This window comes from Morchella importuna (assembly GCF_003444635.1).
Source record: "Morchella importuna strain M04M26 chromosome Unknown Morimp01GS025, whole genome shotgun sequence".
Taxonomy (NCBI): domain Eukaryota; kingdom Fungi; phylum Ascomycota; class Pezizomycetes; order Pezizales; family Morchellaceae; genus Morchella; species Morchella importuna.
The window spans coordinates 616,378-687,161 of record NW_025763422.1 but is presented as its reverse complement, the minus strand read 5'-3'; the positions used below and the strand labels follow the sequence as shown (position 1 = coordinate 687,161).

At 45.7% G+C, this 70,784-nt stretch overlaps 12 protein-coding genes across 12 annotated transcripts; 6 read left to right on the top strand and 6 right to left on the bottom strand.

Annotated features, from left to right (window-relative positions):
- Positions 1–13,686: 13,686 nt before the first annotated feature.
- LAJ45_07760 (uncharacterized protein) lies at positions 13,687–16,140 on the bottom strand (the record flags this gene model as incomplete). The annotated part of the gene is made up of 1 exon (XM_046117315.1): positions 13,687–16,140. One exon carries the CDS (start codon positions 16,138–16,140, stop codon positions 13,687–13,689), a length of 2,454 nt encoding a protein of 817 aa, XP_045969611.1.
- Positions 16,141–26,967: 10,827 nt separating this feature from the next.
- LAJ45_07759 (uncharacterized protein) lies at positions 26,968–27,370 on the top strand (the record flags this gene model as incomplete). Its single annotated transcript, XM_046117314.1, has 2 exons — positions 26,968–27,236; positions 27,292–27,370. 2 exons carry the CDS (start codon positions 26,968–26,970, stop codon positions 27,368–27,370), a joined length of 348 nt encoding a protein of 115 aa, XP_045969610.1.
- Positions 27,371–28,463: 1,093 nt separating this feature from the next.
- LAJ45_07758 (uncharacterized protein) lies at positions 28,464–30,217 on the top strand (the record flags this gene model as incomplete). Its single annotated transcript, XM_046117313.1, has 6 exons — positions 28,464–28,476; positions 28,550–28,742; positions 28,802–28,898; positions 29,870–29,964; positions 30,060–30,099; positions 30,170–30,217. 6 exons carry the CDS (start codon positions 28,464–28,466, stop codon positions 30,215–30,217), a joined length of 486 nt encoding a protein of 161 aa, XP_045969609.1.
- Positions 30,218–32,269: 2,052 nt separating this feature from the next.
- Positions 32,270–34,235, bottom strand: LAJ45_07757 (uncharacterized protein; the record flags this gene model as incomplete). Its single annotated transcript, XM_046117312.1, has 3 exons — positions 32,270–33,142; positions 33,203–33,444; positions 33,506–34,235. The coding sequence occupies 3 exons, from the start codon at positions 34,233–34,235 to the stop codon at positions 32,270–32,272; spliced, it is 1,845 nt and encodes a 614-aa protein (XP_045969608.1).
- Positions 34,236–35,016: 781 nt separating this feature from the next.
- On the bottom strand, positions 35,017–37,740 carry LAJ45_07756 (uncharacterized protein; the record flags this gene model as incomplete). Its single annotated transcript, XM_046117311.1, has 9 exons — positions 35,017–35,546; positions 35,616–35,700; positions 36,295–36,339; positions 36,407–36,456; positions 36,512–36,538; positions 36,667–36,682; positions 36,733–36,786; positions 36,967–37,051; positions 37,271–37,740. The coding sequence occupies 9 exons, from the start codon at positions 37,738–37,740 to the stop codon at positions 35,017–35,019; spliced, it is 1,362 nt and encodes a 453-aa protein (XP_045969607.1).
- A 2,685-nt stretch (positions 37,741–40,425) lies between these two features.
- LAJ45_07755 (uncharacterized protein) lies at positions 40,426–41,468 on the top strand (the record flags this gene model as incomplete). Its single annotated transcript, XM_046117310.1, has 2 exons — positions 40,426–41,156; positions 41,324–41,468. 2 exons carry the CDS (start codon positions 40,426–40,428, stop codon positions 41,466–41,468), a joined length of 876 nt encoding a protein of 291 aa, XP_045969606.1.
- Positions 41,469–47,065: 5,597 nt separating this feature from the next.
- Positions 47,066–47,992, bottom strand: LAJ45_07754 (uncharacterized protein; the record flags this gene model as incomplete). Its single annotated transcript, XM_046117309.1, has 4 exons — positions 47,066–47,626; positions 47,683–47,745; positions 47,848–47,901; positions 47,957–47,992. 4 exons carry the CDS (start codon positions 47,990–47,992, stop codon positions 47,066–47,068), a joined length of 714 nt encoding a protein of 237 aa, XP_045969605.1.
- An 86-nt stretch (positions 47,993–48,078) lies between these two features.
- On the bottom strand, positions 48,079–48,715 carry LAJ45_07753 (uncharacterized protein; the record flags this gene model as incomplete). The annotated part of the gene is made up of 2 exons (XM_046117308.1): positions 48,079–48,502; positions 48,654–48,715. 2 exons carry the CDS (start codon positions 48,713–48,715, stop codon positions 48,079–48,081), a joined length of 486 nt encoding a protein of 161 aa, XP_045969604.1.
- A 1,924-nt stretch (positions 48,716–50,639) lies between these two features.
- LAJ45_07752 (uncharacterized protein) lies at positions 50,640–52,919 on the bottom strand (the record flags this gene model as incomplete). Its single annotated transcript, XM_046117307.1, has 8 exons — positions 50,640–51,272; positions 51,326–51,419; positions 51,491–52,062; positions 52,120–52,454; positions 52,514–52,532; positions 52,590–52,651; positions 52,707–52,727; positions 52,796–52,919. 8 exons carry the CDS (start codon positions 52,917–52,919, stop codon positions 50,640–50,642), a joined length of 1,860 nt encoding a protein of 619 aa, XP_045969603.1.
- Positions 52,920–54,575: 1,656 nt separating this feature from the next.
- LAJ45_07751 (uncharacterized protein) lies at positions 54,576–55,520 on the top strand (the record flags this gene model as incomplete). Its single annotated transcript, XM_046117306.1, has 3 exons — positions 54,576–54,853; positions 54,908–54,941; positions 55,020–55,520. The coding sequence occupies 3 exons, from the start codon at positions 54,576–54,578 to the stop codon at positions 55,518–55,520; spliced, it is 813 nt and encodes a 270-aa protein (XP_045969602.1).
- Positions 55,521–57,114: 1,594 nt separating this feature from the next.
- On the top strand, positions 57,115–57,774 carry LAJ45_07750 (uncharacterized protein; the record flags this gene model as incomplete). Its single annotated transcript, XM_046117305.1, has 6 exons — positions 57,115–57,121; positions 57,212–57,251; positions 57,345–57,440; positions 57,498–57,510; positions 57,595–57,623; positions 57,717–57,774. 6 exons carry the CDS (start codon positions 57,115–57,117, stop codon positions 57,772–57,774), a joined length of 243 nt encoding a protein of 80 aa, XP_045969601.1.
- A 469-nt stretch (positions 57,775–58,243) lies between these two features.
- Positions 58,244–60,537, top strand: LAJ45_07749 (uncharacterized protein; the record flags this gene model as incomplete). Its single annotated transcript, XM_046117304.1, has 2 exons — positions 58,244–58,421; positions 58,472–60,537. 2 exons carry the CDS (start codon positions 58,244–58,246, stop codon positions 60,535–60,537), a joined length of 2,244 nt encoding a protein of 747 aa, XP_045969600.1.
- Positions 60,538–70,784: the final 10,247 nt, after the last annotated feature.

The following is a 70,784-nucleotide window of genomic DNA, read 5'->3' as shown; positions in this document are numbered from 1 at the left end:
GATTTCTTTGCCATATAGATTGGAACAGAATAGTTGTTACAGGTCATGGATTTCGAAGACCAAGATTCTGGCAAAAGGGAGTAGTGTAACGGAGCCATTTCAACTGTCTGGTGTGTAAGTAGACGCATTGCCCGGTTACATGCTGAGAGTTATTGTTTGAAGACAGTTGTATAGTAACATACAATTCTGGCATATGATTAGCTACCAGCTGTCAAAGTCACTATATTTTGAGGGCTAGTAAGAGGATCCATTCATGGCAGTAATGACTAATGAGTCTATGCTTTGCCAATGATTAGACTGCGGGCCAGAACGAATGTCTGAATACTGAGCAATCCTCTCTGTCCTCCAACCATAGCAGGTCTACGGTAGAGTAAGAGACTATTGCTGGAAAGTCTACAATAAGTGAAAGCTCTACCGTAATAATTAAATGAAAGCTCTACAGGAATGATTAAGTTTACACCTGGACGGCAGCTCATTCATTCAGGCACAGTTGTGTCACAACTAAAACTGCAGGTATTTCAAAGGCCTTAGCTAAGAGCTGTTGCTTTCAGAGCTGGAAGCACTCGTTGATGCTTAAAGCGAACCAGCGTAGTGTTGGTATAGTACTTACCTTCCGGCAGGAGGCATCGCCAGAAATTAGTAAGGAAATAAGAGCAGAGAACAGAGTCCTATGGAGTATAAGTACTCAGGACCCTTTCCATCAATCTATTCGGCCTCTCAAGTCTTCATGGGAGTTATCACGTATTCTACTCTGAGTGGACAGCAGAGCCTTCAAAGATTATTGAGTACTAGTGATAGTATCTTTGCGTACTAATCTACACCTGATTTCTATCTTGCACAGCCAAACATATTCTATTAGATTCTAGTGATATAATGAATGGCTGTCCCTGTTACAATTTCTTACACTACCACATCACTATTTTAGTCATTCTTCTCCCTCTTATTCTTGCTTGTTTTGCGATCCTTCGTTTCTCTGGCAAAGAGCATCAGCAAGATTGTACATCGTCATGAGTCTCCTAACAGTTTCCGGCACCTCCTGAAGTTCTCCTGAGACATCAAAACGGATTTTGATTCTCTTGAGACACAGGAGACACTTTACAGAAATGGTTAAGCTTGCTATTGAGCTGTAGCTTATTGTGGAAATTTGGTTTTCGATCTCACCCAGTAGTCTTATTGACCATCATTCAAAGGCTTCATTTAACTCGGACAAATTGAACCTATATTTATTAATCGTCTGCCCGGTCCGCACCCAAAATTTTGCCGGAATATGTATTCTTGGGGCTTTTAACATTGTGAGCATTGCCGATTGTATGTTTAAAGACCAGTTAATGGTATTATACTGAGGGTAGTTTGCACTAGCATCTTCTGTTATGAACCCCGTAACAGTTTGTATGTTATCCTCAGCAAAAAATGAAGTCTCGTCTTGTGACACCTGGGCTCTCCAGACACTCCACACGCTCCAGACTACACAAAGCGATTTCTTACCTACACAGCGCCACCTGTGTGTTACACAATGAGACCTTTGCATCCCTTTGTCAAGTGATATCGTCACCACAAGTCTAGACATAGAGTTACCTCCTGGCGTGTCCATACTAGTATCTTCAGCATGGTTAATGGATTTTTCTCGCAGTTTTTGCTGGCAGTGTGAGATAACTCGGCAAAAAGTACATCAACTGAGACATGTTTTCCGCGCGACTATCAAATATATTCTTCTATCTGTCTATCTAATTCTATGTATATCATGATATTTGCCAGTGCCCTTAGGCTACCTACCTCTGCGTGCACTGCCTGCCTGCCTACCTGCCTACCTTCGCGCCAGACTGCCTACCCCGAGCCTCACTACCTGCCTGTCTGCCAGTGCTTATATGCCTACTTTCGCACTTGCTTCCTTACTTATTTATTAGAAGCTTAATTGACGTTAATATCGTGCACCGTCAGTAATAAATTAGAGCTTAGATTTGAGCGTAGATTTGATGCTAATTCAGGTGTCGACTTGGTGCAATTAGTCGACGTTTTGGTGTCATTTTGGGCGTCAATTTGCTGCTAATTTGATGCAATTACTTGACGATTTGGTGTCGTTTAGCAGTCTGTAGCTGTATCAAGACAGGCTTCAAAATGCAGAAGTAGGCAAATTCGTATCCAAGCATTGCTGATGGTATGAGGTAGGCATCGCTGCAGGTAGGAGGTAGGTATCGTTGCAGGTAGAGGTACGAATCTCTGCTGGTATGAGAAAAGTGTTGATGTAGGTTTTGAGAGGAAGGTAGGCAGATGGGCAGGAAGGCAGCAGGTAGGCAGCTAGGCTTGTAGGGAGACAGGTGGGAATCATCGAGATGTCAAATCTGACATCATTGGCTAGCGAAGTCAGGGTTAATGCCAGGACTTAGGCAGATTTGCCATAGTGGGTTGCGTTTTGGGAGGCAGTGGGATGTCAAGAGACGAGGTGTCATATTTGGGATGCCTACTAGACGTTAAAATGCGAGGTTATATTTTAGTCGCCTACTAGGCTTTAAAAGATAAGATATCACATTTTGTATGCTTAATATGAGCCAAAACAAGATGTGTCACATGTTAGTGGTGCCGGGATAAGGTTTTGTGAGCATTGGATGAGGTTCCGGGCGCGGAAGACGAATTTGGACATCTGGGCGCACGGATTCGTCCTGGCGAAACCCGTTTTTCGCTGATGATTTTGGCCAATCAGAGTGAATTTGCTTTGGTTAGATAGGGTCGGTTAGTTTGGGTAAGCCCAAACCTGAGAGTGAGCTGGGTTGGGTGTATTGGCAGCTAACGAACATATGTACTAGTAATCTACAACACAAAATTGTTTCTCTAATGCCTACTTTAATGTCGATATGTATATAATTTTGAGCCTGATTATGTACGGAGAGTTTTAATTAAGCATATTATATATATCATGATTATTTACCAAAAGAGACTAAATTAAGAGTTAATCTGGGCTAGTAATATTAGTTGCTATTGCTTTTCCCAAAATAGATTCAATTTGATGCTTTGTAATTCGGTAACACTGTGCTTTGGGTAAGGATTACTCAAAAAAGAAACCCTAAGTCATCAATAAGGTTTCCTGTCTTATTTACATTTTATTCTTAATACACTGACATCATGATATTTTTCAGGAATAAGCAATATACTTAGATTGATACTTATTTGATGTTTATTAGATACTGATATCGACGATTAGGATTTGATACCGATGGTAATAAGAATCAAATAAGGAATATCAGTGGTTAATGATCAAATAATGGTACGCATAAGCACTGTATACACTATATAAGGGTAAATGCTCAAATACCGATACATCTAAACAACGGATAAGCATTATCAGGTATAAATATTCAAATAGCGATACGATTGAGCATTGTATGTACAATACCTCTTTAAATGTTCAAATAGTAATGTTCTTGAACACAGAAGAAGCAATATCAGGGGTTAATGCCCAAATACTGGTATGTTTGAGTACAAAAGAATCAATATCATGTTTAAATACCTATTTAATGCTTATTTAATGCTGATATCAACAATTAGGTGTAGATACCGATACAACTCAGCATCGTATACATTATATCAAGGGTAATATACATATTTGATACTGTTATAGTCGATTAGATTTAGATATTTAGGGGCTAAATAAGCAAATTCTTAAACCAACTGATTTAATAGTCAATAGGAAAGCAAAAAAAATGTTTAGCAAATATTCATACCTAAAGTTAGTACTATATTATTAGACTAAGATGCCTAAAAGGATGTCGGTGCCTGATTGAATAACGTCTGATTCGTCATCCTTCTCTCTGTCACCACCGTTATAACCACTGCTTTCCTCTACTTTGCTGTCGTTGTCGCCACCACTGTGATTGTTGCCTTTACTAATATGATCGGCAATGTTCAAAGAGGCATTAGTGACATCCTTCCTGAAACAGGTAATGGTTAGGCAGCCCCCTCATCCCCAGATACGTCAGATATGTTGTGTATTTTGTTCTTGAGGTCGCCAAATCGGACATCGTTAGATAGGGAAGTAATCCCCTGATTAACCTCCATACCCTTCTTCCTTCTAATTTTGGGGGATGCACATGATAGTGGATTAGGTTGATTGTATTCCAGTACTTAGAGGTACCAAGCTTATTCCAAAACTCTCCTCATTGCGTCTTATTGTATCTTGTAAAGTAAGGTTTATCAAAATGTATTTTGATTTTTGTTTACAGATTTAAGTTGATGTAAATCGTTTGTAATACGTCAGACGAGGTAGTATTTTCAGTAGAAACAGTGGTAAGTGCAATTTTCGTCCATTTGGAGGTGAGTACTATGTACACTGGCATCGGATCATGCTTTTAACCCGATTGCGTGATTTGTCTAAATCGATAATAGGCTCAACCCAGTAAACCATAACGAGAATGTTCTTGATACTAAATTTGTCTTCAAAGAAGGAATGTAGTACAGAGATCTTTTGATTAGTAATGTTAAACCTGCCCGTCTCTTCAATTAAGTCGCTGACGTGCTTGATATCCAATTCGATAGAATTATTTTTAATATAGTTGATGGGGTCTATGAACTTACTCCTTGCAATATCGTACATTTTGAATTTATTGATTCGCAGTTAAAGCCAAATATTTCGGTAATTACAGTATATGGTTCATTGATTCAGAAATGGCATAGGTGGGTACGCTTTGCAAGTATATGGATCCTAGCAATACACTCAACCATCCTGTCAGATATGTCGTTCGAATTCTCCTCTCGCTTTCACTTGAAGCTAGGGTTGTTCATAAGCATTAACTCTACGGGCTCTAATATCTCCTTACCCGATGACTCCAAAATGCATACACCGGAGAAAACTTTGGAGAAGGAATTGAGTCCCGTTTGCCTGTTCAAGTTTGTGTGGTAATAGTACTATTACATCTATTAAAATGTCAATAACCCCCCTCCCTTCTTGGGATTGCGTCAAACCAGACATATATATCCAAATTCAGCAAATCTACCTGTTCAATATCTTCAAAGCGATTGTCCACTGTACCTCCAGCTACCACGGCTACCCCAGTAATCATATCTGGGATATCTGCCGTACCTGCTTTTGCAGAGGCTGCTTGTACACACGGTGGCGTAGGATTGCTCATTTCGACATATTAAAATGATTTGAGAGTGCCAGTTTGGTGGTTGATGAAACGGTGTAGTGGTTGATAGATGTTTAATACTCCAAACAAGGGCTTGGAGGTTTGAGAGATCAGGTTGAGATTTCAGAGCGATAGATTGTATTAGGCAGCAGTTTTGGCAAATGGCTTGGGACATACCAAATTACACCACCAACACCACCTTCATCTCTGAGTCCACTTCCACCTCCACTTCCACTTGGATCATATATGATGTATAGAGATCGAAGACTTTAAAATTTCATGAACATTCAGATTATCGACCAATCAAACATCTAATACGTACTCAAAAGCCTCCTGCAGGCCCAACCTTAAACATTCAGATGACGACTTAATTTTGATATTTGGCTTGATGCAACAATTCCTCCATTTGCCAACATTTTCCAGAACGAGATTACTGAATGGAAACAAGCATAGAATCAACCACCTATTGCACTAGTTGAAAGACCAAACGAGACACAAATGGATACAGATGACAAGGTAATACACAATGTAGCAGAAGACGTAGCATACAAATTAGCAGATGCCAGTGAGGTAGCTGGTGAGGCAACAATTGAAGCAGTTGATGACATACCACCTATTCTTGAAGGAAATGATATTTGAATACCTAAGCTACAGTAGCAAACCGAACAAATCGATGCTTTGGCTGATGTACAGGCACCAGATAAATCATAAAAAAATGAAGTCTCATCTTGTTATGCTTTGGCGACTCAGATGCCCCAGACTCTCCAGAGAATACAAAGCGATTTTTTACCTGTATACCGATGCTTGTGTGCAATACAACGAGAGATTTGCATCCCTTCGTCAAGTGAGGTCGTCGCAACAGGTCTAGACGTAAAGTCGCCTCCTGACGTCTCCACACTAGTATTTGTAACGTCAATATTATGTTCTGGCTCGGTTGATAAATGGGATCGTGACGAGAAGGTATTGCGCAGTCGAACTAGGATTTGTAATGGGATTTCTGTTATGTTCTTTCGGTTTCTGTTACGCGGAGGATTAGTCATCAACGGACTAGGAGCTGGATATATAAGGGGGCGTTGCCTCGTACCTTTTCATGTTTTCCTTTCTTCCCTTTACTCTCTCACGCAACCTCCTGTACTTACTCCACAAATACTACTTTTGTTCCACGTCTCGTTATAGAGTTCAATTGGTGGTCATACCAAGTAGCGCCACCCTATAGTCCATAGTTAAGGATACCTATTGCTACGTCTTTGCCTCGGTTGTATTCCTTGACACCATAGTCTCTACGCCCATCGACCCCCGTTACAGTATTTTTGGCACAACTAACAGCTTTCACTAGCTGTTTTTGTTAGTAGACTGAGATTACTCGGCAAAAGATACATCGACTAGGACATGTTTTCCACGAGGCTGTCACATATATTCATCTATCTGTCTATCTAATTCTATGTACATCATGATATTTGGTAGCACTGGCACCCTATCTACTTCCACGTGCACTCTCTGCCGGCTTACCTGCCTACCTCTACGCACAGCTGCTTGCCCGACTGCCTGCCTGACTTCCCACCTAACTGCCTCCCTGCATGTCTGCCTGCATGCCGATTAGGAGCCCAATCAACATTGATTGGGTGTACCATCAGTCGTCAACTGGGCGTAGATTTGGGCGTAGATTTGGGCGTAGATTAATTCGTAAATTAATGCGTTGATTAAAACGTAGATTACGTATGATTGATCGACGATTGAGCGTCAATTTGGGTGTTGATACGCTGCTCATTTGATGTATTTAAGTAACGATTTGCGTGTCGATTTGCTGCTAATTTGATGCATTTTGGTATCGTCAGTACAGGCGTCAAAATACAGGTAGGTAATACGTATCTGATTAGAGCGTATTATCGACTTAGTAAGCTCAATTGGGTCACAATAATAAACTTTACCAGTACCTGATTGACCGGTAGGGGGTTTATCTAATGCCATATAAATCTTGTTTTTGTAAATTAAAGGGATCAGCATATGGGTTTAGTAGTGCTTCTACACCTCCGAGTTATCATGTGTTAAATGTATTACTTTGAGTAAAGCAGCGCAATCTGACCGACTGAGGCTTAGCCTATGGCACTAAACGGCAAAAGCAAAGAGACAGGAGTCATCTATTCTGCTGGTGATATAGGCATCACTCAAGCCACTTTGGAGTTAGAAACATGCTTGATACTAGTAGGAGATACCCAGCTACTAAATATGTCAGCTAATCAGATTGAGAAGTGGCTTAATTGTCCAAACGTGCCTATTACGATGCATTATGATGCCTACTGCAAGCAATATGCCAGATCCCAGAATAATAACGCGCAGCTAATCGGGGAGAAATATCGTTGTGTATTCAAGAGTCAAGCGACAAATACTAAGCATACAGAAGTAGAATTACAGCTGCTGCGCCATGAATCGTACAAGAAAATAGTACGATTGCGAATTGATGGTGTTTTTCACGCCACAAACCCGATGATATTGTGCCTATTTAAAGCTGTAGTATTGTCTTGCCCTGCCCTCATCAAATATATGCTTACAGCATCCAATCAGTGCTTTTTAGAACCTGATTAGACAGGTGATTTAGCCTCATCAGCCAATCACATCAATCAAAGAGTTTTGGAACAATTACCGGCATTTTACCTAAACAAAGCATGGCTTCCTACTAAGAGGTTATATCAGATTGTACTCGATATCGATCTCCATCTAGCGAATGACAGAGACTACGAGAGGCATAACTTAATATACACATGCTAGGTGTCAAAAGTTTTATTTACTACCAGTGATTTACCTCTGTCGATCGAAATGAGCAGAAATGTATAGGCTCTACTTCAGGCATATATATCAACATAAAACCTTCAAAAATCGGGCTCTTTAGCCTTAAAACCTCCTAATTCCGACGTTTTGGCACCAATAATAAATCGAATTGGGTATATATTTATGCACCAATTTGACTGAATTAACAATCTATTAGTATAAGTCAAGGTTTTGGAAGAAACAAGGCAAAATGACTATATTACTAGTATGATACCATGAATACCCATACTTAAGTCTACAGGGGGGAATGTACTCTACAGACTGCCTGATATCGATGTCAATGTTTGTGTATTCTCCCAATATGATGTCACAGTTCTGGTAAACCTGTATTTACCCAAGAAAGTAGTGTGGAGGTGGAGGATAATAAACCCTTTTAGTGGTATCGGTAGGATGTTAGATTCTGCTAAAAGCAAAAAAACAGTGTATTATTACCTCAACGGTGTATTTATACTCCAAATCAAAAATAAACAGTGACATTGGTTATTCCTCAGGGTAGATTCTGCTAATTTGCAGATATTCATTAAACAGCCATATGGCTTATTCCTCGATACTGCTAATTCCGGAATGTTGTTTAATTTTAGATGCTGTCAATTGGTAGGTAAAGCTATTTGGTCTATCAGTATTTTCAAAAATGCAATATTTAATTAGTAGAAATTCGGAGTAAGCTTTACTCTCGGAATAGGCCTTATTTTATGCTAATTTACGCCTATTTCAAGGTCCAGGATCAGGATTTCTAAAATTAATAATTAAAAAATCATCACTTTGGGATTTAACTCATGCATATTAATAATCAATATCCAGCACTATCCAATGTACCGGTACTCACTTATGAGACAGATCTGTAACCAAATTTCGATGTAGACAACGAATGACAATAAAAAATTGTAAAAATTGTAAAAAAAGCTGGGATACATGAAATTTAAGCAAACAATTTTGTTGTTTAGTAAAACACAAGGCTTCATTCCACGATGCACATTTTACTCCAGTTTTACCCCCTTCAGCCTTACTATCAATATTTTTGAGGTTCCAACTAAACAGGAAGCAATGAACCCTACTATCTAGATGTACACGGAAATGAGAGCCCGGTGCTAATCTACTTACTAGATGTTTCATTTCCTTTATAATTCTGTTGTGGGTTGGTGGAGAGAGTTCTGTAGCAGCGCTTTTCTTGTTCCAGGAAACGCTGAGGCCAGTTTCCGAAGACCTGATATCATTCACCCCACGCTCTATCACCAGACATGCAATGTACAAGTGGGACTCTAAATGCTCAACAACAGTGCCCTTTTGATCTCTGTAAATGAATAAAGAGTTTATAAGGGCAGTCTCAAGAGTGCAGTAGAGAATGAGATATCAGTTTCTTCATGACGTCAGTTGTATATTATAGTAGGTGCGGTATTGATCTGCCATATCCAAACCTACTTTGTGCTTGTTGTAATCCCGAAAGATAATAGGTATCAGCATTTCCTGTTGGCGGACACCTTGAAACTCCTGATTGGTGGCAGCGGCGTTTGTACTTTTGTCACCTGAGTGCCATCGAGTTTTAAACTCCTCAGATCTCTCGCCGCCTATGAAATGAATTGTCGTCATAATGGTTACTGGAGCACTGTCCATCCATATCATCAATCTTACCTCATAGTTCACAGTTAATATTTTAGAGTTATATGACATTTTGCCCTTCTTCCCTAAAGCCAGTTCTTTAGGGAAGCTCTTCTGATCCGATCTTACAGTACTATAGCCTCTAATACCTATACGTCTTAATTCCGACAGTAAAGGTACTGTTGTAAAGTAGTTGTCTATGTAGAGATTAAAATGTTTCTTACGGTGTCGAAGAAGGAGCCGTTATGCCAGAGTATGTGCCATACGGGATGTCTTACTGTAATTTGAGCTCAACATGGTAGACTCTATATCAATAGGATCAAAACTCATGATATTTGAGCTAGGATGGAAGTCCCAAACATAACCTTTGCCTGACAGAGCAAAACCCTTGTACCCCATATTGATTGGCTTATTTGGCATTTTGGTTATATGCACTGATCCCCCAGTAAATAATATCATAGGCTCGTACAGAGCGATATTGAATGATGGAACCCTATATGTTTGAGATGACAGCCTGAGCTGATACAAGACAGGATCTACTTTGTGATTCCAAGTAGAGCCCAATGATGGCGTGTATAATGGGGGAGAGATGTGAAAGTAGCGGCAAATTTGTTCAAATTTTTCCTGGCTCATAAAGAGCGTAGTGGAAAAAACATCCCTACTCAAGTATTTACCATCTCTTCTCCAATAATGGGCAGGTAGGATTCCTACACAGTCCATATATATTGTCAAACCCAGCTATATCCAAATATTTGGGGTAGTGGCCCCCTTCTACTTTACATTGCGTCCTTCCTGCATATTATTACTCTCCTCCATTTTCTTTTTAGCATAAAGGTTTGTATTCTCCACCATCAACTCAATAATTTTATCAGTAAAAAATAGATTGAATATCTGGTCTGTAGTGATTGCGGAATCAAGACGGTGTAGATTTATAGGTAGAGGATTATGTGCTTTATGTAGTGGCACCGGATGTACCAAAGTATCAAATGGCCGCGTTTCTTGTAAGGTTGACCTTTGGGGGGTGGGTGGATGTGATTGACTGCTTCTGGGTATTTTTGGCCTAGGTTTCTTTGAGCTCTTATTGTTGAATTTCATTATTGAGCTTTTTCTAGATAGTACTTTAGGATGCTGGGAATTGATTCTCAATATCTGATTCTTGTTACCTGTTGTAGTTGTGGAAATACTTGACTTGGGGGGTGGTCAAGTGAATGTGAGTGATGGCTCCCGGTGGAGGTACAGGTATTAATCATTAAGGTGCTAGAATTGCCCTGAGGGACTCTAGAAAATTCCAAATCAAGGTCTAGGTAGTTCAGATCATTCTTACGTAGTGTCAAAGCTCTGAACTGTATGGTTGTGTTGCTAGTAATTTTTGAAGAAGGCATGGCTCGTTACTATGCAGGATTTGAGGAGAGAGATATTACAGGAACAAACATCATCTCTTAAAACATTTTTATATTCTACTCAGATCATATTAAAGTTTTTTTAATGCTTGCATTATACAATTTGGATCCAAGAGAATTCGCAAACTTTTTCTTCACGGGGTATTTGTAAAGTGGCTGTGCCATGGTTGCCTGCTATCGTGAAAATTCGGATTTTAAATGCCAAATATGTTACGGCAACGGTTCATGGGATAGATTTTCCAAAACGTAGTCTCACAATACAATTACGCGAAAATAAGACCAAAACCTGGGAAAACGCTCAAATCACTGGCACTCTTATATAAGTATTATGAATAAGCAATATAAACGACTTAAAATTGTATGCGTTGCAAAGTTAAAGTATACCAGCAACGAAAAGATCTTATACCTTGATCCGAGGTTATTCCATGGCAACTCGTGAGCAGAAAAACAGGTCAAGGTGTTTATCTCCCCTGGTGTATTGAGTACTTCGTCTAGCTAGAACAACTATAATTTCATATTTCGATATATCTGTTCGTCTATTACCCAGCTATTCAGCGAGTATTTTAGTGTTTTTCGCACATTGCTTGTATTTGTGGAACGCTTATAACAGGTGTAAGTAAATACTTGCCTGGCTAACCGCCTGTATGTTATTAATGAATTAAATATAAAAAGACCTAGGTACCCATGGGTCGAGTGATAAACTATGATCGCATAAAAAGGGAAAGATTCCCAAGATTTTCGCTTTAGGGGGTGTCGTAACCCTAAGGCGCTGCCGAGGATGCCCGCCCCATTGACAACTTGGACGAATCTTGTTTTAATTTATAAGTGTGGCAGGTCTTGGGATGGTTGTGGGTTAGCTCACCCATTCATAACAATTTAGTTATTACGGGGTTGACCGGGCCAGGTCAGCTAAATATTTGCCAACCATGTAAGCTACTTGTCCTCTCCGTCATAGATCTTGGCTAACAGTGAGGCTTCAACTCACCAATTGTGGAGTCTAACGCACTTGGTGAGAATGTGTTGCGCATGTGCGACCTCCGATCCTCCTCCGCATGGGACTCCGCTGTGTCCGTCTTGCTGATTCTATGCTTACTTACAACATCGATAACCCCATCGACCGTGACCCAGGCTCTTTAGACTTTCCCTCACGGAGAATTACCCAACAGGCGACACCATACTGTTCACCCCGACAATTGCACTTGGCTAACTCCGGAAGACATCTCAATTGAGTATTAGACGCCAGACAGCGAACGACCAACTGGACGCAACCAGCCTTGAGCAGAAGGAATGCCTTTCCAGCATCGCATTTTTCATCGAATCGGGAAAGAGTACCTGTAGGCGGCCCTGTATCCCATAAAACCGTCGGTGCATGCTGACGCCCCCTTGTGTGGTATCGGGAGTCACAGCACAATTGGGTAAGAGACCACAAAGACCGCAAAGCTCCTCTTGGCCTAGCCGCATTTCTAGGTCGTTGGGATGCTAAGAAGAATATCACCCATACTCAATGTCTCGTAATGAATAAGTCATTGGGCACGTGGAAAAGAGCGGGCTTTTAAACCAAATCGCAAAATATCTTCTAGTAACCAAGTTAAAAACAGGGGCATACTAGAATCAAAGCCAGGCCCATCCTAGTAGATCTTTACCCCACATTATCTAACTTGCCCTCCGCTGATAGGCTATAGCCCAATCCCACGCTCGGTTGCCTCGGCGGCAATTCACTGGCTCTTGGCAGTGTTATCACTCGATCGTGACAGTTAGTACTGACGGTGTATCCCTCTCTCGGCAGCGTGTTGATTCTCACCTATATATATTTTAGCATTCTAGTTAAATTGGGCAGCGGTCAGGCAGGCGTCAAGGACCACGAATAGGAAACTGGCAGAATAAACTAAAGGGAAACAATTGAGAGTAGGAGTGGGTTGGTTGGTGCAGCACCAGGCTCCGAAGGGCTTGTGCCGATTTGTGACCCACCATAAAAGGTTTAGAGGCTAACATGAAGCATCAGTTGACAGTGCAAGGTTGGCGGCTGACTTAAAAGGCTGGAGTGGTACACCAATTGCAAAATGTGCGGGAACGAACGAAGGATTATCATTAGTAGCCACCAACACCAGCCACCGCCACAACCCTCACATGCTTGTAGACGCCAAACCAAGCCTCCCCACGCACCAACCACTACAACCTTCCCGCTACCAATTTTTTTCTATTCAAAAAAAACTCTAAGAGACCGCCGTAAGTCTATCTCTTCCACTGTTTTCAAGGTACAAATGCTTAGCCATGGTGGACAGCAGTGTTGCTGCATCAACGCCACCTTCCAAATCGCTGTACGTTGACAATCTCGCTAGATCTCGCCGTGAGGCGCTGTGATCTGTATCAACCCCCTGTCCAGGAGTTGCTGCTTGAGACTATTGCTAGGCCTAGGAATTCATGAGTCTAGGATAGTTTAATGGATGGTCTTTACCTCACCTAAAAAGTCTAGGACTGGATCGGAATACGTGATACAGCCCTGGGGGTGCCGCCTCAGTCGGATCTAATTAGAAGCAGCTTTTGATCTTTCAAACATATGGAACTTTTTTAGGTACATATTATGATTGGGGTTTATATTGAATTAGTGGAGTCTAGACACAAGATGTCGATGCAAAATATCGAGATAGTATCACCGGGCCATTTCTAATTGAGGTAAGAAACATCATCACATTTAAATTTATAGTATCAAGGGGGTAACGAAAGACAAGGCAATCAACACACCCCGCTCACAGATGCGGCCAAAACTCGTCCCATCGTACTGTCTTATACGCTCCCACCGGCAGACTTCTCAAGCAAATAAATGTCTCCACGAGAATAAACGCTCTTGCCCCGCAATAAACGATCACAAAAAGCGCTGCCACAAGCAGCGCTACTGCCAATGGGACCTTGGTCACCTCACGGAACTGCTTATTGAACCTCTCAAAAATCTTCTCCCACATCTGAACGCAGCCTCCGACCGCTAAGACGAAGCCAGCTCCCGAGATAAAGACCCCAAGAGCGATCGCACCGAGGAACTCAACATAACACAAAATTCGCAACCTAAGGGCGAGTTTCATTATTTTTCGGTGACCCAGAATGCCGCCGTAGATAACACCGCCCATTGCCCCGAGAGGCGCGGCCGCAATGGGGATAGATAAAGCAGGCAGGAAGACCACAACCGCGATCACCGTTATCATGCTATATAGGATATCAAGCGGGTTCCCAATCTGGGCACCCTTGTATTTGCCGAGATCGCGGGTTATGATGATTTTTACTCCCCATATCGCGGCGCTTCCCAGGCCTGGGACCGCAACGATACAGGCAGAGGCACGCCATAGCCATCGTTCGATGGTAGTAGGAAAGTATGCGTTCCATAGACTGGCATGAATACCTCCATATATAAGGCAAAGCGGTATCAAAACCACCACCAAGGATCTAAACTTGAACCTTCCTGGTAATGTCGTGATATCTTTAATTTCCCAGATTTTCGCGCAGCATTTTAGACCCAATGCTCTCCTAGCATCTGCGCGGATATGACCGTACTCGTCACTGGTGCGCTCAATTTCCTTTTTTCCTTTTTTCACCCGCCTATGTTTTCCCCGCTCAACCTCTGGGGCTATTGATGACTCGACCTTAGGTGCGTCATCACCGGATACACCCTCGGCAGAGGTCGTATGAGCACTAGAAGTGGATGTTTCTGGTTTTCCAAGAACCTCTTTAGGATCCTTGCTCTGCTGTATGAATAAAAGAGAACAAACAGCCTGGTCCTCGAGAAAGATATTAAGTGGTATTGGCATCCCAGCATCGTGAGGCTTCTTCCACCAGCATGCATAGATGGCAATCATACTCATAACGTGTACAATCACATTCAGCTCGATGACCGTTATCGGAAGTCCAGCAGCCTTTCTCAACAGACAATTGGTCATCATCCACGAGGCCTGCGCGCATACCAGCACCTTAGCAAGAATGTCCGACTTCCCCTTGTCTTGAATGTCGACCTTAAGTTCTAGCAGACGTATAGGATCCACCACCCCATTTCTTACAAGGGCCATAAGCCCATAAGCGGATAACGTACGCTCGTAGGCACGGTATTTGAGATGGTCGATGGGCGAAAACGTCAAGCCTCCCATCACAATAAAAAAAGCTATCTCCATAGTGAATGTTGGCGTTTCTTCCTCAGACGGGCTCGTGAACGGCAAGAACTCTATAAACCAACGCCCCAGCCCATGAAGCCATGACGCCTCCCTCGCCTCCGAGATTCTCTGAGCCGAAAGATAGTTCTTGGTCGCTTTATCAAGGGCGGTGAGCTGCTTAAGTATGCGTTTTACACGATCGTTCCCTTCTTGTTTTGTTTCCCGAGTAAAAGGCGCGGGGCTCCTACCACTGTTCGCTTGTTCATCCTTAGACCTAGACATGTTGGCAGACTCCTCAGGGTAGTCGGCGTCCTTGAGCTCCTCAATGTCCCCCATCGCATCTTCTACCTTGTTCCGAATTTCAATTGCCACACGACGTGTTCTGGTTGCCAAAAGGCGTGGCCAGTGAGGCCAGTGTAGCCAGCGTAACCAGTGTGGCCGGTGTAACCAACTTGGCCAGCGTAACCAGCCTGGCCGGTGTAACCAACTTGGCCAGCGTAACCAGCCTAGCCGGGGTAACCAGCGTAGCCAGCGTAGCCAGCGTTTGTCGGGAGTTATACTCTCGCCAGCCTCTACCTTCGTAATCGCGTCCCGCAGAGCCGAGAGAGCCTTTACTCTGGCGTCACTGTCGCTGGGAGAGGGGCGCCGGCCATGAACAAGCACGGAATCCCGCTCCAACAGTTGGTTGGCCTTTTCCACGGCGTTATCCAAGATCTTTTGCGCTGCCTCTCGGTGCAGCCAGGCCCGGAGATTTCGTGCCGTCCTCCATTCGTTGAACGCCTCCGACAAGACAATTTCTGGCGAAAATAGTCCTAGGACTACATAGAGGGCTTTGTACCGCAGACGGTCCATGTACGTGGACCTCGCTATTATGTTTGGGTGAACTGCGGTCCAAACACATAAAGAGAGTGTGATGACGCAGGTGAACATCAAATCCATGGTTCCTCGGCCTCTAGGAGAACTAACATAACTAGGCTCATGCTCGACTAGTTTTATCCTGCCATCATTGACCGGAGCTGCGAGGGCAAGCTGCGCAGCAGCGAGGATGGCGATGGCGGCAGTCCACATCGGACCTGGCGCAGGTTGCGGGTAAGTGGTGTTGCTGCCAAAGGAATCCCAATATATATTGCCAGGCAGAAGAAAGACTTGAGTTAAATCGGACGGACGCTTATTAGACAAATGATGGAGGGAGGAGGAACGTGTGTGAGTTTATCGCTGACGAGCGCTATTTGGGAGGATGGAAAAACGCGTGGTTTTATCTCTGATGGGTGGTATTGGAAAAAGGATACAGGAAGGAGAACGGAAGAATGATTAAGGTAGGACTCGTTAGAATCACCTTCAAAAAAAACCCTCGCTGCACTTCTGGTCTGAAACCTAATGCGCAGACAACACGCGCTCACAACTTGAGCACACTTCGATCCCGGTGAACCCGCATCGAATGTGCGGGGCAGGCCGGTACTCTACTCGTAGCTTCATAGCGTTTCCGAACATGACGAATATTGCATGACATACAAAAAAATGGATTTGGCGCTTTTTTGCATGGTATGCAATAGCAGTCGTGTTCGGAAACGCTATGAAGCTACGAGTAGGTATCGACTTGTCTGGCAGACCTGATGTGGTGAGTAAATGCACTTACAGTCGCAACTCGATATGCCAAAACTCAACATGTCGGATCCCTTGCTATCCCGGATGGATTTGGCTGATACTCTCATTCCTCACCAAAATTAATCTGCTATCCCGGATTTTGGCCTTCTCGTACCGTATGGGAAACTGGCCAACTCTCTGACCCACTTGAGGGCTGACGATTCTGCAGTGTATTTCTGATAAAGTGACATGTCAGCTGCAATGATAGGGCATGCTTGGCTTCATGGGTTTCCCTTCTGCTTTGAAAATGAAGATGGCACTGAAAGACTCTATTAACGAATGTAGAGTAATCCTTATCTTCTTCTGGCGTTGTCTTACATGAAGCCAAGTTTTCCTCGCCTATATGAGCCATACATACCTCTCTAAGCTCGCCGATTACTCTACTCCGGAGTCTTTTAGCTTCAAGGGACAGGAGGTCGAGCGGGTTGAACAGAAAGTTCTGCACCTCTCTGTTCAACTCTCAGCCGCTACTCGCGCAGTAAACAAATTCTATTGCACACTCCGAAATCATGATGGAAGATCTACACTGAGCTACCGTCGTTCACAGGCATTTGGCGAATAACGCATTGACGAATTTTTATGTAGCAATCAGTGAACCAGAGTTTATCTCCTATTAGTCAAAGGGTGCACTTATTCGCCAAATGCCTGTGAACGACCTTTACTCTATCACACGACGCTTAGGCCCAGGAATTTAAGAATATGCCGGGATCTAGTCCTTTCCAAAGTGACGAATATCACTGTGCGGTTCTCCACCCTGTTCATGATTCTGAGTCCTGGCCAATGCAGCTCCTGGCTATTAGCACTCCCAAACCCAGGATCCTTGACCACGCTAACCTGGAAATCACGAGTCACCGTGCACACTCCTATGGTTGGGCTCAGGATCAGCCGCCCAACTGTAGGTTGTAGGTACATACCACTTGAGTTAAGCTTAGCCTGTAAGCCTGCGCGGTGCATGGTCATTTGTTAGCTGCGATCGATCGGCAGCACGGCTGATGCACAGGCAATTTCAAAATCTGCAAGGAAAGGTGTCACGCTAGCTATCGCCTAGGAGACGAAAGTTGTCAAACTAGCGACCTGGACCGTGCACAACTTAGTAAGGAGTTACCTTGCTTTTTACAGTGCGCACATCTTCTTCTACTATGTACTGGAATATGATTCTTCTGAGAATGAAGCAACCTGATTGGTCGAGAGTGACAGGGTATTTAGTAAGCACGACACATCAATATTTGAGCATGAAACTGAGAATATTTGAGCATGGAATCGCGAATATCTGAGCATGGAATTGAGAATATTTGGGCATGGGAGTGTAAATATTTGAGCATGACACTAAGAATACTTGAGCATGAGAGTGCACCGTTGAGTCTTTATCTTTGTATAATAATATTAAAAAGCTTTATGATTAAATAGTGATATGATATGATATAACTGAGAGTAGGAGTTGGTAGACAAGGTGGACAGTTTGTGGGAGGAGGAGCTGGAAGGGGAGTGGGAGCTGTAGCGGGAGGGGGAGCTGGAGCTGGAGCTGGAGCGGGATTGGGGAGGGGGAGGGGGAAGGGGAGAGAGGGGAGGGGGAGAAGGGAGAGTTGGAGCGGGGAGAGCTGGAGCGGGAGGGGGAGCTGTAGGGAGGTGGAAAGGATGGATTGGGGATTGGAAAAGCAGGGGGCAGGGTGGAAGGAGTTCCCTCTAAATACACACTGTATATTTACTTAATCATGATGGGTACTCATAATCCAACAACTCGCGGTCGCGAGGTGGGACACCCCTAGTATTTATGTACTAGGGTATAGCGAAAAGTGATCAGAATCTGATAAGAAAAATAAACGTATTCACCGCAACATTCACTTATCAGATTCTGATCACTTACCCTCAACACCCGGTACAGTGATCGGAATGATCTGTGGAAAACCAGGGGGGTAAAATTGTATAGCGAAATATCTGTGCACCATATAACTGATTTTTCCACTGATCCTTCCTATCGCTGTATATACCTACGCTGCATAGCAACTACAGAGCCAGGAATAATCACCACAAAAGGCTAGTGGTAGGTGAAGGAGCGAATTCGCCCGAGAGATACAAGGATTTAGGTTCACTTGCGATCGCCTAGTAGGCTGAAACATGCTCGCGATCTATTAACCTGCATATAATTGCAACAAAGCCACTCTAGCCAGGAGAAAATCTACATCTCGCCTCACTTTGAGATGCGTCTATGACAGTTATGGTTGGGGACACCTTGAGCCGGAGTGCCAAAGTTGCCGAACTTCGAGTCCCAATGGCCAACCACCACAATACATTAAAATTAAAATAGCTCTGTAGGGTGGTAGAGAAGGAGATAGATAATACTGTAACAGAACCCAATTAATTTTATCTGTTATGGTTGTTGAGCTATTGAATTTTTAAAAGTTGAGTTTTTGGTGAGAGGTTGACCGAATGTCTTACTTCCACACCAATAATTACCCGATTAGGAAGTACTTTAATACATAATTACCCGATTAGGAACATATCACCGGTGGCTGACCAATAGCTTGGCATAAATCTGCTGTCGTGGCATTTTTGGAGCGATTTCGTGCTAAGTTATTACTAGATTAGAAAGGTGATCTTCATTGGGGACCAATGTCGCACCCTTCCATCTCTAGATGTCCCCAACCATACTCCGTACTGTTGTCGTTATGAGAAAGCGTGTTCAATTCACTCGGGCTCTATTCTAACTGGCGCGGAGTTCTCCTAGCCACTCACCCTATTCGGTAACTATTCGTCAAAATAACTGCGTCTCATATACACACCTCGGCATGGGCTCAATCCACCAAGGAGATTGAGGGAGGTTGGCTCACATGACTATGGGCAAAGCCACACTTTGCCACGACAGTTGGATCTCTATGCGATTATTATTACATTACGATGCCGGTCGTGAGCATGAGGTGCAATGACAACGGCAACGGCAACGCCCGCACGCAACAACATTATCATGGTGATGATGACATTGCACGATGCCAAACCAGAAATAATCCTACCTGAAGACTGCAACACAGATGGGAGGGAGTGGAGCCTTCTACTCAATGATTACTAAACTCCTCAAAGTATCAAAGTCAACCCTTGCCAGTCCCATGACAATGTATGCGAAAACTGTTCAAGTTAAATCCATACCGAGACATGAGAGATCCAAAAGAACTACTGCAAGAGATGATAGACAGCTTTTTATCTCTAGTAGGTGAGAGAGGGAAATCCCACATGATCAACACTGTGTAATGGGAGCCGACTTTCTATACATCGCTACAATCTAATAGAATAGTTGCGGCCATGCAAGGTAGAAATCAAGTTGCAGATTATTCAAAGATACTATTGCTAGAATTCAATAATCTTTTAGTGCTCTGCTATTGAGTAGAATACTTAATAACTCTCTGAAAACTCGAGAAAATCAGACAGGTGAGCGGGAAAGGTCCTGGGTGCTAATACTCCAGAGGAATTGATTATCTAATCCTAATTCCTTACTAAAATCCGTCGATGCCTCCTGTCCGAATGGAAGCATTATTATCGCTACTCCACTTCTCACCCACCATTAGCGGGTGCTTCTGGTTCTGAAGCCAACCACGTTTAGTAAAAGGGTTTGTTGTATCAGCTACAGCGTTGGTTGTCACACAACCAGAGAGCTGCATGCATGAGCTGCCGCTCAGTTCCAAGCTTAATCATTGTTGTGGAGCTCCAGATTATTGTAGTCTTCCTACACCAGCAAAAAACGGGTTTCGCCAGGATGAATCCGCGTGCTCAGATGCCCAAATTGGTCATACACACCTAAAACCTCATCTATTACTCACAAAACCTCGCCCTGGTGCAACCAAAATGTGATTGAATTTGTTTTCTCTAACACTTTTTTCTTTTTGGAACTGTTCGTTGCAATCGTGTCCAGTTCGTTCGTGATCATGTTCAAGTTTGTTCGTATCACGGGGTCTCTAGGGGAAGGACTATAATGCCAAGGAATACTACCGAGGCGAGAATAGAATGCGAAGATATTCAGAACTACAGACTATGAGATGGGTTGACTTGATCAAGAATCAAGGTGAACCCTATGACGTGATGTAGAACAAAGTTATTTTCGTGGCGTAAAGTGCAGTGCTTGCGTGAAGAGAAAAGAAAAGTAAAGGAAACAAGAAATAGCACAAGACAACACCCCTTTATATATCCAATACCCTTGTCCAATGATGACTCATACTCCTACGTAATAGAAACCGAAAAACATAGTAGAAATCCCCATTACAAATCCTGATCCCACTGCGCAATACCTCCTCCCCAAGTCCCAACTTATCTCTTAGCCAAAGTACTTAACTGCCGTTACAGTTCGTGATCGTGATCGTATGAATTGTAACCATTAATTTCTTGATCGGTTCGTTGCCGATAGTTGTACTTGTTGAAATATAATGTTTTAGTTTGAGTGAATGATGGTCTCCTCCACCACCACGTTCAAACCTACTGAGGTTTGCGCTACAGCAAATGACAAACGTGCGATAGCAGTATTCGTTCCGGCCTGCTTTCACGCCAGACTCGGCCGTTTGGCGATTCACTCCGCTGTTGCTAATTCTTCATAATGTGAGGGTATAGGTTCTTCTGAGTCTAAAATACGTTGTACCTCATCTGATGGGGGCAGTACTTCCATATTCACTCTCCTCAACCCTGACTTCATGAATGGTGATATCCAAAGTTCTTAAACGTTCCCATTAATGTGCGCTCGTACGAATCGTTGACCATTAATAAGGTGAACAAAAGGGTTCCCTTGAGGATCTGAGAGACTGTAAGAGCCTAAAGGCATACAATAATCTACCTTATATGGCCTATACCATTTGGCTTTGAACTTCTGTGGTTCTTCATATTTTACAAGGATGTAATCTCCTAGTTTGAACTCGTACGGTTTAACGACTGTATCGCAAACCTTCATAGCATTCAGTGCACGGGTGTATGTCACTTCATTCACCTGCAGTCGAGCATGTTGGAGCCGAATCAGACGGTCTTCAGAATTGTCGATCAATGTATCTAACGGATGTGTGGGATTGTCATAAAACGGTAGTGTCGGGTGCTTGAAGTACAAGGGGTAGAAGAGACTAAACTTAGTCGTGGCATGAACTCTAATCCTACAACAAATAGTGCTTGAACCAGACACTTATCCCATAGTTTAGTAGGTTTACCAATAAGGTACTTAGTTAACATTCTGCTGATCATACCGTTAGGGTTCTAAAACTTGCCGTCCGTCTTCGGGTGATACAGTATTGTCGTTCGATGTCAGATTGACAGTTTCCTCAAATAATTAGCCACAACAGGTGCTAAGAGATTAGTTCCATTGTCTGACAATAACTCTTTGAGCGGTCGATAATGACAGAATATTTCATCATGTAGGAACTCAGCTATTGTCTCCTGTTTAGCGTCTTCAACAGCTTTCGCGACAGATCACCCTGTAGCGTAGTTCACGTCTGTAATTATCCAACAATTGCCATCTAGAGTAACTGGCAGCTTGCCAATAAGATCAATAGCCCAACGGTCAAACGGTTGAATCGTACGAGGCGCCATATGCTGTGGTGATTCTGTCTCTTGACCATATTGTTGGCGTTGCACAGTCTGACAGTTCGGACATGCCACAACGAACATTTTGACATCTTTTTCTAAACTTGGCCACCAACCTCTATAATTCAACACTCCATCTAAGCCTGGCAGGCCTAGATGTCCATGCTCTTCATTCATTCTTTCAAGGAAATCAGCTCTGAATAGCTCCTCAATGTATGGTGCACTCCCGTTTGAGTCGACAGTACGGTGCAATCAGTTATCCTGTAGGAAGAACTTGTCCTTGTCCCTAAGGATAACATTCTGAATATGACTGTCATTGGGGAGTATATTGTTTTTGAAGTACTCTATCATCCCAGTTATCCAGCGTGGTTCGGTGTGTTCGATAATCATCCCGATGAAGTCAGGTCGTCTACTGAACGCATCGGCCACCACGTTCTCTTCCCTTCTACGATACTGTATATCCAAGTCAAACTCGCAGAACTCAGATATCCATCTAGCCAGTCTCTTTGGGGATGCTTTGGTTGTCTTCAAATACTTAAGACTCTCATGATCGGTAACGACTGTAGTGGTATGACCATTGTCGATGTAGTATTGCCACGTTCAAGTTCAGAGTGCATGTTTGATAGCTAACACCTCCTTCTCATGTATTGGGTAGTTGAACTCAGCCGGTGTCAACCGTCTGTCATCGAACGCTAGTGTATGTAAGCGATTATCTTTTGTTGACTGCTGTAAGAGCACACAGCCAACGGAAAAGTCGCTAGCATCCGTTTCGATCGTGAACGGAGATGATACATCTCTCTGAAGCAGGATAGTATCTGAGGTCAAGCGGCTCTTGAGTGTGTTGAATGCACTCTCATAGGAAGCATTCCAAACAATCTTTCTGTGTTTTTATTTTCTGACTACTGAGTTGTCTTCCTTTAGGAGGTCAAATAACGGTCCGGCAATGGTCGCGAAGTGCCGAACGAACCGCCGATAATAGGAAGCAAGGCCAAAGAAATTGTCTGACTTCATGGACAGTGGATAGCATGGGCCATTTCCTGATGATATCCAGTTTCCCTGGAGTGGGAAGAATCTTCCCCCCCCAACTTTGTGTCCACAAAACTCTAATCCCACTTGCAAAAAGGTAAATTTAGAACACTTTTCATAGAGTTGATTCTTCGCTAGAGTATCGAGTACAGTTGCAACGTGCGCACAGTGCTCCGTGAGTATTTCGGAATAGATAAGAATGTCATCTTAGGTAAATTAAGACGAACTTATCAAGGTACGGGCGTAAGACAGTATTCATTAGAGAAAGTATGTAGGAGAAGTAAAGTAATCGATCGTGTTAATTGTTCGAGCTAAGGGGGAATGCCCAGTATTTATACTAAGGAGAGTTAGTACAAAAGAAATGAAGTGAGTCATGGACGTGTGAGTAATGAAGTGACTAATAGGAAAGTAAGTCATGAGTTGAGTCATACGCCGATGACAAATACTATAATGAAATAATGAGAATCTTCCAATGCTATGAAACGTGCTTAGTGCCTTATTTCAAGATTCATAAGTATTTGAAACATTGCGGTCCCATTCGTAAGACCGAACAGCATGGCCAGAAATTCAAACTTCCCATGTCTGGTGTTGATAGCTATCTTATCTACATCTTTTTCAGCAATTTTAACTTGCCAATAATCAGAAGTAAGATCAATTTTGGTAAGGTGATGAGCTTTGGAAAGCCTATCCAAACATTCCTAGATTGTGGGTAAAGGGTATCCATTACGCCGCGTTATTGCATTAAGTGCCCCGTAATCTATACACATTCTCCATCCACCATCTTTCTTCCTGCTAAACAGAACAGGGAACCCACAAGAGCTTGATGATTCTCTAATAAGCTTCTTGTCCAACAGGTCTGTAACTTGTTTTGTCTGTTCGTCTATGTGGACTGTTGAGAGCGGGTACGGATTAACGTTAACGGGTTTGGCGTCTCCGGTATCGATCGTGTGAGAAATAGAATGTTCTGGAGGAGGATGGGATGGCAGGTCAGAACAGAAAACATGTTGATATTGTCTGATAATGTCTCTGAGTTCTGGATTTGAGCAATCAGGCAGATCGTCGCTGATTGCAGTTCGTCCCGTATTCGATTGTTATTCTCCGCCCGAACCGTTCTTCTCCGAATTGCTGTAGTTTCTGATGAAAAATAGACAAATTTCTGTATCCTTCTTTCTGATTGCCCTTTTTACTGACTGACAGGAGATAAAATTGAGTAATTCCTGTTCGTCCGTACCGTTTCACAAGGTTCGGTGATAATTGCCCAGTCCGAGTATGTGCGTACGTCCGTGGCGATCTTCGAGTGTAAATTTTAGAGTTGTTCAGTCTGTGATGGAGTTCACAGCTCTGAATCATTGCATTCCCAAAATAATGTCAAATTCTGGTAACTCTATAATACGGTAGTCAAACTTCCCCGGGTACGTTCCCATTCGTAGTGGAACGGTAGCGTGGCCAAAGACAGGAATCTTCTTCCCATTGGGCAAGACTATCTTCTCTTTCTACATATTAGGTTTCACTTTCAGCCTCAATCTCTCCAAACCTCTACCACTCACATACATCCTCGATTCACCAGAGTCCAGTAATACTCTGACATCGTTTACTCTGACCCAGCCGTCCATTACGCCCAAATGGGTATTTCCCGATGCATCGACCACACACATACGCTCCATCATCCTCTGGAGCCACCGCGACTAGCTTCCGGCCCCGTTCATCCCCAGTAGCGGCCGTTGCAGGTTCGCGTCTTGGTCGAATTTAGTGCCCTCTACGCCCGATCCCGTCCATTTCCCGAGCGGAAGTTACGCGAATGGGAAGGATGAACATTACTAGAGTTGATATTAAATGTAACATCGTTCCGCTTACTTCCATTGTCGGCAGACTTGTGTCTGGGTGCCGTACACTCAGAACTCTTTTGGGAATCTGAATTACAATTGTAACAGAATCTGTTGGCAAAACAATTATTCTTCCATTCTTTGGTACTACCCTTTTGTATTTTTGAAGAACCATATCCGATTGAATTGAAGTGTTGTCGTACATTCCCAGAATCATTACAAGAGCATACGTTATGGTTCGATTGTTTGAAATCTCTTCTACCGTTCGGAGCGGTATTAAGCCTGGAGTTGAAATTGTGCCTAACATACCACTTTCGATCGATACGGTGGCATAGCTGTATGTACTGTAGGAGATCTTCAGGTTGATACAAAATCATATCCAACTCATCCAACACATAATCCCTGAGGCCAGTCTTGAAGCGTTCCTTAATTTCGTATTCGGGCGTACGTTATGGTAACTGGTCTGCCAGGTCCAACAGATCGATAGCGAAATCACTGACTGACTTGATCTGTCTGAGTTTGTTGTATTGCTGTCGGAGACGATCGTTAAAGTTGAAGTCTGTGCATGCTTCGCAAATGGCCGAAAAGAACGATTCCAGATCAGTTATCTGTTCCAGGAAACCATTGGTGGTTTCATGCATCCATTTTCGAACCGCCCAAACCCGTTTTGCACGTCCAGTAAGGTAAGATGCAGCTATTTGAATACGTTCAGCTTCACTACGGAATCCTCCTCTTATGGTGTATAACTCAATGTATTCCCTTAAATCTGTAATACAATCTTGACAGGCCGTACCGGAACGCTTCCCATCGTAGAATTAAGGTGCTTTCATTATTAGCAGGCCAGAGTTTGGCTTGATCGCCATACTATGAAGCCGATCGGGTACGATTGTACCGGTAATGTTATCGGTTGTAAGGTCGATTAAAGTAGGGTTTCTGGAGGGAGTGCTGAAGGAGGAGAGTTGGATCCACGATTAAGCCCGTTGATAGTATCTGCTAGTTCTTCAATTTGTTCTTGAAGCATAGGGGCTGCCCTATTTGAGCAGGATTGTTCATATCGCTGAGTTCGAGGTTGGGACTGTGGAATCCACCGTCCATATCCACTGTTCCAGTATCGTCTCACATCGAAACAGAGCGGTCAGACAGGCTAGGCATTTCGTTGTCGTTTGTAACGATGAAGGGTGAATCGATTATGATCGAAGGGTATTGCTAGTGAACTGTAATACTATGATCCGTAGGAAGCAAGCCGTTGATTGTACCGAATGGCTACTTGTAGCACGTCGAGAGCGTAGCGAAAAGGTGGTTTACTAGGTTAAACCACAGAGACACTCTCATAGAGTAATGGGGCAGAAAACTTAAGATAAACAGGCAGACTACACTAAGTTTTACAAATGTTGTAACTGTACAACCAAGCGGACGTACGAAAAGGGTTCTACAGTGTTTCCCCTGAGGCTTACTTCGATGTAATCCTTAACACTAATACAATAAGGCAGGTATTGGCTACCGGTGCATAGTAACAGGTCGGAGGTCATTCCAATCGGCAAACGGAAACTGCGTAAGCGAGTCAAGCGTTTGCGCTTGGAGAAGTTCCGCAGAGAAAAACTTGAAGTAATTTTTCGGGTGTATAAAAAAAGAAATTTTCAGACACAGAAAAAAACGACGAGTAACTTCAGTGTTGCTACCATAGATGTGGAATTCGCGTACAACTTGCTTATCTTTATTACTACATACAAAAATAGATCCTTTTATACTAATAGGCAGGCGGCCAAGGGCGGTCAAAGGTAGGACTTTGTGGGTGGGTGGGTGCGTGCGTGCGTGCGGGTGACGGTTTGTGACGCACCCGCTAGTAGGAACCCTTAGTATGACTTCGCGCGCCCTAAGCCCTACCACATCTACCAAGTCAGGTTCTCACGTGCCTGTTACCGCATCACATCCGCGATTGCTGCAAACAAACCCCCACCGCCTCCGCCTCGTAGCCATTCAACCGGCCCTACTCCTCCGACTCCACAAATTGCCTACCACCGCCGCCTTGGTCGGCACCCCCCTTCACCCCCCAGCACTTCTCGCACGACACCACCGCCGCCTCGCCCTTTTCTTCCGCTGGGCGCTGAAGCGCCGGAAGCGTCTCTGGTCTGCTACCCCACATACCTCCCCTCCCCCACTGCCCCACTAATGTCTACTACAGTCACACATACGACGCGCCAGTCTCTACCCTCGTTCTCCATGGCACGTGTACCGCCGCCCACGCCGCGCTCAACACCTAGCGGTCACACGTGTATGCCGGCCTCCACACCATGCTCTCCGCCGCACATGGGGCGCTGGTAGCTTTAATGTAACGCTGCGCAGTGGGGTGGTACGGCAGACTGATGCGGCGTTCCTGTATTTGCGGGCCGTGAGGGATGGGAGTGGCGCAATCCTTTCTTGGGGGCTGCGGTGGGGCGGCGGTTATGCGGCTGTATGGGGAGGGAGGGTGGTGGAGCACGCGAAGGTGACTAATTGGGTCGGGGACGGGTACAAGCTGTGGTGGTGGGAGGGGGTTGTTGGCGGGGTGCGGAGGTGATATCGGGGATAGGGCAGGAGGGGGGGGGGGGGGATGGGAAGAGGAGGACGAAAAGGAATCCGGTGGAGCGTTAGTACACTCGGAACGTGTATCCTCCCCCGCCTGCCCCGCCGACCTCCACGGCATCTTACCACACCGGCATGGGTCGGCCCCCAGACGGCTACAATGGAGCTTTCCCGCCTCTTCGGAAGCGATATGGTTTGTGATGGACCCAATACGTATCCATCTCTTATTCTCAGTCTTCTTGCCACTCCCGCGCTCTTGCACCCCCGCTGGGGCGAATACACGATACAGACCGTACTCCCTCGCACTCCCGGGCTGGAGCCGGTGCTTGGTCGGACGGTGCCACTGCCGCTGGAGTCGTGTCGCAGCGCTTTGTATATGGCTGTGAGGGATTTGGCGTTGGTTGGAAGGGTGGTGTAGAGAGGGGGGGAGGAGGGTAATGGTCGAGGGTGTTGGAGTTGTTGGGTATGAACTTGGAATGGTGGCACGGCGATCGTTGGCCGGGGGGGGGGGGTTTGAAGAGGTGTAGGGTTTTTAGGTTTGGGGGGGGGGGGGGGGATGCGGGGAAATGATGGCGGGGAAGGTGTTTGAGATGGTACTTTTGGCGTTTGGTCTGGCGTAATGGGAAATGGTGGGGAATTGTACGGATTGAGTAATCGACGAAATCATCTATTCCCTGTGCCTGTCCGGATGTGCATTTTGGGAGACTTGCATGTGATCACCACCCACCCCGATACCGCCGGACCGACGGAAACCGGAATTGGTCCGGAAAGGGAAACCGTGATATGTGAATTATGTGTATAGATAGTATGCGTCAACCTATTGGAAGGGGGGCAGTTGTGCCCATTTCTGGGACTGACTGGGACATTGCGGTATGTAGTGAGAGGCGTGATTCCTGGGAGCTACGTCTCCGGCGGTATCTCATCTGGCCAGCGCATCATGTCCGCACACCCTCGCTCCAAACACGTTCCCACAGCCAGCGTCACCGCTCTCCCGCCTACTCTTACAACCCTCCATCTCGCACCCCTCCTTTCCTCTGCGATTTCTATTGATTACCTCTTGTCTTACACCCAGTAATAGAACTTGTGAAATACAAGACCGGCGCAAGAGCAGACGATTGTATCAACGATAGTGGGAGTCCAACCTCATCATCTCTTGACCTCGAACTAACATCTCTCCTCCAAGAAGATTTCACGGTTTCTGCGATATACACTGACCCTATTCTGCTGGTACCGCACTCCCCCGGGGGCGAGCTATAAATCTAGATTAAGCGGTGTAGATATGGCGGACTGGTGCCTGGATGAAATTAAAGAGTCAGAGATTTTCTTGACAATTCAGATTTTGCTTCGGCTTTCTGCGTGTGGAGGAGCGCGGTGAGGAGAAGACGGGGGATGGGTAGAGATTACATTTATAGTGATACTTGAGCCCGAGTTTGAAAATGGTGGAGGGTGTGAAGAGGACTGTGGCGGTCGTTTGTCGGGTGGAGGTGATATATCCAGTCTACTACTCTACATATGCAGAGGCTATTTCACTCCATGCCGACACGGACAGAGAGATACTACGGGTATCAATGATGGGGGATAGTTCCAAGGCCGACCCAAGGGGTGCTTAGGCGACGAGTAAACAACCGTTTTGTTCCACATTCTTCAATCACTTTTACGGTGTGGATCAGTTCTCGACGAAGGACGTTACTATCTATCTAACCACCTATATATGCCTCGACTTATCCGACCAAGGGTAATTTCTTGAAGCTGTCGGCTCAGGCTGTCTCATTGGCCCGATATCTTAACTTGGAGTTATCAACCGAATATCTCTAACCCGATTCACAGTCGTTACCCCGGATGTAGACCCCCGAATACACTCTCTCCTCGGATAATTAATGAATAAAAAAAAAAAAAAACTCTATCATGGGATCATGAGATATCACCCGGCTCTTGGCACTTGACAGTGGTTTTTTTTTTTTGTTTTGTTTAATTCATTAATTGCATACTTGACAGTGGTGTTGTCCGCCGCCAAGACTCCATCCAACCTGAGGTGAGTCTAGTCTCAGTGAGATCCTCATATGTTCATTACCTCATCCTCCCCCTCCACAACTGAACACACTAACAGAAATCTTCACTAACTACAAATCCTACTTCATCAACCACCCGCCCAACTCATCATCCTGCTCCACCTTCGCAATTGACCTCTACACTACCAGCAATACGCAAGAATACGACAGCATCAAACTCCGGTGGAGGAAGAATATATCTGGAACTACTACGCTGACAGTGCGGAGCGAAATGATAGGGGCAGGTAAGTACACTCTTCGAGTATCGGCCTGTGTTGTGTTAAATAAAGCATCTTCCGCTGGCTGGGCGAGCCTGTTCGATTTATAACCCGTGCACAAGATCCACCCAGATCGTGTCATACAATGATATTAAGGACCAGGTAATAACCAGAATAACTGCATCACCCTCTCAGGCTCTATGTCGGTTGCTAAATTACAATAATGCATAAGGCGGTGTTACGAGTGATAACCTATGCCGCAGGTGCGCCTGGCGAGTGATAACCCATGAACCAGGAGTTCGATTGGTTTACTCATTGTTACAAGTAATTCGTCCACCAAGAGCCTGGTCAATGAATAAGGTCAAACTGTACCAACTGTACAAGATTTTATTATGGCCGTTTGAACTTGTGGGCCCCCTACATCGTTGGTTTATGTCATGGCATATATGAAAAAAAATCTCCTCCTACAAGCTATTAGGAGCTTGAGTCGCCATACAAGTCAGCAAAATAGGTATTCAGACTGCTCAGGCCCGAGAACTAGAGCGTTTAAGCTTTCGAACAGGCTTTGTATAAATGGTTGAAACCACGGGTAGAACAGGTCTTGAAGATTTATGGACCGTGTCAGCAATTTATTTAAAAGACAAAACCTCAACCAACTGCAAAGTTAATTAAGCGGTTCAGTACAACGGGTCTGAACCACAACACCGGTAATCCACCGAAAGGCTCAGTTCAAGGACAGGAGGATAGGGGGAATTGAAAGCTCAACTGTGAGTATTCCTCGGTGTGGTACGTTATTTCTAGATTGTCTGCGTTCCTGGGTTGGTGATTAATTCTTGAATATTACTAGGTTGACTGACATATTCCTGAGCTAGTCCACGTAGCTCTAAAGCTGATAATCTACAGCATACCACAGTGCTATCTCAATCCGGGCAAGGAATTTATTCTTGTATGCGCAGTTAGATTTAGTTCATGAACTTTGGGAATACATCTTGCGGTATAATTGAATTACACTTCGTTCCTTGAAACACAGCTTAGGCTTGTGGGGTGCTTGCCCGTTCTGAGTTACTTCTAATTTAATATTTCCTTTATAGGCTTTCGTGGCAGAGTTATAATAGTTCGCAGATCAACAGAAACCGAAATACACTTCGTAGTGATCTAACGTCATTTAAAGTATGCTATCCGTAGTGCGGACATCCGCTCTAGTCAGGTGGGTCCCAAATTTCGAGATTATACCTACCCCAATTGCTGAAGTTTCCTATCTACCTACCTACCTACCATAAGTTTGATTTTAGTACGCAGTGCACAGGCGCGGAGTTTTAAAGGGAATCACAGGCAACTCTTGATTCGTTTGATTGAAGTTTAATCCAAATGTCCCAACATCGAAAACAATGGGTCCCACCGAATCCAATTTCTCCCATCTTCTAACCAACCTTATCCTCGCACCAGTACACTACTTATCCACCAACCTTCAAATCAGCATTCAAATACGACTACATATCTGCTCGACTACTCTCACCTATATACCCTTATCTGCATCCCCTGCTCCGCTTCGGCTTCACTCCTTCCGTGGAATCTTTGACAGTTTCGCTGCTTTGCCGGGGGCGCTTGCGTGGTGCCAGTGGAGCTGCGCTATTTTGAATATTATTAGGTCTCATTACCGGGGTCTCTTTGTTGTGCAGACGAGTGCTACGGCGGGGTTCGCTGGACGACCTAGTTTCACCCCCCCCTCTCTAAAAGTACTTGTGCATTGATCTCTAGACTGCTTTCCAGACACGCTAGCTGCAGCGGACTCGGGGCGTCATTCTCTGAGGTGGGTGGTGATGGAGCGGGGTGTTCCTCATGGTGTGTGGCTGAGCCCAGACATGGCGGATCCGACTGATCGGAGTCAGTAATAGGCATGATGTCTTCATCGGGTAATGATAGCAAGCCAGCAACATCTTCAAAGCCCGCCTCTAACGCCACAAGTGAGGGCGTTGACCCATTCCGGTCAACCGCGGACTGATCAGCTCCGCGATCTAGGAGAAATTTACAAACACCCAGGCGGCCGCACATTGCGGCCATGTGTAAAGGAGTCAACCCATTCCGGTCAACAGCGGACTGATCACCTCCGTGCTCTAGGAGCAGCGTACAAACATCCACGTGTAAGGGAGTCGACCCAAGATTATTGGCAAAATTAGGTTTCGCGTACCCGGTAAATGTGATGCCTGATAATAGCAGTTTAATGCTATCTATAGATCCGCCTCTGGCCGCGTGGTGTAACGGAGTTTCCCCATTGTTATCGACTGCATCAACCTCCGCGTTGTACAGGACTATTACTCCTACGAGTTTATGATTATTCTTTCCGACTGCGAGGTGCAACGGTGTTGAACCAGTCCGGTCCGGGAAGTAAGTTTTCGCCACCACGGTAGCATTCGTTCGGCGCTTTAGCAGCTTCCCCTAGCTTTGTAAATAATTCAAGAGCTGAATTATTCCCATATATTCTCGCCAGCTGAATGTATTTGTCATAATTTTGATTATCAACCTCCGGAGGACTGATCAAGTCGAGTAGCTTCTTTATTGTGCTCTCATTCCCACCAATAGCAGCAAAGCAGAACGTATTGAATCCCCAACGATCTTCCTCCCAAAAGTCCAAATGGGGTTTAAGAATTTCCGCAACTATATCATTGTATCCTTCCAACAACGCCATGTCTATAGCAACCTTCCTGTTATATATGTCGAATAGCCTTTCCCTCGTATCCGGATCAACCTCATGTAATAGCCATCGAATGACATCAATGTGACCGCTTCCTGCCGCAAACTCCTCTAGAGACAGTCCCTCTTCAGCCCTCCATGCCCCGTGACTAAGTAGTAACTTCATCATACCCAATCTACCAGCTCCTGCGGCACAATAAAGTGGTGTGAGATCGAAAACGTTCTTGAGCTCTATCTTTGCACCTCCCCCAAGCAGAACTATTGCTGCCGAATCGTGGCCCTCACTTGCAGCGAGGTGTATAGCTGCGCTTTCACTGCCCGACCCAGTGAAGTTAACAGACGCACCGACTGCAAGCAAGTTACTAATAGCCATAGCATGCCCCTTCTTAGTAGCATCAAGAAGTAAAGATCCTAATTTATTCTTCATAGTGTTCGGGGTCTTGGTTTTGACAACTCGCCGTAACAGCATATATGCATTTGATCCCTGGTCATTCTTAAGCCCTTCAATGAGACTCTTCAATCACGCCTCCATTTTAGCGTCGATAGAATCTCGATTCTCTAGCAAGTACCCCACAGAATACTTTAGTAGTGGCCTGTCTTCCAGATACTCTGCGCAAATTAGATCACCTCGCCCTCCAGGCTTCAATTCCTCACACATGATCTCGAGGAACTGTACGCACGCGAGGCTTATCATGCATGAAACCTCGCCATAGTCTGTGATGTTGAATGGTGTTCCAATCATACACTTAGGGGAGCTTTTTAAAAATTCTCGCACCGTTTGATGCATAAGTTGAGCAACCGCAAACCCATTTTTCCCTAAATCGATGTGTCTAGTCAGTGGGAGGAAGTTGTTTGCGGCGTGGTCTATGAGACTTACTATCTTTAATATCGACAAGGCTACTAGTGCAACAAGTTACGAGATTCCGGATGTTCACGGATCTGTTCTGCTCCCACCGTGTGTGATCCGGATCGCATCGTGTCTTGTTATTGAAGAGCGCAAGAGCATCACGTAACTCACCGAGCTCGATTGCACCATGAGAAAGCAGGCAGAACCCGAGAATACGTCCCCCATTAATCAGTTCGTGTGCATCTCTACCTTTTTTTATTTCTTGGAATATATGCTCAAAGAAGCTCTCGAGATCTTTGGGAAGGCTCTTCAGGAGTTCGAGTAGATTACTTGGGCTTGAACCATTTCTAACCTTTTGCTCCAACTCAGCTATGACCAAGCGAACCCATAGAAATACACCATCGGCTGTAGCTAATATGTAGTCTTCAAACTCTTTTCTCAACGAGATACCACACTCCTCGAATACATTTCCGTTTAATCGAGCATTTGTGTATTTTCTTATATCGGTTTTCGTGTAATCTTGGAGAGAGATCCGGTTCATACCCCCTGATGGCTTGTATTGAAGTTCGTTGATCGGTCGGCTTCCAAACAATACTTTAACCAAAGGTCCCGTTTGATTGTTCTGTACCGCTTTCAACACGTTCTTGAAATGCTCGATTATTTCGATACGGTTGTTTCCTGTGTTTTCAGACTCGTCCAAAGCGTCTATGACACAGTATATGGTAGACGGGAATGGATGTTTTGTATAAACATCCTCCATTATTCTCCTTAGTTCGTCTATCCTCCAATCCATCGGGAGATGTCCCTGGTTCGTCCTCTTGTGATATATTTGCTGAAAGTGGATAAAAAAACGTTTCATCTGCCTCAAGAACCGAATGTAATAGGGCTTTTAACATGTTAAGATGGCTTCTTTCCGCTGCGCCGTCCCTGGCGCTGTAGAAAAAGCTGCTAATGATTGCATCTTTCACAACCGGATTTATATTCTCCCTGATATATCTCATCAATGTACTTTTACCACTTCCTGGTTTACCTTCAACTAAGAGAAACCCTGGATCAGCTCGCGCAGAGGTATTCCAAGACCTGTACTCTTCTGTCTGCCATAACCAGTTGAATGTATGTTTTTGGTGTGGCGAAATCTTTTCATATCTGGTGTTTTGGAAAGCGAGGGATCTCAAACAATCTATAGTGGGTTAGGGAATGATTTACAGGTTCTACAGGGAGCTCAGAGAACAGTCTTTAGCATACCCTGTCTATATTTGGCATATTCGCTGTAAAGGATAAGAAAATCCACCGACTCCTCCAGATAAAAATCGTTGTCTGGATATTCACCCACGACCAAGGTTCTCACCATGTCAAAGGGCTTCTGAGCATTGTGCCTAAATGGAACAAGGTTCCTAATGAGCTCCTGAAACGCTCTCTTGGGGAGTTTACCAATGTCGAGAATAATCCCAAGGTTCTTGAATCTTTTCCCTGGTTGATTTCCAGTCTCGCCGGGATATCCTGAAATAGTGCTGAGTGCAGCTCCCAGAGCAGGTCACGATCTAGAGGGAGATGAGGCATTCAAGACATCTTGAGTCCCCAAGTTTGGAATAGATTTCAGCACGAGTAGTGAATCGTCGGTCATGGATTGTAATAAGCCTCCGAGGAATTGTCCATATCAAGTCTTGCACTTCCTGTGAGCAAGTATCCACGGCTTCTCGAAATAGTGTCCACACTACCTCTGCATTTGCACTATCTATAACCGTATTCATCAGGACTAGGGACCTGTGTAAATAGCAGAGAGATAAGCAAGAGGTTTCCATCTTTGGGAAGACTCGCTGATGATATGATATGACAGATTCTAAGTTGTGATACCCGCCAACAATTAAGAGCTTATCACTCTTATCTCTTTTAGACCAATCTTTGTAGTTGGAGTTGTGGAATAACCAGCAAAATTCTTTTGAATTTTCCAAGCCATCAAGTTTGTCTGGTCCGTCGATATGTCTAGGCCGGCCTATACGACCTTGCCAGTTGCCATCCTTGGGCGAGTTCCATTCTAGGCGTTCTAGGATTCTCTCACGGTCGTTACTGCCTATTTAATTTTAAATCAGTTTTATAAACATTATTTAGTTCGCCTAAATCAGGCCTGGCAGCTACACACCGAGACAGTACTTAATTCCTGTAACGACGGTTTGGAAGATAGGGTCGTCCACCGAGCTCAGCTTGGCCATTCCTGTGCGACTTGACTTCACCGAGAAGCATCTCTCGTTGGGGAGAAAGAGCTGACCAGAGAGTCGGGTTACTGTTCCGTGCAATTCGCGGATATGACAGATTCGTGAATGGACTTTACAAATTCGCGAACAGACTTGAGGTATTCGTGAATGGACTCCTAGGCTCATACATCTGTGACAGGACCAGTCTATTCACGAACAGCCTGGGGAAACTGTTGTTTTAATATCAACACTTGATAACTAATAATGATTTATATTAACCCCGATGACTACTACAATCACCAGAGACCTCTAAAAACAGACTAGCGACCCTAAATATCGAGTCTGGAATAATAATTAGCACCTTCAAGATCTTTAGCGAGCTTCAGTGACATCCTGTGGCCTCTATCAGCCTCAGGCACCTTTGCAAGCTCTTATTTGGGCCCTATGACCTCTAGTAAAGCCATATGGCCTCTGATAGAGCCCAGGCAATTCGGGTGTTGGTTCCAAGAGTCAATTTCACTACCTTTTGCCCAGTCCATTCGCCAACGGACCGGTCCGGCCCCGGGTGTACGGAGAAAGCAGTCCATTCACGAATTCGAGGTGTCCGCCAGTGGCCCGGAACATTACCCTTTGAACACGTTCAGCTGCCCGTTCATCGGTCCTCGTGCCCACCTGTGTAACCTTGAGCCTTTCTCTGCGAGGTAAAGAAGGATGGCGGTTTAATTCTTAGACGTTTTACCTTTTGTGTTTTCTCTATTTCAAAAAAGGAATACACAACTCCCTTAAATTCTTTCCAAACGTTGGCGAGAGATCTCTGTTGGTTCTCTAAGAACTCAGAACCTACTTGTAACTACCCCAGTATGCCTGTACACTTTTGGCGATCTATATCCTCTTGAACAAGCTCATAGAGGTCGGACACCTCCATTCCTTGATGCGGCGTCCCAAATAAAAATATTCCGCGAATACAGTCTCAAAGATGGTTTTTTGCCCGAACATTACTCCATTCAATTAGTAGCTGTTGCATCAATTAGCATTATACCTCTTGAGTTACGAATCATATCTGACCTGGATAATCAGAATTCCCCCCAGACTATGCCCGATAAATACGATTTTCCGATCCTATTAATTGTCAGAATTGGTGAAGGGTTCTTTCTTTATCTCGCTGCAGACCACGCTTCCCCCGTTTTGCCCCACGCAATGAGACAACGCCGAGAGAACTTGATCAAAGGTTATAAAGAAGTCACCCCAGCGCACGAGAAAAACTCCTAAGCTGCAATATTGATAATAAACTAGACATACCTGGCAGTAACGCCGAGCGTTGTTGAGAGCTACTTCCAACTTCATCACGTAATCCCACATTCGCATATCATTAGGGTGGACCAGGCTACAGTCGTACCCATAAGTCATTATGCGGGTATTCGGAAAACCTTTAGGTAGAAAGTCGTGTATCTACATAGGGCGGTTAATGGGACGAGAGGTTCGTTGCCGGCTTCTCCAAGAGCCAAAAGCATGACCGCCCAGGCCAGTGATAGCGATCACACTATATCGGGCACATAATTTAGGACTGACTGGGCCGGGGAATATTTTTGAGAGCTGAATTTACTCTGCGACGATTGGCAGTGTGGGTTTGTTCATCGGGGTCAAGTCGTAAAAGTGTCTGTCGATCACCATGTGAAAGGTTTCCCGATTTACTTCAACGACCGGGTGTTCCACGTTATGCTGATGTGAAAATCTTGTGCGGAGGGAGTTTGTGCAGCAATCCAAGCCGAGTAAAGCGCACTGCGTATCGTCAAAAGGGGATGGGAAAGAGCCAGACAGCTTCGCCGTGCTCCAGTCTAATTCTCCATCGATATGGTTCGTTAAGTAGTCCATGACGTCTTTGCTATCCCAGTGTGGAGGAATTCCGCTAATACGGAAGCAAATAGGAGAAGGCAGTCCGCTGGGTTGAGGAACATTCTCCTGTGTAGTAATATTCTTGGTAGCGCTCCCCGGAGCCGGAGTCGGTTCTCGGTCAGTGTTCTGTCTTCCGGGAGTGCTCAGTTCTAGCTCTGGAGCACAAGTAGTTGTATTCATGTGTGTATGTGTCCGTGTGGTGTGATAATAGATTATTTGTTCTTCGACAGCTATTGGGGTTGGAAGGGTGGGGGCTCTGGAGAGCATTGCAGAAACTAGGGTATATGTAGCTCTCTTTCCATGTTTCCGTGCCAGCCCCCCCCCCCCCCGGGGTGGGAGCGCGGCCTATGCGTTGTGATTCTATTATGCGCTTTGCAGCGTTGGCCAACGGCCCAAGTGCGTTTCGGGTCTGCTCAGGACCAGCTGGGCGCGAGATCTCAATTCATGTAGGCCGAAGACCCAAGTTACAGGTCCCGTGCGCCTAACAAGAGCCTGCCGCGGGTGGAAGATTTGGGCCAGATATCAAAACCGTTGGAATCAGCGAACCTACACCATTATCTCTCGCATTTCTAAGCGCAAATTTTTCTGCTCTGCTAAGGCCTTCAACCCACCCGTCATTACCAGAAGTCTAGAACAGCACAGAAAAGCCCACTCCCCCTGCACTCCCTCCCCCAAGGCTCGATCCGAGTCATGCTATTTACCCGGGCAAATAGGTCTCTTCTGATTTTCACTGATTATGAAACATCTAGGCACTCCACTTGCGGCTGAGCGTGTCTGTAGCCATGATGTTGACCAATTCCAGTTCAGTATTTTATCCCGGCCGTTTCTAAATATGCGACATCAGACCAAATCCACCTGTAAGAAAAGAGCTGCACTTTCTCCAACCCGGAAAATCAGCATCAGCGAAAGATTAGTGGTGCTAAGACGAGATTGCTCGCCCTTGTTTTTTGACGAGGCGAGTTCGGCATATTGTCATCTTTATCCCTGAGTGTGCAGGTGTAGGATTGCTGGTCCATAGAGTTTGAGAGAATTGTAAGTAAGTATCTGTCTTCCCTCCCGCTCCTTCTGTGTTCACAGCCTTTATTCCAACCATCGTCCCAAAGAACTCCGGAAGAGGCGCTTTGTTTTGGTTATAGCTAAAGTAGAGAGGTGATATTAGTATACGTATTGCGAGTTTCGATCGATCTGATAAAACCTTCCACATAGCCAAACTCTTCCGAAGAGCCACATAACCGGTGGGCTCCAAATCTTCCTAAAACCCCCAAAAGTAAGGGGGATAGGTCTTTTGGTCATTTGTCCAATTATTGGAGTCTAGAGTACGGTACTTGTAAACTTGTGAGCCATTGCACCCAGATACCGACAACGAACACTAGCAGCTAACTAGCTAAGGCCAGGCTTGGCGCGCTTACTAGAATTATAAGGATCCCCACATATATCCTCGTCTCCTCTATCTCTATCCATCTCACCACGCATTACAGCAAGTTCCATAATACTAGGCTCAAATTACTTTCACACACATAGTGTGATTCTTTAAATAATAGCCTACTTAGGAAGCCCGAGCCCGATATTCTCCCGAAAAGGTAATTTCAACTGCCTAGATAGCCTATATAGGCTATTCTTCGAGAATTGTACTGTGAGTTGAGAACGCATTCTGAGCCTAGTATTATGAAACTTACTGTAAGCTACCTACCTCCATGTTCTGATCGCTATACTTACACCACATAGACTTCCACACCGACACTCAATCCACCCAAACGGACCCACAATCGCACTCTATTGTTATTTTGTCGCCCCCTCGAATTCGACGCCTATTATGAACGATATGTGACGCCTACCACCAACCCCGGCCATCCTGTTCTGGCACCTACTAGGACTCGACTTCCATGTGAATAGAGGCGTCGACTAATACCGGTTTGGGGTTGCCTGAGGGGGGGAACTGTCAGTAGGCAGCCAGTTGTCGAGCCTGAGGCAGCCAGGTACAACTAGGCAACGACGCGGGGTGTATATGCATAAAATTATGGCCCAGATATAGATAGGCGGAGAGGTGCCAGAAAGCCCTTGCCTTAGCCATGTCAATATACCATTTGCCGAATAGGTCTCAGCATCAATATATACCCATTCCGGCCCGGGAAAGAGGCTCCGCACGAAAGCTAGTTTCGGGTGTTGTACTAGCAGACGGTATCGGTGGATCTAGGTTAATCCCTGGTGGGGAAATATGGCACCTTAGAAACTCGTGGCGGTAAGAGCTGTTGCTGTGGAACTGTTCCATGCTCTCCACCGAATTCATTCTCCACGAACTAGCCTATGGTTGAAACGGAGTTTTTACCCCTGTAAATGCCGTTTTGGACCGTTGCCGAACGGGCCCTCAGTTCCTAAGGTTTTGGAGGTCACTCTTACCTGGTCTGGAGGAAGTATACGGGGAGGTACCGAGGATTTCTAGACATCTCCCCTTCCAAGGGAATGTTATGGTGCAAGTTAGTATGCATAAACGTGTTGGGATCTGTCCTGTTTCTCAAACTTTAAAACCAGGCTGCGGCACCATAGCAATCCTACAGATCACGAGCTTGAAATCTCTCATAGCCACAGCGCAGGTTACCCAGAGCGCCACCAGCCACTAACCACCAACCCCGGCGCCTAACCCACTTCGCCCTCATTCTACACAGTATCCCACTCATCCACTGTCCAAACCCTCCTCGCCACCTGGGCCTCACGCCCAAACATGCACTCTGCCCGATCAGAAATTCAAAACTCTCGACTACACCGCTAGGATTCTTCAGACGCACCAGCCCTACCCCACTACGACCTGCCCGCTCTTGGCAGAGATCAGCAACCCAAACACCCCCGACACGCGAAGCACGGCTCTCTATGGGCTCGTACACGACGCGCTACACGTCTTCTCCGCAGCCGGTGGGCGGCCTCGTAACAGCATTCCCCAACCCCGGGCATCGCGCACCCCCCGCAGCGCAACTGTCACATCCAACTGCCGCGTGCGCGACGGTAACAAGTCCATCCTCAGCACGAATCGCTTCATTGAGGTCACGCACATCATCCCGCACCCGGCGGAGGCGCATCCTGGTCGATAGTGGAGATGCTTTTAGGCGCGGAGGAGTTAAAGGTGTGTGCGTTGGGCGGGGCCGCAGATGGAGGCACGGATACGGTGGCAGTACAATGTGTTTAAACTCCGTCGAGCATTGTTTGTTTTATAGGGGCCATTGGGAGCTTGTCCCACCACTAGACAGTGTTCTTCCGTATGTGGAGAGCACGTGTACGGAGGTGAGCGCGGCGCTGGATGACTATCTTTCCCCAAACCTTTGCACCTCGACAATCTCTCAGCGGCAACCCCGCCCCCTCTTCCCCACACCGCTTTACTACTCAGTTAACCTGCTCACTAGTATCCAGCACCCATCGGCTTTCTGTCTAAAAGCCTCTCGACCTCGGCTCGCACACCAGCACGGCGGAAGGCTGCACCCGCTATGCCGGAGAAATCCTGGAAGGGCATCTCATCACGTTGCGCACGCTGAACAGGGCAGATCACCCGCTGCTACTGCAGCTGCATATTGTATACTCGCTCATACGTATCACAAGGCGGTCGCTAGGTACCCGTAGACTGAGGGTAGTGACAGTAGTCGCGGGTGGGTCGAGGATGCGGTGGATGTGGATAGGTGGGGCGAGAGCTTGAGGAGGAGACTGTTGGCGGCGGGATGGATGGAGAATGAGGCGGGGGTGGAGGGGTGGGTGGACTCTATGCCGCTGGGAGGTGTAGAGCTACCGGGGATGAGCTTCGGGGGGAGGCATGGGCCCCGCCGGATGTGGAGGAGGAGCAGGAGGAGGAGCAGGAGGAGGGGCAGGAGGGGGAGAAGCGTGGGGAGCATGCCGAGACTTCAGGGGGGGGAGTTAGCAGCCAGTGACCGACACCGACAACGGCAGCGTCATCGTATGCAGAGCAGGGGGGAGGGGGAGGAAGGGAGTTTTGGGCAGGTTCAAGACGGGTTGGAAGAAGAACCGGAGGAGACTGACATTTGCAGCAAGAGGCAGAGAGATCGGCGGGGGTGAGGGGTGAGGGGTGAGGGGGGAGGTAGGAGGTGCGGGAGTATGAGGGGATTACCCTTCTGGAAGTCGAAGAGAAGGCGAATTATCACTAGGGGGTGCTGGAATAATTCTAATCCTCAAGTCGCGGAAGGAATCGGGGGTGGCGCTCGGACTTACCTTTTACTTAACAAGCAGGGATATAACCGCATTCTACGACCATCATCAATTCAGTCTCTGTATTCTCCACATAACACGGTGATGTCCAGAAGGAGAGTAGGGAGGAAATACTTGGTCTCGGTCTTGGTGCATAGACACCGCAACGGAGCACTTCAGGCTCCAGTGTTCACGGTATGTTTGGGCAGCCCCTGTTGGTCTTGACGCTCGGATGAAGGAATCTCTATCTTGTAATGATGACAATGGGATCAATTCGGTGCTACAGCTCATCTCTATACTATCCAGACACTTGTGTCACACATATTCCCAACCGGTTGATACCACGTAGCCGTGGCCTTGATACTTATTCCGCTAACCTACAGTGCAAGGAAGATATGTTGACAGATAAAATAACCGCCAGGGCTCGAGAAATATCAACGTGGTCAAAAGCTAACCTTTAGCGGAGGTGTTGTCCCTGGCTCTCTCTTTGTCCCCGGGAGCACGACTTTTTTCTTAGTTTTTTTTCTTTCTTTTTTGTTTCGGGGAACATACAACTATCATATAAAATACTACGCACTTTCTAATATATCAATATCCCGATATTAATCATTAAATTATGATTAGAGCTAGCAAATAAACGTAACGCCCTTATTTATCAATATGGTTCCTACTAGAGATGTCGTTGGCGCGACCTTCGATTCGGGATGGGTTGAAAGTCGAAACCCACGTACGGGGATCCGATGTTTTGGCAATAATCTCCCGTCTTCGCTCACCGGAAGAACCTCCTCCACTCCAAGCGGATATGTAGCAGTAAATGCATTACCTCCCCTACGTGGGGAAGTACATATAAGGTTCTTGGTATGCCGGAAGTGTACACTAAACTAGAATGCTTTCCAAAAGAATTACTTATACGAGATCGAGTGCTCATAGGCATGTATATTGGAATCTCGATCTCAGCAGTCGTAAGTAGCAAGCATATATATATCTTAACAATATCTCGTGTGCAGAGATATGATGATCATGATATTGACACCTGAAGAACGCAAAATAAGAGGATGCAGCTTGAGGATGTTTCCTCCTTTCTCGTGGATTACAGAGGGAGATCTTGTAATTGGCAATATTTGAGCTATCTATTGCGCGGAGGCTCTAGGTTTAAAGCTACTATCTGCAATATTTACTCTGCGGTAAAAGTCCACAATCATCACATGGAGGTATCCTTAGACAAAAACTCGGATAGAGAGGTTTATATTCCGATGTGTATTTTAGATCACAGAATATCACTCGCATTTCGCATTCTTTTATTAATTCCATGCATTTCGGTTTCTTTGAGATCGGGCTTTCCCTAATTCTCTTGCTTTGTTTCCTTTCATTCTAGGAATATATTATCATTCAAACTTTGAGAAAAAAGCTTCGTGCATCACGGCAGAAGCATCAAATAGACGTATTCCCGGACACATCCGGAAGTCCAGCTCACCTGGACAGGTCCGGATTCGCCAATGTAGCGTGTCCTTATATTTTATGTGTATCAATAAGAGTTTTATGATAGAGATTTACCTCTGCACACCTTTTTCCCATAAGGTCCAGAAAATCTATACCTAGCTACCCACCCTCCACATGCATCGAATCCAAAAGGTTCTTATTCGGATTCGCCTATTTTCTTATAATTTATAAACTTCCGGCCTCTCCGCCCTTCATGGTATTCCCAGAGGCCATTGCACCCTCCTGTTCTTATACGATCCGCTAAAATCCTCCAATTCCAATCCTCAACACCACCCACATGTGTAGTGATGGGGGTGAGCCTGAGACTTCTCGGGAAACCCATGAGACTTTTGGTCTCGAGAATTGAGAGAAAAGTCTCAAGACATCTCGAGACAGTGTGAACTAAGATAAACGAGGCAATACTAGTATGTTTAAGGAAATAAATGGGCCATTCTGATGAGAACACTCTCACAAGATTGTCTGCTTTCATGCAATAAACGGTCTCAAAAGGAAGGGAACCTGGTGAAATGTTGACCCCAAGTGCCAACCCTTTTCCAAGTGCCAACCCTTTTCCTATCAATTTCCACTGCTTCTAAAGCTAGACTTGCCTGTTATTCTTACTATTAAAGTCTTTATGGCGGCGTATATTCGATACCAGGTTGGATTAATATGGTTGCAACGTTCATGAGCCCATGAGAACGGGCTCATCATTGCTGAGAAATCTCACAAATAGTGAGTCCGGTCTCGAGCAGTCTCACCCCCATCACTACACATGTGGGCACTCTCATCCCGCCCTCTACCACCCCGAATTTATCCGCCATTACGACCCATCAATCGCCGTTGTCAAAGTCGGTTCGACTATATCATGTTACTCCGGATAGATTCCTTGCTCTGGTAACCATGGACGTGCACTTATCACCAGCATCAAATACGGTATCGAGTGATACTGCATGAAACTTGCAATAGCCAGCCCCCGCCGCCTCTCTTCACCGATGTCTCTTTCAGCTAACCGGGATAGCCTCAAGCGCGCGGTTAGTAATTGGCATGAGACAAAACCTGGCAGGACTTCGTCTCGAGACTTCGCACAAGACAAGACGAGACCATGTCAGGTTCAATATGCAAGGAAGGTCTCGAGGCCATTTTACAAAGGTCTCGGGGCTTTGTTTTTAAGCTAAGAGTATGTATATTTCATTCATTTCGACCATAATTTTGAATTAATAACCCTAGTAACCCTCCTCAAAATTCTCACTATGAAGCTACAAGTAGACATATATGTCGTTTTATGCAGAAAATGCCTGTGATTACAAAGTCCCGAGGCTTCGGCAAGACTGACCATTATGTATGGGCAATTACAAAATATGAACTCTAATATTACAAGACGAGGCAAGACTATACCTCTCCTCATAACTTTGGTTCACTTTCGCGGGTCGGGGCGTTTACCTTCCTAGGGTATGTGTATTTGTGTACATACCCATTGGGCGGTTTTCGCAACGAAGTTATGATTAGAGTAACGCTAGCTAGAGGTAACCGTGATCGACCCCTTGGACATGGCAAAAAGTTTGAAGTTGATAGGCCTGAAATAGGCGAAACCGGGTGGGTATTAAGGCAAGCCCCTCCCCTCCTTAATAAAACATCTCATTAAACTCAAGGTCTTGATAAGCTTGGTTCGGGGCGGTCTCTAAGTTTTTTGCTTTCTCTCCGGGCTTGTCCGGGAACCTGGGAAAGTAATGGCGGGGAGTAGGGGAGGCAGATTGACAATAAAACAAGTGGTACCGCGTCTTAATTACCGCAGAAGTAGAGCAACTTAAGCGCCTTCCACTCTCTCAGGGCTTAGAAGCCTGCCAGTAGGATCCCCAACACAAAACTCGGGTCACCTTCCATTTCAGTTCAGAGCGAGTGACGGTTCATGACCGGGCTTCCTTCACCCCCCAATTCCTGACGTATGTACTCCAAAGAAAGGCAGGCAGAGTATTTGATCTATCCCCTTCACTGGAGAAGTTTCTGCTACCCTCTGAGGCAATTAACAACTAATACCATTCCGCAGGAACTCAAGCTACCGAGTGAGGATGTATGATTCCAGTAGCAGCATGCCATCAACTAGAGCAGGGACAGGGTTCGGGGATCTTGTAGCTTCTCGGTCGTGCTAGGTGAGACGTTCTTATTCGTGGGACACTATCACAACTGCAGATACCTGTGTACAGCTCTCACTCCTGGTCCTTCTGTGTGGTGGACCTGCCGGTCCTAAACCACATATATAAGAGTAAGGGAGTCAAAGATATCTTGTAGGTGCTACTCAGCATTAGAACTAACCCGGGCGCCTCGTTCCTCTAGCTAAACTATACAGCTGAAAGGAGAACGAGCATTTCGTTTCTTTGTCGTGTCTCCCCTGCTGCATGATTCATGTGAAGTAGAACCTCGGATAAGAATGCGACCAAAGATTAGATGTTTGAGGGTTTATGGTGACTGTACTAGTTAACTGCATGCTGTGAGCTTATGGCGTTGGGACCTCAGGGCTCGCAATATTCTGGATCTGTAGGTGGTATCTAGTCGGGATATTCAACCGGAATGCTTGTGGAATGTGACAAGTGATACCACATGCACGTGAACTGATAACATAATGATATAAGACCAAACCCAAAAGCATGTTCCCTTTCCACTTGAATTCCGGAAGGAGGACATTCATACCTTCGTCGTGTACTGGGCAAAGTCTCCCGGTTCGGTAATGTTTTTTTTGGTATTGACCAATAGTGTTTTCGCATTGATGATCTTGATATCTCGGTCCTTTCGTTTTGTCAGGATACATACATGTATGCATCGATCATGGGCAGGGGACCTACATATATGTATGACTAACCAGCAGATATCCAAGGGGGCGACATGCTGTGCGAAGGGCGAGCCAATTAGACGCCATCTGAATATAAAAATGCAACAATGATTTTATTGTCAATTGCTCGGGAGGATTTGTGGCGATTGTGGCTCACACAGAAGTTTAGAACTGTCGACAGCTAGTGGTGGAAGCCGTGCCCAGCCAAAACCAGTTGACGCCAAGCTTTCTAGCACTTGGAGCATGAATCTCAAGGCTAGCCAATTAGTGGGCACGATACAGGCAAAACAAGTCGAGAGAAAATATTCCCGGCCTCCGCTCTTGCTTTGGGAAAGTCCGACCATGTGTAGGACCATAACTTCTGATTGAATGGAGGCCGGTCTTACCAAACCGCCAGATCGCGGCAAAGTCTTAATTCATGTGATTCGTTTCTGGTTTACAATTAATTGTGGGGGTAGAAGGTCGAGATTTCTCGCAGTAGAAAGTCCCATGCTCTCTCATACCCAGCCTTATATATACTGTTAATGATATCCTGATCACTCAGGGGAGCACTATCGCCTGAGACCTACCGAAGATCTGGGGATATCAGTTCGTGTCCAGTTATTTCTTGATCAAGGTTCGGTACGAAGATGATGGTGATGATAGATAATTCAGCCATATTTAAGAGTATAAATTATATTACAAGCTAATCATCGCACAGGGTATCCTCCCGTCCGGTTCCCACTAGCCCTACTTGAACATCAATGACCTATCCATATATCGTTTCGTGTTATCAGCCCAGGCTCGGTGTCGTGTTTTGTTCTTCCTTGCTCAGTCCTGATGCGCATAGCAGAGAATCGGAGCATTGCTAGACCGATCATTGTTCATTGTCATCACCCTCTCATCCATCAACCCATTATTTACAAATTTATAGTACTCGTACTCAATTGGTTCTGTGTGGGTAGGTGCATCAAGTCGCTTCTGGGTGGAGAATGAACAGCTCTATCGGCTATGAATAATAAGAGCTTTGCTTGTACTGTTCTAGGCTTTGGCCCCGATAATCCAGGGATGTTCAAGAGCTCTCGAGGCAGGGAGGCGGTTGAGAGGGTCGGGGTAAAGTAGAGACTCTATGAAGTCTAATAATGAATGTGGTGCATTTGCTTCCGTTAAGGCTGCCACTGGAAAAACTGTTCCACCTTCCTTTTTGCAATACTCTACTAATTCGGGCGAGTTTAATCGAACATTGAAAGAGGTATTTGCGGAGTAGTAAGTACTGTCACCATTGTTGGTGGAGTAATTGTGAAAATTGCCTGGTGTCTCCTCATCGCCGCTCTCGACACCGGATCCGTATCCGGCTTCTGAGAATGGTATCGTCCCGGTATATAGCTCATGCGTGAGTACGCCCATAGCCCACATATCCACGGCCTGGGTATATGACCTTCCTGCCTTTCTGTATGTGCTAAGTCCTAGCACCTCCGGAGCCATATAATTGCCTGTTCCAATCATAGTTCTCATCCTACTCGCATTAGGACTAGTTGACTTCGCGATACTGAAGTCGGCAAGCTTGATTTTAATCGGAGATATTGATGCGACAAGTACATTCTGTCGCAGGTCAGAAAAGGTTCGAGTTATATATATTGAGGGATGAAAGGATAAACCTGAGGCTTAAGATCGCGGTGACAAATCTTGTTTTTATGCAAGATATTAAATGCAGTGAGAATCTGTGTACTTATGATCTTTCAACATCCCTTCGCGCGTGCTCGGTCGTCTAGCATATAGGCATGTAGGTCCCCGTCGGCGATATATTCCATCGCTATATAAACGGTTTCTGCAGCGTCCTCGTACCATCCGAAGAACTCCACAAAACTATCTGTATACTGAACATCAGTTAGCTTACGTACTAAGAGGCGAAAAAATAGAAATGGAGTTCACCTCATGTAGAGCTATTAGCGTATTCAACTCCTTCATTGTGGTTTTTCTATGACTCTTTTATCGACTTGACAGCACGGACCGTTGGCCTTGTCGAGTCACGTGAGGTAGTTAATCTAACCTGCTTATAAACCTCCCTCACCAATCCTCATGTCATTTTTCCAAGTTCCACCACTATACCCCAGACCCCCTTGAGTTGTAACAGTACCCTCTGCAAATTCCGCCTCATATTTCCATCGTAAGCAGTCGTCTCTAATACCTCCTACCAACGGTATGTTCGCCTCATCATAGGTGGAGGCAGTGATAGATAACGTGAGACGCTTGTGGTGCTGAATCGGCGATGGGGATCGAGAATATGTATTCTTCTCGGGGAAAGATAGATTATCCACTGTATAAGCTTCTAGATCTGAACCATGAGGTTCGGGGTTCGAGGGCTGTTCGGCGAGAAAAATGGGCACTTGCGGAGAGGACTGATCCTTGGGTAATTGCAAACCCCGAAAATTGACATGTAATAAATCGACCGTAGCCGTAGTTTCCGCACTCGCTTTACTGTGAGACACGTTAGAATGAGCTACGCAAACAAGGATGTAATCAAATTGCCATAACTGTAGGGCTACATGCAATTAATAAATTAAAAAAAAAAAAAAAAAAAGGATGTAATCAAGTCACTGTTATTTCCGGAATTCCACATCTCTCTTACCCTATGACGTTCTTTGGACAGTGCCGCCCATCCTCCCAAGCGAGCGCAGATGTTTTCACCATGGAGGTAGAAAAGCTAGCAATATAGAGCTTGGTAGACATTACCTCAACCTTTTTGAAAAGAGGACTGTGATCTTTTGCTTCTGCCACTGTAGATAAAATAGATTCTGAGAAATATCTCTATTTGCCATAGCCCAACGAATTTTATTGATTGTGGTCATCCGAAGACTAGGCACCCCCAGTATTAGAGGATTGAATATCCGTTCTAGATTCGAAATGGTCCCCATGAAATCGTGTAAAGAGACTCGCAAACTATTTGGGTCCGGGGGCGATGGGGGCAATGGCATTTACGAGGCGAATGATCGGAATCCATCGACAGTCATGCGAATATCTTTCAGTTCCTGTAATACTAGCTGTGCACTATCAGGGGTGTCTGTACATATGGAGAGAAATTGATCTAGGGTCACTTGGAACTGAGCATTCGAGTCGAGAATATCGATGATTGAGGCCGCTATCTGTTCCTCCATAATATTGAAGCAGGGTGTTGAAGTGAAGACTATCGGTGGATGAAACCGTGCGGTCTGGACAGCAGCCAAGTCTGATAGCCAAGCCAAATCAGATCGCGCCCCATTATTGGGTGGAAACTGACCTATCGTACGAATCTGTACAGCTCAGTGAGAAGCTATGAAACGAGGTGTAAACGAACTTTCGACGAGGCGTGGTTAAGCTTTCTCGCCTGTGGGGCAGCAGGGATCCGGCACAGGGGATGGGGAAACCAAAGACGACCGCCAAGGACGTGCGGTGTAAAGAGGTTAGTTATGAGCGGCCAGACAGTAGGTTGGGTTGGATTGGTTGAAGCTATTTCGTACGTTTTAGATCAAATCTCAGTCCCAGCCCGGGTTCATCTATTGCAATTTCTTCTTCCGGTCCACAGTATAACTGCTTAGAGTCGTGGAATCCTGCCATGGTCCTTAACCGCCGAACGAGGTAATACACATGAAGAAAGCAAGAAGACGGGACTGGGAAATTAAAGTTTTAGCTTATGTTGGCTCTTTTGGTCGTCACCGTCACCGTCTCACTACCACTACCACTAGCACTAGCCTATTCCCCTACGCAATCTATGAAAGCATCTCGCCAATGGGACTGCCGATGTCTTTGATAGGGTAAAGAAGAACTCAACATCTCTTCTGGATCCGTGAACGCGTGATTGTGGGAGGGGTTATAATATGTGACCCTATTGCCGTGATACCTTATATATGTTATTTCTTTTCTTTGTTCTGTTTGATGTGAGTGGCAGTGTATGCTGGCGGGTAGTTCCGGGGATATTGCCATAACTGTAAAGTTGCATGCAATTAATGAATTAAACGAAAAAAGAGAAAAAAAACAGCCCTGCATCATGTGCTATAACTCGGGTTTTAATCCTACTTCCCCCGCGGCGCCGGAGGTTTTGTCTAGACCATCCCCAGATCTATGATACCAGAGAGATTCGAGCTAGCGATCTTCAATATCAGTCTCTGAAGTCGTTCTAGATCTGTTTATGGGAATAGTTGTTCCTAGGGTTAGGGTTGCTACTTTAAGATTTTTGAGAAAGGATATATACTTGTACTTTCGGTACGTGTAGTTAAATAAAAGCTTGGGCATTTCAGCTAGGTCATGAAAGAGGGTTAATCCAACAAGTCTCGCCGGCCATACTAAGTTCTCGTTCTAGTGAATCTTCCGATGTGGCTATACAATACAATGGAAAGTTAAATGTGACTTCACATGCGCACAAAAACAGCATTCAGTCTTTACACAGAGATTAATAGAGCGTATTGAGGAACGTTGCGCCACATCATCTGCCTAGTTTCAGCTACAAGACCGCTAGACACCTAGTACAAAACGACGAATACCGCTAAACGGCCGTAGCGCCGATAAAAGCACTCCCTTAAGTGTATCCTGTGTATCCTACTTAAATCTTCTCTATTCTATGCCCAATCTATGCCCCACGTTACCGTCTCTCCATAATCCCAACCATCTTCTCCCTACCACCCTCCTCCCAATCATCCCAACAAATACTATACACTACCGTGTCCCTCCCCAAATCCTCCCCATCTCCTTTCGGCACCTGTTTTCCATTCCCCTGCTTTCCCTTGCTCCCTCCGCCATAGAACACCCTATCCCATCTCAGCACCCCCTCCTTCCTAAATCCCATCCTCTCCGCCGCGCGCATCGAGGTCCCATTCGCACTACTCGTCTGCCACTGCACCCTCCGTAGCCCTAGCCCCCCCTTCGCAGGCGGGTCTAGCGCATATTGAAGCAGCAGCCCAACCGCGTTGGAGGTGACGTGCGTTCGCTGGAAGGGTGGGAACGTGATTACGAAGCCAATCTCTGTGGACTGGTTGACGGTTGAGGTGTTCATGTAAGCGAGAATGCCGGCGAGGGCACCCTCGGTGTCTTCGGCGGGAGGACGGGTTTTGTCGATGACGGCGTAGAATGTCATGGTGGGGTTGGGGCGGACGACGACGTCGAAGAAGTTAACGGTGAAGTCGGCGGGAGAGGTGAAGGGACCAAGCGGCATGTGCGCGTAGACCTCGGGGTGGGGATTTGTGTGGTTAAAAAAGGAAGAAGAGTGAACGGAGGGCTGGAAAGTGTGTTAGTTGGCGCGAAATAGTAGACAATGCTCGTAGGACTTACAATGAAGGGGGTTAATTTGATGCGGTCATTGGAGAGGTCCCGGACCGGATAGCAAAAGTTGACGTCGTAGGGTACTACGGTGCTGGGGGAGGATCTGGGGATTTTAGTAGGTTGCCTCGTATAATTATTGTACTGTGCCGAGGCGTGGTGGGGTAGATGACTTACTCTTCCGGCTCAGGATAGGCTAGCTTCTCTACTGCTCGCCACTCCTCATTTGATTCATATGACTCGCGGATCAGGGCCAGTAGCTGGTTGATAGCCTTAGCGACAGGATCCTTCAGCTCTTGGAGGCTCAGTTTCTTCTCCTTGTAGTCTTGCTCCAACTCTTCGTATGATCGGTAGTGTTTGTGTACAACTCCGTCCTTTGCGTCGGCCTTGATATCGATAGTGAACAAAGTCCCTTCTGGTGCATCTTCACTGCTGAATGGGTGTCGATCAGCAATCACCTCACCCTCCCCCTTACCTTGCATTTCAAGCCGAATCCTGCTGATGGGCATCAAGACCATCTTGAGGAGGCCCAGTATACCATTTTTGGCAATCTCGCCATCGTCGCATTCCACGTTTGAGATCTTCTTGATGACAACATCCGGGGTGTCGAGGCAATCAATTTTGGAGCTCGGTATGGAGGCCGACATTTTACCGTTTGTGAGCCCGGGGAGCATTGAGTTCATTAGGTGCGCGCGCTTCTTATATCCAAGCTTAGGAAGAAATCTTTCGGCGAAAGCGAAGAGTCCGCGCTCAAAGGAATGTCAGCTAGGACGCGAGAGTAAGGATAATAAGATAGCGTTATCTACCTGGTCTGCGCCCCCAAACTGAAAATCAACGCCGAGATACTCCTCGTCCAGCGCCTGGAAGCCGGGACACAGCAGCGGGCTAAGCATGGTGGCGTTGCAAAGCTCCTCTCCGGTCTCTCGGGAATCACTCTGGGTAGCGAGCGCGCAGATCCTCATCTGGTCGAGGAAGTACTGTTTTGTCCGCAGGTGATGGGAAGATTCAATTATCCAGTTTACCCTTATAGCTGGGACACCGATCGCTTCCAAGGTTGCCTTCATGACGAATTGATAGTATTTCGTGCGGTAGCTTACAACTTCGAGTGAATGCTTGTAGTTGACGCAGAATGCATAAATATCTATAAAGTGAAGTTCAGTCGATTACCCTCATGACATCGGCGCTCATGGGGGAGCTTACCACCTAAATCGACAGAGACCTATTGGTAATTGTTAGCGCGGTTCCTGATCATCGCCTCTAACGAGACAAGACACACCTCTAATCCTGCGTGTACGAAATCCGCAAGCTTTACGAACGGGACGAGATATCCTATGTGTGCTGTCCTGCGTCTCAGCTCAATCCAGGATACAGTGCCCAAACTCTTGGTACTCACGTCTGCCCGTAGGTGCCGTTGCTATTTCAAAACATTGGTCAGACTTCTAGCACTGCTTTGTTGGGTTCGTGAGTCGCTTGTGTACATACCCCACATGGCTTTCGGGTTTTTGCCCTCGGCTAAGATGGCCTTAATCAAGTCCCCATCGTGGACCTCTTCTAGCCCCCGAGTGATGAGGTCAAACCTCTGCTGTGCGCTCAGTGTGGTGGACATTGGCAACCGACTGCTGATGTTTGGGTGATGGTTAAGGGGTCGTTGCTGCTCTAGAATAGAACTTATTTATCTACTGTGGACTTTAGTTGAAAGGTAAAAAACAGTGTTGTTTGTTGGCGGGGAGGTGGCCTCGACCTCAACAACTACGCTATATGCAATGACTAACTATATTGGGCCTCGTTTACGTCGAACATGTTGCCAAGTTTAAACAGGGACCCTTACCCCTCTCTCCGGGTCGCTACCGAAGATCGACTACCAAATATGTCCTTTACCTATTCAACTCTAGGTACAGGGGTAGTGAGGAGGGGTAGAATGCGGCTCAGCGAGGGAGTACAAGGCTCTGGCATTAAGTGAGTGAACGGATCCTTACCGGTCAACACCCCATTTAGTTCGCTCACTTAATGCCAGAGCCTTGTACCTATCTCAGTCCCAGGGATGCAAGCCCGGGCCACCGTAACAATGACATTAATGTTACACAAGAACCTGAGTTTGGATTCTTTTTTATCGTATGCAGAAAATGTTGAAATCAGATAGTTTAAGCGATTCCCTGATTTCCTCATGCATAAACAGGGATTGTGTCATGTGATCTCGAATTTGTAGAGAGAACGACGTCGGACTAAGCAACTTGATACATCTTAGTCTCGTACAAGCTGAAAAAGACCAAAAGGATCTCACCAAAGTCGGGGCGATATATCACCAGCCCCTCCCTCCAGTGGGAAGGATGATAGTAGGGCGGGGCTGGGTACGGGCTCTCCGGGGTCCGGAGCACGGAGGTGATACGCCTTCGATGCCTGCTGCTGCCGCATCACTAGTGCTAGATGCCATTGTCTCGGCAATCCTGGAGGTATTCCGGGAGTGGTCTACTCGCGCGGCTGAGTTTCGACTTACTCACGTGACGCTATTTAACAGGTTTTTGCGTTACCCATAGGTCATGTGATTAAGTTGAAACTCGGTCGCGCGAGTAGACAATATTTTCCTCAGGTTGGCGGGGTATGTATCACACACTGCAAATAATCAGCTCAATAGAACGCATTCTTTTGTCTTCGATCGTCTCTATGTGCTTCTCTGGTCCCGAGAGGTTTAAGCTCTACGGCGGCCTAGTGTTGGATACCGCGGGAGAGCATTGGGTGATCTAGACCGAAGTAGGTACTCTATGACGAGGCTTAGGATTTTTACTATGTAGCAAATCGATGTTGACCTTTGAGTTAGAATGCTTGGTCTCTCAGTTTATGAAACTTCGTGTACGCCTTGGTCAGAATTGTAGAGCATGAACAATGATGTCATTCATGTCGAGAAATAATCCTATTATTATTGATTATTGGAAATGCAGACAGCAATCACACAAACCAAGTACCAAGGCCTCAGTTTCTGAGTATCAGCAGCAGTCTCAAAATTACATTTGAGCTGTAGATACAATCAATACAGGGGAATACAGATCTTACTTTCTTTTGAACTAGATAGACCCTTGTGGTTATTATAAAGTAATAACCGTTTCAAGCTGCGTTCCTACACGCCGCAACGTAACGCCCCGCGATACTTACCCTCTACGTTCTCTCAAATACCGAGCGCACCCCAACTCCTTACGACAAGATATTCAGAACTTGAACCCGAAATTACTACAAGTCACTAAATATCTATCCTCCACCACCAAACATTATGCCTCACAACACTTCCTCCACCGCCAGTGTCAATGGTGCCGAAATCAACATTGCCCACCTTGCAGTCGTTGACTGCGCGCGCCTTGCCTCCAAGGAGCCTGGCGAAATAGAAAAGCTTGTGGAGGCTGCCCGATCGCCTGGCGTCTTCTATCTCGATTGCGGGTCCAACAAAAAGTATCTCGCCAACGTACAGACCATGTGCGCCATGGCCGACAAATATTTTGACCAGCCCCATGAGGTCAAAATGAAAGACTACCGGGAATCGGAAGACCGTGGGTATATACCCTGATAACTACCACTTCAAAAAAGGCCTATATTGACATACCATAGCTACAAATTTGGGGGATTGGACAGCACCTTTGAGGTAACAATCCCCGCCCTTCCTATCTCTTCCCCTCCTCCAGGCCTCAATTACTTACGCTAACATTACCCTCATCTTCAGATTGCACGTGATGAGCTAGTCCAGAAAACGCTCGTCCTCCCCGCGGTGTTCGCCAACGACGCTGAACACTTCGAGCAGTTCACCACCATGTCCCACGAGATAGCACACACCATGCTCGCGATTCTCTCCGAGGAGCTCAACATTGCGTTCGGTGAGAGCAATCGCGATGACAAACCCAGCGACACAGGCCTTAAGCTGGCCACCTCACCGCTGCGGGAGTCACTCTCGGACATTACAGAGAATAAGCATACCGACAGCGGCACGCTGACAATCCAGTTCTGCGAGCAGTGGGGTACCCAGTTGCAGATGCCGGATGGGAAGTGGGCGTTTGTACAGGCGAGGGATGGATGCGCCCTGGTAAATGTTGCGGATTCGTTGCAGAGGTTGTCGGGCGGGAAGTTGCACTCATGTTTGCATAGGGTTACGCAGCCGGCGGATGGCAAAGAGAAAAGGGTTTTTGTATTATACTTTTTGAGGCCGGAGAAGGGCGGCTGTGCTTAGCTGCTTGGAGAGGAAGAGGATGAGTTGCTGAGAGCCTGAATGGCCGGTGATGTATGGTAGAAGAAATATTACGGCCATATTGTTTGGTTTCTTCGGGAGTGATGTGTATCAAGAGCCACGGATGATCTTTCGTAGTAACGGGATAAGTTGATATGGGCTTTCAAGACAAAGAGTACTCGAGTATTGACTTTGCTTCTGGCAAAAGGATTAGTTGAAATGATAGGTACATACTCTAATGTTGAATATTTACAATCATGGTTTATGAATTCATGGCAATTTCATACCACGCTATTAATATTATTTCCCAACAAAATATCAGGAAACTAGATATTCCAAATTTTCAACTCAAACTATTTACATATATTTCGAAATCTCTTGTAAGACGAGAATTAATGGCTAGCGGGCTTAGGTTCTTGCAATTGCCCGGGATTTAATGTGAATGTCTTATTCTAGACGCTGATAGGAAATCACGCATTGCAGGCACAAATCACGCCTTACGGTGCGAAATCACGTATGGCTTGGTTACTAGGATATAATATGGGATAAATACTGTTTTTTGCTCTCCCAGAACCGTCCTCGAGGACAATGTTGTCAAGTGTTGAAGCCGGATCCAAACAAGGACAGAGACCAGCGAGGATAAGGCACCTCGAGGACACCCGAGTGCTTCGCTCTGGGGCGGGCCCACGCGAAACTAACACGTCCATCCTTCCTCGGGTATCATATTACAATGTACCCTTCATTGTACTCTCGCTGCATCGCTTGTCCTTACATTTGTTTCATGGACTGCTAGGCGTCATCTTTACGTTCCTTCAATCCGCCGTATATGATGAATTTAGCCGCTCACATTGGCTTTAGAACTCTGACGGTACGTTCGATTGCTAGAGCAGGTTCTCTATACCGCAGTTGAGTCTCCGACGACTCAGACTCCCAGCATCCTTCCGACAGCCCCCTCTTCGTATTGGCCGGTGCTTTTCTTCAGGCCTGAAATGCCTACGAGGTGTTGGAACTACAACAGGTCGGTCGCATCCAGGTCGATCAAGCATTGATTGATCAGTTGATTAATAATCGAATAGTTGCTTACTGCATATATATGAAACATTGATGACTTCCCGTGGGGATCTACCGCAGCATCTTTGCTGCAGCAGGGATATTCTGCTCACACCAACGCGTGCATATCGACGACGACGATGTCCAGCGACTGTCTCTGGTTGGCTTACACCCCTGCTGAGGCGCAACGAACCCTCTCAAATACCGCGGTAACCCTCCATACATGTATGTAGGAGCCAGATTTCCAACCTGGATGACACTTTACACATAGAGTACATACGTAGCCCGCGGTTTTGGTTTCAGTGCCAGTGCAAGAAAGGTCCAAACCTCAGCTGAACATTTGTTACAACCAACCACATTGCTCGATTGCTGATTTTGGCGTTTAAACATCTGAATGCACCTACATGTACGTAACCCCCTCCTCCCCCAATTCATAAATCTTATTGCTCTAGATTCCACCCAAACCGCCTCTAAGCACCCGAACTCATCCGGTTCTCTCCGCTCCTGGATTAGAATCTTTTATTCACACTCACCCGAAGGTTGAAAGATGGGTGGTATGCACAAGCCAAATGGAGGAAAGAATATACAGTAGTTCAATCCGGAAGAACCAATCAACTAACGGGACTCACTTTCTGAGGAATTAGACAGATCATATTTCCTCAACTCACTAAAATCCAGGGTTAGGTCTTTTCATGCAAAGATCCTGGTCGTAAAACTCTATTCAAAATATCAAGGCAAGATAAATTGAATATAATTCATTGAAAACACAACGAAAAGACCCCTCGCGAGAATAAACAAAGTCATCGCAAAAAAGACCAACCCTGGGTTCCCGGCTTACTTCCAAACTGGTAGTGTTGAGGCTCTCAATACAGCGTTAGTGTCTCCTTTGGCCCTGGACCGCTGATCTTTTTGGTCTGACGATCGGGATAGCTTAAACTCTCTGGTCCCTGGAACCAGTCCCAACAGATGCTCTTGGCCGTGACATGGGCCCTGAGATGACGTCATAACAAAAGTACATCGGCCGTAGTCGCATATGTACTACTATATTAAGTACATGTAGGTAGTCCTTTTTAAAACTGTACTTCTACTCTAGACCGTACTCGGGTACATACATGTAATAATCTCAACAGCTAATCATCGCGTATCTAGTAAACATTATCCAATGGCATCAATGTTACACAGAACCTGGGCGCTCAGATCTCGGTGATTCGTGCGGAGAATCGATTATGTGCACCATTATGTGGGCCAAGTATTCCGTCTATCACGTAAATCAAGCGAGATCTACATCTGATAAATGACGCATTTGAAACAACAGCACCCAAGTACATCTCCATCTAGCCTTCGCAGGACTAGGTAAAAAACCATATCTCCAACTGACAGGGGTTTTCGAGCTGAAGATGGGGTGGATCTCTCGCCCCATATGCCCGAATACGTTTCCAGCAGAAGAGACAGAAGAAGCAAATAAAGCATTGGGGATGGAAATCTCTCCAAGGCGTTTTTCCCTCTTGTTGCGTGCCATGATGCCACTTCCGTGTATTCGATATTTTGTGCTGTACATTGGATGAATTCTGGATGTCCTTTCCTTCACCTTCATATCCAAACTTCGGTGATAAAAATCAGGCCTATTATACGTAATAATAAACTACGGATCTTCTTCAGTTGGTCTGAGCTTCGAAATGATTCCGTCGCCGATGGTTAGTGTCGACATGCCTTTCAGTGTCAACGCCGACGTACCATTGAAGTTGCAGGTTTTCTTTGGGGCCACTGCGGTCTTCGTCTTTATAATATCAACTATTACAGTGCAAGCTATAGCAAAGCTCTTTTCAAGAGAAGATATTAATAGCGAAATCAAAGGCGAGTTTCCACGTATTTCCGATTGGATAATCGTCTGACAGGATATCTAGAAGCTCCGGCTCCCCCTCTGAAAACCCGCCATGATTCCCAAGATGAGGAATTGCAGCTTTACAAAGACCTTTATTTCAAACTACAACATCTTGAGCAATACCCAGAGATTCTCCCACAGTCCCGGGATCTCTTAATCTCGCTGTTCTCGGAAACCCTCTCAGAAGCGCTCAAAAAGACGAATTCCGGAATCTTGTCTGTCGAGCAGTACACACCCGAGAGCCTGGCAGACTTTATGCGGAATGAAGCCGACAAGACCGCACAGCAATGGGAGCAGTATCTTGCCCGGAGAAAGGCCGGTGGGCGGACGGAGATATTCAGTGACAGAGAAGAAGCTAAATGGTGGCTCCGGCAAATTGCGCCGGTCAGATATGTCGACGGTGCTTGGCTCGGCCATATCAACACCATCACTACTCCGTTCTCCCTGCGGCGGACGGCCAAGGATGCCTTCCAGGTTCTTTCCGAAGAGCTAGGTGATGGGGATTTGGGCAAGAACCATGTTTATGTCTACCAGCAGGTGATGAACGATATTGCGCCCGAATTGCCGCCTGGCGACAGTGCGGATTTTGGGCATCCAAGACATCAGATGGGCCAACTATGCATTTGGAAAGCGGCCGTTGCCCAGTTGCTCATATCGCTCTTTCCACATGACTTCCTGCCCGAGATTCTCGGGTTCAACATGCATTTTGAAGTGGTATCAATAGAGACCTTGGTGGCCGCCAAAGAACTAAAGGAAGTGAAGATCAACCCCTACTACTTCCTCCTCCATATCTCAATCGACAACGCCGACTCCGGCCATACCGCGATGGCGATAGAAACCGTCCGCGGGTACCTTGAGCACATACGCAAATCCGCCGGTGACCTCGCAGCACAACAAGCCTGGAAGCGTGTTCAGGCAGGTTATACCCTCTCCGCAAGTCTCATTACAACCCCAGACTGCGCCACCCTTCGAGCGGCCGCCGTCGGCTCCTTCCCTCGCAACGAGCACGAAGCCGAAGTGGCCAAGATATTCAAGGCTAAAGCGTATGTGGCGCACAGAATCCACTGCAGCAGTGCAGTGAAGATTGGCCGCCGCACGCTGGTCGACTGGCTCGAACCAAATGCCTTTGCCTCGCCGCAATGGCAAATGGACTTCCTACATGACCTGAGCAACCTGAAACCATGGGTCTACAAGGGCGACAGCAGGCGGAGCAAGCTCATACAGGAGCTCTGCTGGGAAGGCAAGATGTTTGGGTCCTTCACCCAGCGCGAAGTGGAGTCTGTCCAGCGCTGGATCGACTCCCTCGGCAAGCCCTACAACTCACACATCTACTGGTCATTCACCGGCCGCCCGGAGGAGACCGCATCCACTACGGCCCTCCAGAACCAAGATATCACCGCCAACCACCCCGTCTTCTCCCCGAACCCCGCCAATGAGTTTTCCGCACCCCCGCCCCCATATCTACCGCCCAACACCCCAACATCTGCCCTCACCGCCCTCACCCCGGTCCTGGCCAAGCTGCTCCCAATCTGGTTCGCCCATCCCTGCCTCCTCGAATCCTTCGTCTGTATCCCCGCCAAGACCAGCACACCGTCCGCCGCCGCCATCCTGTGTATGCTCCGCGCACAGTCCGGCTTCGGCGCCGAAAGCCCCGGCGTCGCAGGCATGGACGAAGTGCGCCGCGAGGACAGCACCGGCATCGTCGAGCTCGGACTGGAAATGGTGCGGCGGCGGGGGCTCGCAGAGCCCGCATGTCTTAAGGATGCTCTTGGGATGTGGCGATCTGAGTTTGCTGTGGTGATGCTGCGTCTGGCGATGCGGCCAGAGGAGAATCGGGGGTTGCTGCTGGGGATGGCAGCCGCGTTTGTAGTGCTGTATGATGTTGTCGCGGCGTCGGCGCTGCTGTCGGAGAGTGGGAGGGAGGTGTTGGGGATGATTGCGGAGAGGGGGAGAAGGTATGTGGAGGTGTGGGTGGCGGAGATGAGGGAGGATGAGGTGTTGTATGCGCAGTATTGTAGAGGGTATGGTTGGGGGAGGGCGGAGATTGAGAGTTGCTTTGAGCATGAGGGGGCCCGGGATGGAGCTTAGGGTGGGACGCTCGTTGGGACGGGGATCAAGTATATATAGACATGTAGCTGTAAGCTCTGCATTGTGGGGCAGTAACCGATTTTCGTCAAAGGGAACGGAGAATGTGAAAGAAGATTTTGAATTTTTTTCGCGGAATTTATCATGCGCAGGTTTAGCAGCGTAGAACATGAATGCACCGGTAAAATAACCCGTGCGGCCAATCGCGATCGGAATCATGATTCATCACTCTCTATCGTTACAATCTCGATACGTAAGTATACCGCAGTGCGTTATGAGTCCCGAGCGATACAGAATATCCCAAGTTCTAGAAAGGACATTGCTTGCAGAGTAGAGGACTAATTGATAACCAATGCGTACCGTTGGCTGAAAGTATATTGGTGTTTGCATGGGCAGCCGCAGAAATTTCATCATCGGATCGGCATGCTGAATAAAGCGTAGAGGTACAAGTAACGGGAGTCGTGGTATCGAGAGACAGTAATTTATTCACCATTTGCAGGCTCCTTGACTTGGCTGAGGGTAATTTCGATATCCGATATATAGTTTTTGTCTCCGCTTGCCTGCAACTGGGGATTTGATTAGATATTTTATTTTTGTTCATGGGTTGCTGGTGTTGGTTTGTACATGTGAGCTACCTGCTGATAATGAGCGATCCAGCACCCCGTTTTGGAAGAGATTTGTTACGCTCATTGGATTTAACGCCCTGGGTGTTCAACCGGCTGAGAAGAGTGTGTGCAGATATTAGGTGACTTCAACGAGTTGCCAAGGCTCATGTGATATCACTCGGTGGGCAATCTCCGAATCATATCTGATGATCATGACCGATCGAGTGAGAGACCCCCTACTAACACGACCCAAAAGGGCTGAAAGTGGCGTCGGAACCTCGTGGCGGTCTTTGGTGTGGCTTTCCGGTCACTTTAGCAGCTGGTATGTGTGTACTTTATTTAGTCGTGCCGCAGACTAAATTGCGAAGGGGGTTTGGAGATGGGGGCGCGGATTAGGGGATACATAAGTAAGTAGTCACTATTTTAATTAATAGCTGCATATAATTGAAAGAATATAGAACCAATAGGAAAATTTGCCACCGATCGGGTGGCTACTATAGTCGGGCGTTGAATTATTTCTGTTCGTCCGTCCCTGCAGTTCACCTCCCGGCAGGAAAGAGCCCACTCGATCGCAGGAAGCCGACATTACCGAGTTAACTCAAGAAGATTCGAGTAGAGAAAGGGTGTCGGATGTAAGATACAATACTTATATTTTTACCTGGATTACATGTCTCTAGCCCTAGGCCTCTCTTCTTATCCTGAATCAAAGCGGAGATGCTGCGACAGAGCCGCCACAATACCTAGCCGTTATATCAGGGCTATATCCCTGTAGTGTTTAAATCGGTCCAGGCTCCAGAGGCAATGGAAAGGCTCCAGGAATTGTAGGATGCGTCTGGATAGACTCGTCTCGGGTTGTTTCCTGTCTTGTCTTAGAAAACCACTGCCATGGTTTTGTACTGCCCCATAAGCGTAAGGGAGGCCTGTCCTGTTGGGGAGTCCGAACGAAGTCCTATCTTTGTCGTTGGAAAATCTCGGTAATTCATTTGCCTGTCTGACACAAGGTGAGTCAATATTTGTTGGGAATCATACTCCGGACGAGACGACCTGGATGGGGTTTATTACCAATCTACTCAAAACGCAAGTGATATGAGAAACTACCAGTTCTCCAGACGGCCGGCTCAGGCATGTGAGGTTCCTTGCTAAAGTAGGTGTTTCATGGGATCATAGGGAATAAGCCACCTCATTCCGGCATTGCCAAAGGGATATCATAAACGTTTCCGACTCCGGAGGCCAAAGAAGTGCAAGTTTCGTCAAAAAAGAACTAGATTATGACAGTATTGTGTGGAAAAATTAGAGTCTTATCTAAGTAGCTATACCGGCTTTGTCCAACCCCACAAGCCCGCCAGATGGAGAGAGGAGCCCCGCAATGAGGTACAGAGTCTCTCGCTCCCCCGCTGGATTTGCCAACGAAAATTGAACACCCAACTCGGGAAACCTTGGATTTATTCAGTCGTTCAACAGGCACACGGCCTACCTCCTCTCTTTAATGGTTGAAACAAAGCTCGACTCTTCGTAGAATATTATTCCACTTAATATGACTGTTTAAGAAATTTAGTCATGGTTTATCACTCAGTCTCAGAAGGTTCCCCTGATTTGCCTTGCCGGAGCTTAAAAGTTTCTCATATTTAATCGGTCCGATATTGACAACTCTACAGAGTTAATTTTCATGTCCCGGTACTCACCATATTCCTCTCGATGGAAGTACTAACGTATTTTAGGGTAAATAGTTACTTTTCTTTTGAGAAATAATATCATTGGTAGGTGTTGAGTAAGATTCCAAAAGCTAGGCCCCCTCGTATTGTACAGTACGATGCCAGTCGTGAGCGTCAGGCGCCCCCCGAATCATCATGGGTACCAGCACAGCAACCACAATTGATCCTTTGAAGAGCTGAATTTTTGTATAGTTGTTAAATAGTAGATAAATAAAAATAATTTGACATTTAATATTTTGTGTACCAACCCGCCGTGAAAAGGTTGCGAAAATTTGGTTGCGCCTGACACTCACGACTGGCATAGTCCTGTTATATAGGAGACCTGATCTCCAGCTTGGTTCACCCCTATTCCTAGACATTCCTTCTCATGCTAATCAATATATTTCATCTTTCCATATGCTGCCAGTGGTTGTTGCCTGAAACTCAACAGGGTGCTTATCTGGACAATGGTTGATTTTATGCTTCCGTGCACTGTGTTCTATTAGCAACTGTGATTCGTCTCGTCTCATCTATCAAGCCCTCTGGTCCAGTCTTGTCTTCTGCAAAACCTAAAGACATTTTGTCTCCACTTTCTATCATACTTGATACGGAGCTATACAACTGGCTGCTATATAGGTATAGATGTGGCTAGTAGTAACATGCTGAGAGGTATAATAAAAGACTAATAGTTTGAGGAAAGATGGTACCGGGAGTGGTGCTTAACTACCAGCTACGAGTTTTCTACATTCTAAGTTATTGAGGACATGGATATATTTTGGAAGTAAGGACTGACGAGTTTGAAGTCTCGCCATTGATAAAAGGCCGACCTGCGAGTGGTACAGGAGTATCGGAGAAGTCGGTATTCCATAGGCATTGACTAGTTTCTAACTCTGAGTGTTTACCGAACACTCAGAATAGGTTGAGGAAACAGATTATCCGAACTCAGAGTGCTGACAGAATACTCTACTCGGAGCGCATTTTGAGAGTTAGCAATTGCTAAGGATGTTCACTGAATACTCTGTCCGGGACGTTACTTTAGTTGTGGATTGACGTATGCACCTCCAACATCAGCAAAAAATCAAATTGCTCCATGTGCTCCATGGAGGCGACGGAGCCCGCAGAGCACACGGAGGAATTTTGCCTCCATGGAGCGACCCTATTTGTTTCTCCTCCGTAAGCCAAATATGAAATAAACCAGGTCACAACTTGTGACCTCGCCGCTAATCCTTTATATGCCGTGAATTTTTTTTTTTTTTTTTTTAAATCATATGAATTGTTTCTAGGTACAATAACTGCATGCAGGCATAGCCTATGGCATAAAAACCTAACCCCAATGCCAGTTATCCTGTTATAGTAGTTATGTTGTACTACCAACCACATTCCTCTTACAAGGTTGATGACTAAGAAAAACCCCAGCTCAAGAAAAAAAGAGAAAAGTTTTGGATAACACAAAAGAAAGACATATTGCCTGGCCAAAGAAAACCTTAATGCATCTCCAAATCCCCTCTAAGGGCAGCCCGAGAGGGGGGTAAGAAAAGTGTACCCCTGAGAAATTCAGTGGAGTGGAGGATGGTGCTGGTGGTTTTTGGGGGGTGACTTTCGAACTCGATGTCACAGAGGGAGAGACCCTATGGAAGATGGGGGACCAGGGGACTCATCAGTGAAGAGGAGACCATGAGGATGAGGTTGATGTCGGCTCTCTGGACGGCCATGTGAAATGTCGCTCTCTTTTATTTGACCCAAGTCATGGGAGGAAAACGATCTGTATGATTAATCTTTGGTGGTGAAGTCAAAGAAAAGTCATTATTACAGAGGATACTCCACTTTTGTCAACTCTTGACAGTGTTGATGAGACATTGTCAGAAGGTGAGAGAATATTATATGCCTTGAATCGTCGTCTATTACTATATATACTATTTACACTAATTACATCAACCACCTAGCATCTCCATATAAACTTCTACACCTAGCTCTATATGCCACTGCCTGATTGCTTACCCTCCGTACCCGACCACCTGCCTTATCATCTGCCCTATCGCCTGCTCACCTACCTACCCTACCCCCTGCCCACCTACCTGCCCGACTAACTACCCATCTACCTCCATGCCCGACTGCCTGCTCACCTAAATCCCCCCCTACCTCCACGGTCACCTCTTTATGTCTCTGCTTGCCTGCCTGCCCCACTACCTGCCTACCTAATTTTTGTCAATTTTGTTATTAATTTGGTGTCGAATTAGGCATCGATTTGGGTATGAAATTGTGAATCAATTTAAGCATAAATTCAGCTTCAATTTGGGTATCAAATGGAGCATCAATTTGGACGTCAATTCAACTTCAATGTGGGGGTCGATTATGATGTCAATTAGGAGTCTGTAGCAGTATCAGTATAGGCATCAAAATGCAGAAGTAGGTAAATAAGTATACAGGAATCAACGCGTGTAGGAGGCAGGGGTCGCTGTAGGAGGTGAGGTAGGTACGGTCGAGATCTTCAAAATGTGATTTGTCAAACCTGACCTTATTTGCCACTATCTTACCTAATCAGGACTAGCAACCGGAAATATTATATTTCAGACGAGTTCGGATTGGATTAGCAAAAATGACTCGTCATCTCTGAAATGAGGAGCACAGATAAGCCAAGTTAGTGAGATTAGAACCCAGTTTACAGTTGATTACCTATCACCGGCTAATTTTTTGTTGATGAACTCAAGGTGTTGACCAAACACCCTGCCTGGTTCTTTTTTCAGATTAACAAAAGTTAGATGAATATTTTAACTCTGGGGTGAACCGAACATTATATCTAGTCAGTAGAATTACAATTGAAGGTAAGCGTTACATATCAATTTGTAGACAAAGTGTGTTTCAAAGTTAGCGTCGAATTATCGAAGCAGATAGATAATAGAAACATAATAGATATTGATTTGGTGTACCATAATTCGTCGATTTGGGCATAGATTTTAGTGTATATTTGAGAGTAGATTTCCGAGTCAGCATGAATTTGTTGTTGATTTCGATGACAAGATATTTAATTTAGTCGAGAATTTGATGTTGATTTAGGTGGCAATTTACTGTTAATTTGATGCAATTACCTGATGATTTGGAATCAATTTAAATGTAAATTTGGTCTAACTTGAATTAATACACATTTTAGCGTTGGTTTGAGTGTAGATTTGCTAGTGGTGACATTACTTGAGAATTTTCTGTCATTTTGATTTACAATCAGGGATAAATTAGGGCATCAATTTGAGTATAAATTTGATACAATTAGTCAGCAATTTGATACTGCACTGGCATAATCAAAAAATGGGCTTCGCTATGACGAATCTGTACATCCAAATGTCCATATTCATCTTCTACGCCCAAAACATAGTCTGTTGCTACCAATGGCTCATCCCACTTCTGCTAAAATATGACATGTCGTCTTTTGACATCTAATAGGCATACAAGGTATAAGATCCCGTCTTTTCATGCCTAATAGGTGTCCAAATATGACATTTCACCTCTTGATGCCCCAACAGCTCCCAAACGGCGACCAACTAAGGCGAATCTCCCTAAGTCCTGGGATTAGCCATGAGCTCACTAGTAAATGACGTCCGGGATGACATCTTGAGGATCTCCACCTGCTTACCTACCTGCCTAGCTGAACCAGCAAGATTGTACATATTCATGAGTCTCCCAACAGTCTCCTGAGTCTCCTGAGGTTCTCCTGAGACCTCAAAACGGATTTTAATTCTCTGCAGATACAGGAGTCACTTTACAGAGTTAGTTGAGCTTGCTGATGTGTCCACCTGCTGCGTTCCTCTCAACACCTACTTCAATACCTACATCAGCAAAAAATGAAGTTTTATTTTGTGATGGCTGGGCGCCCCAGACGCCACAGACGAAACAGACACCCCAGACCATACCAAGCAATTTCTTTCCTGCATATCGACACTTGTATACCCCGCAACAAATGCTTTGCATCTCTTGGTCAAGTAATATCGTCGCGATAGGTATAGACACAAAGTTACCTCCTGATGTAAAAACCTATCTCCACAATAGTATCTTTGGCCCTGTTAACGAGTTTCACTAGCAGTTTTTGCTGACAGAATGAGATCACTCGGCAAAAGGTACATTGACTAGGACATGTTTTCCGCATGACTGTCTGTAATGGAGCCACTACAGGGCTGTTACAAAGATACTTGTTGCACTAGTAAAGCTACCAACTCTAGGGTAATCGCAGCTTGTTCTTTATCGACAGATTGAGACAAGGACAGGAAAGCCCCTATCTCTTATGGTATGGGGAGTTGGGATCCTAGCGAGTAAGAATTTTTACAAGTCAAACCAAGCAACTGGATAGAGTTGAACCAAAAGAACAAGAAAGCTGGGAAGGTCGGGTAACCCGAAACATAAGTTACCCTACCTTGGCAACTGAACTTTGAGGTGCAATGACTCTGCAACCGAGGTCCAGAAAATATGCTTTAGCACGTCAGAAATGATCCTGGTGGTGCACTGGAGGCAATGAGAATGTCAATTCAAAAAACAGGTTTTGGACTCCAAGAATAACCCCCGGAGCGTCGAACTGCCGGAAGCCCCTGATTTCACCCCGGTGAATGTTTGGGAGTGAGGATGCAATCCAAGCTACCAAGACAAACACTCCGCTTTGAAAATACTCAAATCGCTTCTATAGAATTATTAGAAATCGTAAGCGCTAACCGGATCGGCTACACATTAGGTCTTATGACCCCGACTCCGTCATTTAGCAATTGCGTGATTTGACTTGGAAGGAAGTTCCTCCGAGGTGTGGCTGCAACCTCTTACTTTCCCTCATATGAAATAGTTGCTGTGCCCCTGACTATTGACGTGCATCGCGCCCGTCAGAAAAAGAACCTGAGTAACGGTATCGGGAATCTTATAAAGAACCCGGGAAAGCCCCAGGTTGGCCTCTCATCATCAGAGGATCTTTACTAGTGAAGAGACCCCTTAAAGTTATTAAGTTCTTAGACTTGAAAACGTTCCATCATACAAACTCTACTACTTGGAAGCGAGTCCCATCATAATTCGCTATTCCTTACTCTTATCTATTCCACCTGAATGGAAGTCACGGTCGTGTCACATTATAGCATCCCCGTTAACTGTCACATATATTCATCTATCTGTCTATCCAATGATATGTACAGCGCGTTGCCAGTCGTGATGGTCAGGCGCGCGATGCAACGCGCGCGCAACCAAATTCCATCACGACGACGACGTCGCGCGACAGCCAATGTTGAGCAAACCCCGCAAAATATCTAGAAGGGAGTGGCCAGAGGGGGTACTATGGCAGGGAATTGGAATGAAGCGTGTTGGGGCCCCCTATTCCACAATTACCAAAATCCTCAAACTGCCCAAGTCAACCCTTGCCAATGCCATGGCAAGGTATGAGAAGACTGGTCAGGTTAAATCCACAAACAGGCATGAGGGATACAAAATAACCACTGTTAGAGATGATAGACAGCTTCTCATCTCCAGTAAACGTGAGAGAGAAATCTCATATCAGCAACTCCGACAGGAATTCGCAGTCAAACTCTCAGCCAGAAGAATCAGGAGGAGGCTAGATACATTTGGGGTCCACAAGCACATTATGGCTGAGAGACCCAAATTGACCCCATATGATGCAAAAAGGATGCTGCGGTGGTGTATTAGACACAGAGATTGGGATCTAAAAAGATGGAGGATAGTGGTGTGGAGTGATGAGTGCAGTGTTGAGAAATATGCAAATCCATATGTCTCTTGGGCATTGAGAACTGCAAAGGAAAATTGGCTTCCTGAGTTTGTCAAAGGTGCTAGGAAGTCAGGAGGGGTATCTAAAATGATGTGGGCATGCTTTGCCGGGGAATTGAAGGGGACCTGTAATGGGGTTATGGTGGGAGAAGGGGGGAGGACAGATGCAGAGGCATATGTCAGGACTCTTGAGTTCTGTCTCCTGAATTTTTTGTCAGAGCTACAGGAGAAGGGTATCAGACCAATCTTCATTCATGATAATGCTAGGGTACATACCGCCAGCCTTACAACTCAATGGTTGGAGCAGCATGGGGTTGAATTTCTTGAGGACTGGCCTGCCTATTCACCTGATTTAAATCCCATTGAGCATGTTTGGATACACCTCAAGAGACTCTACCATCAGCACTACCCCCATTTAATATATGATACTAGATCACCTCAAGTAATTAAGCCCCTCATGGAGGAAGCTCTTATTCATTGTTGGGAACTGTTACCTGATAAGTTATTTGTTAGGCTGGTTGAAAGTATGCCTAGTAGAATTGAGGCTGTTATAAAGGCAAGGGGTTGGTACACAAGATATTAAATGTCAAATTATTTTTATTTATCTACTATTTAACAACTATACAAAAATTCAGCTCTCCAAAGGATCAATTGTGGTTGTTGTGCTGCTACCCGTGATGGTTCGGGGGCGCGCGCGGTGCTGCGACGCCGCGCCTGACCGTCACGACTGGCCTACAACTATACATCATGATATTTGCCAGCTCCTATCTACCTCCACGCGTACTGCCTGCCTGCCTACCTGCCTACCCACATGTCTAACTACGTGTCTACCCCCGCACCTACCTACTTCTGTACCTGCCTGACTCCACACCTCGCTGCCTACCTGCCTACCTATTAGGAGCTTAATTAACGTTGATGAAATTCACCGTCAGTTGTCAATTTGCGCATATATTTGAGTGTAGATTTGAGCGTAGATTTGAGCGTAGATTTGATTCTGATTTAGGTGTCGACTTAGCCCAATTAGTCGACCTTTAGTGTCATTTTGGGCGTCAATTTAGGTGTCAATTTGGACGTCAATTTGCTACTATTTAGCAGTCTATAGCGGTGTCAGTATAGGCGTGAAAATAAAGGTAGGTAAATACTTATGCAGGCATCACTATAGGTAAGAGCTAGGTGGTGCTGCAGGTTGAAGGTAGGCATCACTGCTGGTAGGAAGTAGGTGTCGATGCTTGGAGGAGGTAGGTGTTGAAGTACATGTTGAGAGGAAGGTAGGCAGATAGGTAGGAAAGTAGCAGGTAGGTAGCTAGGCAGGTAGGTATACAGGTGGGATCCTCAAGATGTCAAATTTAACATTATCTGCTAGCGAGCTCAGGGCTAGCACCAGAACCTATGCAGATTCGCCACAGTATGTAATGTTTTGGAAGGCAGTGGGGTGTCAGGAGATGAGATGCCATATTTGGGACGTCTACTTGGCGTTAAAAGGCGAGAGGTAATATTTCGGACACCTACAAGCCGTTAAACGATGACCTATCACATTTTGGATGGTTACTAGATCCCAAAAGATGACATGTAATATTTTGAGGCACCGGGACAAGGTTTTGTGAGCAATAGATGAGGTTTTGGATGCAGAAGACGAATTTGGACATCTGGACGCCCGAATTCGTCTTGACGAAATTTTTTGCTGATGTTTTTGCTGATGTAACCTGTTATACTTACCTACCTTTGGCCATCAACTAGTTGTGTTCTACTTTAACTGGCGTAATGGTGTCTGGAATTATTAGTTACAACCGAATAGGAGAGTTTTGAAACAAATACAAGCAAGCAGATTTGCTGGAATACGATATTATTAAAAGATTTCTTCATTAAACTTTTAGCTAATTGCAAGTACAGATCTAAACGAGTATATTGCTTTAGAAATACTAAAATCATTTAAAAGGAAGCAGCAAAACTGTGGCATTACCGAATGCCCTAATAAATATGAAATGACATATTTCTAATTCTCCCAACATAACGTCGTATATATCTATTTCCTTCAAGCTACTACTATTTTTATTGAACAAAGTGAAACCCTGTCACGTTGAGCCCAAACATAGTATCCATCAGCTTAACTAAACAAGATAGGGGCGATCGAAGAAACCCGAAGACCTCCTTGTTCTACTTCAATCTGAAGGATGTTACTTGAGCCTGACCCTCTACCAACTATTGAAATGAATCA